Consider the following 72,089-nt stretch of genomic DNA (forward strand, 5'->3'; position numbering starts at 1 on the left):
AGTATTAACTAGTCAGGCCCGGCGACAGGGGAAGCATGGCAGTAGTACCAGGCCCCGAGATTCTGAGGGGCCCCAGATCCTCACAAATCTTGGGAGTCCAGTGTCCCCATTGCCTGTGCTGCAATGTTGTCATCAGAGAGGGAGCCTGTCCACCGGCAGGTGGCACAATACAGTTTATGTCTGACGCAGCAAGCGTGTCGTCATGATGCTGCTCCACTGAATTGCAGAGGAGCCGAGTCTCCTGGGAAGACAGAGCAGCAATGCATACTGCAGGAGGTAAATGTTGGCTGTGTAGACACTGGCTGGTGAAGGCTGGGAGACACAAGGAGAAGGCTGAGAGACACAAGGGGAAGACTGGGAGACACAAGGGGAAGGCCGGGAGGCACATGGGAAAGGCCGGGAGGCACAGTGGAGATGAGTGATGGCTGGAGCAGAGGCAGAACTCTGGGAGGCAACGGAGTCATCTGCCGCCGGGCTCCTGCTCTGAAGGGGGGCACCTCTCCTCCCATTCTATGACACCATTGAATTAAGTTAATTGGTATCTGTCGCTGTCTTTTCAGTGGCCGACTTCCTCACTGGTCCCTGCACCTTACAAATCACACCCTCTTTATTATACTGAATATACACATTTTACAAGTGTCACACCCAGGATTAGAAACCACGACCTATTACACTGGAAGCAGACACCTTACTGATGAAGCTGTTTGCTCCTGTATAGGAAATATGAGAATTTTAACTATATAAAGATACTTCTCTGACAATTACACGTAACTTCATATAGTTAGAATTCTCATGCTTCCCATACAGGAGCAAATAGCTCCATCAGTAAAGTGTCTGCTGTTAGTGTAACAGGTCATGGGTTCTAATCCTGGGTATGACTGCTAAGAATTGTGTGATTTAAATAAAAGACAATTAAATGTATAAACACAGTATATACATTTTTTCAGAACACTCCACACACACGCACACATGCATACATTTATTTATCTTAATATAGGAAATAGGGGGGGCACCAATATTTATCTTGCCTCCGGGCAACTGGGACGAACATACGCCACTGGGCTGGAGATAGAGAGACATCGGGATGAGACTGGAGACATAGGGAGGGTGCTGGAGAGAAGGATGAGGCTGGAGCAATACAGATGATTAGTGAATTGTTGGGGCATTGCCAAGAGAAAGATGAGAGACATGAGCCCGAACAATGCAGAAGAGCTGAAGGCCACTATTGAAGCATCCTGGTCTTCCATAACACCTCAGCAGTGCCACAGGCTGATAGAATCCATGCCACGCTGCATTGAGGCAGTAATTCATGCACTAGGGGCCCAAACCAGGTACTGAGTACATATGCATGATTATACTTTTCAGAGGGGTCTGGGACTCCAGGTCGACAACAAAAAGGTCGACACACCTTAGGTCGACGCCAATTGGTCGACACACCTTAGGTCGACATGGACAAAAGGTCGACAGGAACAAGGTCGACATGGAAAAAGGTCGACATGAGTTTTTTTTTTTTTTTTTGGTGTCGTTTTCTTCGTAGAGTGACCGGGAACCCCAATTAGTGCACCGCGTCCCCTCGCATGGCTCGCTTCGCTCGCCATGCTTCGGGCATGGTGGCTTCGCTCGGCACACTTTACCGTTCCAATCGTAGTCCACATGGATCGTTAAGTATGAAACAGTTCCAAAAAAGAAAAAAATTGTGAAAAACTCATGTCGACCTTTTTCCATGTCGACCTTGTTCCTGTCGACCTTTTGTCCATGTCGACCTAAGGTGTGTCGACCAATTGGCGTCGACCTAAGGTGTGTCGACCTTTTTGTTGTCGACCTGGAGTCCGGATACCTTTCAGAGGGCCGACATTTCTGTATTTAAGATCCTTTTTTTATTGATTTTATGTAATATTCCAATTTTCTGAGATTTTGGATTCTGGGTTTTCTTAAGCTGTAAGACACAATCATCAAAATTATAACAAATAAAGGCTTGAAATATCTCACTTTGCATGTAATGAGTCTATATAATATTAGATTCACATTTTAAGTTGAATTACTGAAATAAATGAACTTTTGCACGATATTCTAATTTTCTGAGTTTCACCTGTATGTGTTCCACTGGTGGGACTCCATTCTTTTACACCTACAGCTGCATGGTGAAGTCATTCAGTGAGCAAAAGCTTATCCATTTATCACCATCACCATAATAAGTGAGAGTGAGTGAGTGAGTGAGTGAGTGAGTGTGTGTGTCACCATTAAAGGTCCAATCCAGTAATGTTATCATTACTGGACTGGACCTTTTAACTCTCTGGTTTATTAACTCTTATCTGACAGGGTGACTGTATACAATTAAGGGGGAAAGTGACATTTGTCTAGCTGTTGCTGTCTGCAGTGACATCAAGTACTTGATTGTGATGGAAAACCAGCCCGGGAAATTAAACAGCTCTAATGGGGGCGGGGTCTGTTGTGGGGGTGGGATTCCTCCTCATAGAGTCTGATTCTGTGTTGGTAGCACGGCCTTCCTTGCATCTTTTGCTGCAGTTGCATCTGTGACTTTATGCTAATGTCGCTACAATGCAGTTCCTTGATATACATCCATGCATCCAAATATGCAAGGACTGAGACGCCCACTTTCAGTGTCTACAGATGCTGCAATTATACTTTGTGCATAGACGCCACCGTCGGTCACACCATTGTAACTTTCACAAGCCGTATGCTAGATGCAGATCATCCATCTATGTATGGCCTCCAATGTGAGCAATTCAACGTCTCTATATGTAACCACTTTCAACAACATGGCCAACCCCCTGTGACAACACAGGAATGAGGTGGGGGGGCATGTGACAACACAGGAATGCCCAACACATTGCTAATACACTTCTTAGTTTGTGTGGCTGACTCTGTACAAGCACCATCGCGGTGCATGCTTGCGCAATGCAACACATAGGCCCACACAGAGAGCAATAAAACAAACTGTGCCAAAGGGAAAAAAAAGTATAATATAACTTTTGGTATTACAATTTGTTTCAAATTTCCACTGCTGCTTGAAAGGCCCAGTGACATCAAGATATTTTATAATTGTTTGCTCTAACATCTATATATTCATTTATTTATTATAATTTATGTAGCACTAGCATATTCCATTGCACTTTCTTTCAAAGTCGGGCAGGGGAAGATTGGAAACTGAAAGTGGCCCAGGAAAAATTTGGCCTCACACCGGCAGCACCAGAGGCATACTGTGTAACCATGGTTTGCAGAACCACCCATCACATGTCATCAAACATAACAGGGGCCACATACACCCCGACCCACCGGGGATCCTCCTAGTGGGCTCTATGGCTAATCCTAAAATTAAGAAATACCTCTGGTGCTACCACCTTCCTAATGTAACCACACAAATCACTAGTGACACCTTCCAAAATGCAAATGAAATCAAAGTGCACTGAATTGCTGCAAGCAACTGCATCGAATTTGAGACTGAAGGAGATTGTCTCCAAGCTCAAGTGAGGAGGACTAAGGACATTGTTGCTTTTTGTACTTTGATTTAATTTGCATTTTGGAAGGTGTCACCAGAGCCGGCCATAGGCATAGGCAAACTAGGCAATTGCCTAGGGCATTTGATATGCCTAGGGGCATCATCAGCTTCTGCTGATTAAAATGATATGCAGCATGCCTATATTCTGTATGTAGCATTTCATATGCAGATACAGCCACAGTCTCACACAGAATATAGGCATGCTGCATATCAGTTTAATCAGCAGAAGCTGCTTGTGCATCCTAGCCACATAGTAATGCAAATAAGATGTATTTTCATTAAAGAAAGGTGCTCGACATTAACATTGAGGCAAGATTTGTGAGGACACATCTGTATCCAAGCAGAGGCAGAGGTCACAGTGTTAGTGGAAGTGTGAGTGCTGTGTGCATGTGAGTGGGTTGGTTGTGCAGTAGTGTTCGGAATATGTGTAAGGAGCATTAGGTGTGTCATGTAAAAATGCATTAATAATGTGCAACATATGTGTAGGGGGTACTGTGTCATTATGTGTATAAGGGCATTAATAATGTGCGGTATATGTGTAACAGGGTACTACTGTATGTGTGTCATTATGTGTATAGGGGCACTAATAATGTGCAGCATATGTGTAGGGGGGCACTATGTGTGTCATTATGTGTATAAGGGCATTAATAATGTGCAGCTTATGTATAAGGGACATTATGTGTAAAAGGGCATTAATAAAGGTTGTCATAATGTGTAAGGTGCATTATGTTTATAAGGACATTAATGTGTCTCATATGTGTATGGGGCATTACTGTGTGGAATTGTATATAAATACATTATTAATGTGTGGCATTATGTGTATAAGGTGCTCTACTATGTGGCGCTGCATATAGAAAGGGCACTACTGTGTCGTCTAATGTGAAAAAAGAGCAATAAGGTGTGGTGTAATGTGAATAAGGAGCAATTCAGTGTGATGTAGTGTGAATAAGGGGCTCTACTGTGAGGAGTAACGTTTATAAGGTAAAGTGATACTACTGTGGGATGTAATATGAATTATGGACACTATAGCAAGATAAAATGTGAATAAAGTTGCAGTACGGTGTGGCATAATTGGAATTGGTGTTACTATTGTGTGGCCATGCCCCTTCCCAGCAAGAAGATGCCCCTTTTTGGGCTGTGCGTCAAATGTGCGAACTGTTCCTATTTAAAATATAGGGGGTACAAGGACTGCTATGGATGAGGGGTGATGGTGCTGGGAAAGAGGTGCAAGGTCAGAGGCAGAACCAGCGGTGGTGCTAGGGGGCACCAGCCAAAATCTTGCCTAGGGCATCATATTGGTTAGGGCCGGCTCTGGGTGTCACTATTGATTTGTGTGGTACATTAGAAAGGTGATAGCACCAGAGGTATTTCTTAATTTTATATTGTCACATTATCTCTGTGGCTGGGTTCCACGAAGCGATACCTAGGCTGCTCCGATACACCAAGCGCTTGTGTCTTTTCTACTTTTTTCACTTCTATGGCCAATCCTACCCTGGTGGCATCTATTAGATAGCTAGTCTTTATCAATTGTTATTGCGTATTATATATTATATTATTGTGTGCTCATTACCACCTAGGTGGATGTTTTTTTAAATTAATAAATCTTATACTTAATAACAGCGGTCAATTGGGCCACTGAAACAGCAGGTAAGTTCCTGCTGGGCAAGTCCTATGGTTTCGTCTGCGGGCCAGGCAGCACTGGCTGCCAGGCCAGCCGACTCTGGCTGCTGCGCTTCCTGGATTTGCTTTCCACTGCTGGAATGCAACCTGGGAGCTGTCGTCTGCTCCGGCTCGCGCTTTTCCTAGTGTATGCTTCAAGTTCAGACACTGGCATCGGTGGGGGGCTATAGTTAACCAGCCCAACTCTTTGGCCACCAGAACACACCCGTAGCCTGCCAAACCCCCCTTCCTCTGAAACATATGCTACCCTCTACCCCTCTCCCAGCCCCATAGATCTAAGCTTCCCTCCAGCCCATGGGACATACATTGCCACACCCTACCTATTGGCCCCATGGACATACACTTCTACCCCTTACCAGCCTTCTAGACATACAGTATCACCCCAGCCCAGGCACATATATTATCTGCCCTAACACCCATCCCCCTACCTGGCCCACAGGACATATACTACCCACCCTGCCCCCTCTCCCGCTTGTCCCAGAGATATACACTCCCCACCCTACCCCCCGGCACCCCAGACATATTGTAACCACCAGCCAAAGACATACACTACCTGTTTTACCACCACTTACCCCTCCCCCATTTGCCCCCACAGGGAAAAATGTGTTACTTTTTTCCTCCATGGGCTATTGTGGGGGGTTTTCTGTCTGGAGCTACTGTGTTTATTTTTTTTCCTCTGGGAACTAATGTGTTTTTTTTTTACTGTGCAGACCAATGCGTTTTATTTTTTCCTGTGGGGACTAATGGGTTTTTTCACCCGTGGGGGACAATGTGTTTTTTTCCTGTCTGATGGTAATGTGTTTTATTAATTTATTTTTCCTCTTTTACTGTGTCTTTTTTTTATTTCTGGGGGGCTACTGTGTTTTAGGTTGTGTTATGGTGGCCAATGTTTTTATTTTTCTGTGAGGGCCAATGAGTTTTATATTTTCCTGTGGGGACTATTGTGTTTAATTTTTTCCCCTATGGTGGCCAATGCGTTTTATTTTTCCATGTGTGGGGTAATGTATTGTATTTTTTTCTTGTGTTTGCCAATGTGTTTTATTTTTCTGCTGTGAGGGCCAAATGTGTTTTTTTCCTGTGAGGTTCATGTGTTGTTGTTTTTTTGTGTAATGTTTTTCATCTGCATTGCACCATGCATACATCTCGATGGTGTTCTTACAGAGTTGCAGTACAGATTCAGACACATGCACCAAGAAGTATATTAGAAATGTGTTGGGTGTTTCTAGGCAATTACAGTGGTTTGGCTAATCAGATGCATATGTAACGTAGTATGGGCATGTTGCGGAAAGTGGTCCATATAGAGATGTTGAATTGCTCACATTGGAGACCATACTCAGACAAATGATCTGTCCCAGCATTGAGCTGGCAAAAGTTTCTATGGTGGCATCTAAAGACACACATAACATGATTGTACTGCCCATAAACCCTGAAAGTGGGAATCTCAATTCTTAAATTTTCAGATGCTTGGATGTACACCAGGGAAGGGCATTGTAGCGGCATTAGCATAACAAAAGATGCAAGGAAGGCCGCAACAGTGCCCAACTCAGAAACAGGCCCTATAAGGATGGATTCCACCCCCCTCAACAGACCACACCGCTTTAACAGAGGCTGGTTTTCCATCCCAATATGCCCCTGCTTATTAATTACAGTCTTTGGTTTTATACTCGTATATATATTTCTCTATCGTCCTAAGTGGATGCTGGGGTTCCTGAAAGGACCATGGGGAACAGCGGCTCCGCAGGAGACAGGGCACAAAAGTAAAGCTTTTACAGGTCAGGTGGTGTGTACTGGCTCCTCCCCCTATGACCCTCCTCCAGACTCCAGTTAGATTTTTGTGCCCGGCCGAGAAGGGTGCAATTCTAGGTGGCTCTCATAAAGAGCTGCTTAGAGAGTTTAGCTTAGGTTTTTTATTTTACAGTGATTCCTGCTGGCAACAGGATCACTGCAACGAGGGACAGAGGGGAGAAGAAGTGAACTCACCTGCGTGCAGGATGGATTGGCTTCTTGGCTACTGGACATGAAGCTCCAGAGGGACGATCACAGGTACAGCCTGGATGGTCACCGGAGCCACGCCGCCGGCCCCCTCACAGATGCTGAAGCAAGAAGAGGTCCAGAATCGGCGGCTGAAGACTCCTGCAGTCTTCTTAAGGTAGCGCACAGCACTGCAGCTGTGCGCCATTTTCCTCTCAGCACACTTCACACGGCAGTCACTGAGGGTGCAGGGCGCTGGGGGGGGGCGCCCTGGGAGGCAAATGAAAACCTTTAAAAAGGCTAAAAATACCTCACATATAGCCCCAGAGGCTATATGGAGATATTTACCCCTGCCTAAATGTACTAAATAGCGGGAGACGAGCCCGCCGAAAAAGGGGCGGGGCCTATCTCCTCAGCACACGGCGCCATTTTCTGTCACAGCTCCGCTGGTCAGGAAGGCTCCCAGGTCTCTCCCCTGCACTGCACTACAGAAACAGGGTATAACAGAGAGGGGGGGCAGAATAAATGGCAATATATTAATATAAAAGCAGCTATAAGGGAGCACTTAATCATAAGGCTATCCCTGTCATATATAGCGTTTTTTGGTGTGTGCTGGCAGACTCTCCCTCTGTCTCCCCAAAGGGCTAGTGGGTCCTGTCTTCGTATAGAGCATTCCCTGTGTGTCTGCTGTGTGTCGGTACGTGTGTGTCGACATGTATGAGGACGTTATTGGTGTGGAGGCGGAGCAATTGCCAAATATGAGGATGTCACCTCCTAGGGGGTCGACACCAGAATGGATGCCTTTATTTGTGGAATTACGGGATAGCGTCAACTCGCTTAAGCAGTCGTTTGCCGACATGAGGCGGCCGGACACTCAATTAGTGTCTGTCCAGGCGCCTCAAACACCGTCAGGGGCTGTAAAACGTCCCTTGCCTCAGTCGGTCGACACAGACCCAGACACAGGCACTGATTCCGGTGGTGAAGGTGACGAATCAACCGTATTTTCCAGTAGGGCCACACGTTATATGATTTTGGCAATAAAGGAGATGTTACATTTAGCTGATACTACAGGTACCACGAAACAGGGTATTATGTGGGGTGTGAAAAAACTACCAGTAGTTTTTACCGAATCAGAAAAATTAAATGACGTGTGTGATGAAGCGTGGGGTGCCCCGATAAAAAACTGCTAATTTCAAAGAAGTTATTGGCTTTATACCCTTTCCCGCCAGAGGTTAGGGAGCGCTGGGAAACACCTCCTAGGGTGGACAAAGCCCTAACACGCTTATCAAATCAAGTGGCGTTACCCTCTCCTGAGACGGACGCACTTAAAGATCCATCAGATAGGAGGATGGAAAATATCCAAAAAGGTATATACACACATGCAGGTGTTATACTACGACCAGCTATTGCGACTGCCTGGATGTGCAGTGCTGGGGTAGTTTGGTCAGAGTCCCTGATCGAAAATATTGATACCCTGGACAGGGACAATATTTTACTGTCGTTAGAACAAATAAAGGATGCATTTCTTTATATGCGTGATGCACAGAGAGATATCTGCACACTGGCATCACGGGTAAGTGCTATGTCCATTTCGGCCAGAAGAGCTTTATGGACACGACAGTGGACAGGCGATGCGTAGAGGAGTTATTTGAGGTCGGTCTATCGGATTTGGTGGCCACGGCTACGGCCGGGAAATCCACCTTTCTACCTCAAGTCACTCCCCAACAGAAAAAGGCACCGACCTTTCAACCGCAGCCCTTTCGTTCCTTTAAAAATAAGAGAGCAAAGGGCTATTCATATCTGCCACGAGGCAGAGGACGAGGGAAGAGACAGCAACAGGCAGCTCCTTCCCAGGAACAGAAGCCCTCCCCGGCTTCTACAAAAGCCTCAGCATGACGCTGGGGCTTCGCAAGCGGACTCGGGGGCGGTAGGCGGTCGTCTCAAAAATTACAGCGCGCAGTGGGCTCACTCGCAGGTAAATCCCTGGATCCTGCAGATAATATCTCAGGGGTACAGGTTGAAATTAGAGACAGAGCCACCTCGCCGTTTCCTGAAGTCTGCTTTACCAACGTCCCCCTCAGAAAGGGAGACGGTTTTGGAAGCCATTCACAAGCTGTATTCTCAGCAGGTGATAGTCAAGGTACCTCTTCTACAACAAGGGAAGGGGTATTATTCCACTCTATTTGTGGTACCGAAGCCGGATGGCTCGGTAAGGCCTATTCTAAATCTGAAGTCCTTGAACCTATACATAAAGAAGTTCAAGTTCAAGATGGAGTCACTCAGAGCAGTGATAGCGAACCTGGAAGAAGGGGACTTTATGGTATCCTTGGACATCAAGGATGCGTATCTCCACGTTCCAATTACCCCTCACACCAGGGGTACCTCAGGTTCGTTGTACAAAACTGTCACTATCAGTTTCAGACGCTGCCGTTTGGTTTGTCCACGGCACCTCGGGTCTTTACAAAGGTAATGGCCGAGATAATATTTCTTCTTCGAAGAAAAGGCGTATTAATTATCCCATACTTGGACGATCTCCTAATAAGGGCAAGGTCCAGAGAACAGCTAGAGATGGGTTTAGCACTATCTCAAGAGGTGCTAAAGCAGCACGGATGGATTCTGAATATTCCAAAATCCCAATTAATGCCGACAACTCGTCTGCTGTTCCTGGGGATGATTCTGGATACAGTTCAGAAAAAGGTTTTTCTTCCCGAAGAAAAAGCCAAGGAGTTATCTGACCTGGTCAGGAACCTCCTAAAACCAGGAAAGGTGTCTGTACATCAATGCACAAGAGTCCTGGGAAAAAATGGTAGCTTCTTACGAAGCAATCCCTTTCGGCAGATTCCATGCAAAGGGATCTGTTGGATAAATGGTCAGGGTCGCATCTTCAGATGCACCTGCGGATAACCCTGTCGCCGAGGACAAGGGTATCCCTTCTGTGGTGGTTGCAGGAGGCTCATCTATTGGAGGGCCGCAGATTCGGCATACAGGATTGGATCCTGGTGACCACGGATGCCAGCCTGAGAGGCTGGGGAGCAGTCACACAGGGAAGAAATTTCCAGGGAGTGTGGTCGAGCCTGAAAAAGTCTCTTCACATAAGCATTCTGGAACTAAGAGCAATCTACAATGCTCTAAGCCAGGCGGAACCTCTGCTTCAAGGAAGACCGGTGTTGATCCAGTCGGACAACATCACGGCAGTCGCCCATGTAAACAGACAGGGCGGCACAAGAAGCAGGAGGGCAATGGCAGAAGCTGCCAGGATCCTTCGCTGGGCGGAGAATCACGTGATAGCACTGTCAGCAGTATTCATCCCGGGCGTGGACAACTGGGAAGCAGACTTCCTCAGCAGACACGACCTTCACCCGGGAGAGTGGGGACTTCATCCAGAAGTTTTCCACATGCTATTAAACCGTTGGGTAAAACCAATGGTGGACATGATGGCGTCTCGCCTCAACAAAACACTGGACAGGTATTGCGCCAGGTCAAGAGATCCGCAGGCAATAGCTGTGGACGCGCTGGTAACACCTTGGGTGTACCAGTCGGTATATGTGTTTCCTCCTCTGCCTCTCATACCAAAGGTATTGAGGATTATACGGCAAAGAGGAGTAAGACTAGTGGCTCCGGATTGGCCAAGAAGGACTTGGTACCCGGAACTTCAAGAGATGGTCACGGACGATCCGTGGCCTCTACTTCTGAGAAGGGACCTGCTTCAGCAGGGTCCTTGTCTTTTTCAAGACTTACCGCGGCTGCGTTTGACGGCATGGCGTTGAATGCCAGATCCTAAAAGGAAAAGGCATTCCAGAAGAAGTCATTCCTACCTTGATAAAGGCAAGGAAGGAAGTCACCGCGAAGCATTATCGCCGTATTTGGCGAAAATATGTTGCGTGGTGCGAGCAGCGGAGTGCTCCGATGGAGGAATTTCAACTGGGTCGTTTTCCTACATTTCCTGCAATCAGGATTGTCTATGGGTCTCAAATTGGGATCTATTAAGGTTCAAATTTCGGCCCTATCAATATTCTTCCACAAAGAATTGGCCTCAGTCCCTGAGGTCCAGATTTTTATCAAAGGAGTACTGCATATACAGCCTCCTGTGGTGCCTAAGGTGGCACCGTGGGATCTAAATGTAGTTTTAGATTTCCTCAAATCCAATTGGTTTGAACCACTAAAGAATGTGGATTTGAAATATCTCACATGGAAAGTGACTATGTTACTGGCCCTGGCTTCGGCCGGGAGAGTATCTGAACTGGCGGCTTTGTCTTATAAAAGCCCTTATTTAATTTTCCATTCGACATAGGGCAGAGCTGCGGACGCGTCCGCATTTTCTCCCTAAGGTGGTATCAGCGTTTCACCTGAACCAGCCTATTGTAGTGCCTGCGGCTACAGACGACTTGAAGGACTCCAAGTTGTTGGACGTTGTCAGAGCCTTAAAAATATACATTTAAAGGACGGCTGGAGTCAGAAAATCTGACTCGCTGTTTATACTGTATGCACCCAACAAGTTGGGTGCACCTGCTTCTAAGCAGTCGATTGCTCGTTGGTTTTGTAACAAAATTCAACTTGTACATTCTGTGGCAGGCCTGCCACAGCCTAAATCTGTTAAGGCCCATTCCGCAAGGAAGGTGGGCTCATCTTGGGCGGCTGCCCGAGGGGTCTCGGCATTACAACTCTGCCGAGCAGCTACGTGGTCAGGGGAGAACACGTTTGTAAATTTTTACAAATTTGATACCCTGGCAAAGGAGGACCTGGAGTTCTCTCATTCGGTGCTGCAGAGTCATCCGCACTCTCCCGCCCGTTTGGGAGCTTTGGTATAATCCCCATGGTCCTTTCAGGAACCCCAGCATCCACTTAGGACGATAGAGAAAATAAGAATTTACTTACCGATAATTCTATTTCTCGGAGTCCGTAGTGGATGCTGGGCGCCCATCCCAAGTGCGGATTATCTGCAATACTTGTACATAGTTATTGTTAACTAATTCGGGTTATTGTTTAGGAAGCCATCTTTCAGAGGCTCCTCTGTTATCATACTGTTAACTGGGTTTAGATCACAAGTTGTACGGTGTGATTGGTGTGGCTGGTATGAGTCTTACCCGGGATTCAAAATCCTCCCTTATTGTGTACGCTCGTCCGGGCACAGTACCTAACTGGAGTCTGGAGGAGGGTCATAGGGGGAGGAGCCAGTACACACCACCTGACCTGTAAAAGCTTTACTTTTGTGCCCTGTCTCCTGCGGAGCCGCTGTTCCCCATGGTCCTTTCAGGAACCCCAGCATCCACTACGGACTCCGAGAAATAGAATTATCGGTAAGTAAATTCTTATTATTAGCGCACCCTTTGGTGATAGATTTTCATCTCACCTTTTCTTGTTAATTTGATTTAACCATTTGGATATCCTTAAAACCTGGACTGTAATGGCAGAGTTTGGGAAACTCTGCTATAATCAATATATTCAGCAATCCTCATACTGAAATACAATACTCATTGTTTTAGGGCCATGCAGCCTGAGAAAGTGTATAGGTGTACAAGGTGAGATGTGGTATTGTCTGAGATCCATATGTGTGTAGAGAGAGAGAGAGTGTATAGAATAGGTAAATCTATGTCTGTGGGAGGAGCACTGTGCAGGAAGTGGTTCTTGGATGTGTGACTTTATGAAGCAGAGAGACAAAACTAGAGATGTGCGGCAGGCACTTTTCGTTGCGTTTTGCTTTGATTCTGGTTCCATGCTCGTGTTTTGGATCTGTATTGGTTTTGCCAAACCACTCTTTCGTGTTTTGGTTTTGGATCTGGATGATTTTTGGGGGGGGGGGGGGGGGAAACACATAAAAACTGCTAAAATCACATAATTCGGGGGTAATTTTGATCCTACGGTATTATTAACCTCAATAACATTAATTTCCAGTCTATTCTGAACACCTCACACCTTACAATATTGTTTTTAGGCCAATAGGTTGCACCGAGGTGGCTGGATTACTAAACTAAGCCACACAAGTGTGTGGCACAAACACCTGGCCGATCTAGGAGTGGCACGGCAGTGGCAGATGGCAGACAGAATGGCACTTAAAAAAACTAGGCCCCAAACAGCACACCATGCAAAGAAGAAAAAGAGGTGCAATGAGGTAGCTGTATGACTAAGCTAAGCGACACAAGTGTGCGGCACAAACAACATGGGACGTGCTGGAATTTGGCCACAATATTGGTGGCACAGGAGAGCGTACCCCTAAACCACACACACACACACACACACACACACACACACACACACACACACACACACACACACACAGCAAAGCCTGTAAAATTAATTTGGATAATAATAACCCTTTTATTTGGAGCTATTATAATAATATGCAGCACAGGCGAGCATACCCCTACACCACACAGGGCAAGCCCTGTAAAAATTATTTGGATAATAATATAAGTAATGTATATAACCCTTTTATTTGGAGTAAATAATATACAGCACAGGACACCACCACTGGACTTTTGGCAGCACAAGACACCACTACTGCACTGATGCAGTACAAGACAGCACCACTGGACTGGACTTATACGGCAGTACCCCTGGACTTATACGGCAGTACCACTGGACTTATATGGCAGTATCACTGGACTTATACGGCAGTATCACTGGAGTTGTACGGCAGTGTCAGACAGGATGGCACTTTAAAAAACTAGTCCCCAAACAGCACATGATGCAAAGAAAAAAAAAAGAGATGCAAGACAGTGGCGTGCAGCGAGGTCAGTGGCTGGTGAGGCACTACAGCCATAATGTCCGCCGAATCCTGCCGATGACCCCTACCGCCGCCGAGCCAATGCCCGCTACTGCCTCTGAGCCGATGCCCGCTGCCACTGCCAATGGCTTACAAACTCGCCCACCATCAACTGACCCAGCCCTCCGCCACTAATTTGCATCTCAGTCCGATGCCGCCAATGCAAGCTGCCTGCCTGCCTGCTCATCATACTTGTGATATATTGTACATTTTTATAGGAAAAAAAAAAAAATTAGTGTTTGGGACTGGCAAGGGAGGAGGACATGAATGCAATTTTGTTGTCCAGGGCTTCCATTAACTTAATGGAGAAGGGTCTGATTGGGTTAAAAAATGCAAAAAAAAAAATGCGTGAGGTCCCCCCTCCTAAGTATAACCAGCCTTGGGCTCTTTGAGCTGGCCCTGGTTGTATAAATACTGGGGGGGGGGAATTGGACATGGGTTCCCCGTATTTAGACAACCAGCACCGGGCTCTTAGTCCGGTCCTGGTTCCAAAAATATGGGAGACAAAAGATGTAGGGGTCCCCCGTATTTTTAAAACCAGCACCTGGCTCCACTAGCCAGGGACATAATGCCACAGCCGGGGGGACACATTTACGTAGGTCCCTGCGGCCGTGGCATTCTCCCCCACAACTAGTCACCCCTGGCGAGGGTTCCCTGGAGGAGTGGGGACCCCTTAAATCAAGTGTTCCCCCCTCCAGGCACCCAAGGGTGAAGCCCGAGGCTGTCCCCTGCACCCATGGGCGTGTGGGTGTCGGGCTGATAGCCATGTGTGTAAAAAAAAGAATATTGTTTTTTTGTTGTGGAACTACAAGGCCCAGCAAGCCTCCCCCGCTTGCTGGTACTTGGAGAACCTCAAGTATCAGCATGCGGGGAAATAACGGGCCCGCTGATACCTGTAGTTCTACAACAACAAAAAATACCCAAATAAAAACACAACTCACACACCGTGAAAGTAAAAATTTATTAAAACACACTTACACATACTTACCTACATCCCACGCCGGTCACGTCCACTTGTCCATGTAGAATCCAATAGGGGTACCTGTAAAAATGAGAGAGCGATTACTTACCTACATCCCACGCCGATCATGTCCACTTGTCCATGTAGAATCCAATAGGGGTACCTGTAAAAATTAACATTATACTTACAAATCCACAGGAGAGGGAGAGAGACTAACCTGCTGCTGCTGGCTGTGAGCGGAGGACGGAGCCGGTGGAGGAGGATGGGGGAGAGCTGCACAGGAAAAGCCGCACGCACTGCAGGGCCACACCGCTGCTCCTGTCAGTGGGAGGACGGAGCCGGCGGAGGAGGACGGGGGAGAGCCGCACGCACTGCAGGGCCACACCGCTGCTCCTGTCAGCAGGAGGGCGGAGCCGGCGGAGGTCGGGGGAGAGCCGCACGCACTGTAGGGCCACTGCTGCTCCCGGCTACCTCCAACGCCACTCACCGCCGCCTCCAGCGCCGCGTGTGGGTGACTGGACAGCAGATCCAACCCTGGATCCGCTGTCCAATCACAGGTGTCTCGCTGACATGGGGGTGGTGTCCCCGTCAGCGAGGCACTTTTTTCAGTGCCGCTTTCAGCATCTTTTAGAATGGGCTTTTACAGCCCAGTGCTTGGCCCCGTCCCCCGAACTGTCCCCGTTCCCATTATGTATGGGAGGCACTGCTATCAGTGCCTCCTAAACGCATTTAAGCCAGGAAAATTATTAGAATTAAATAAAGATACTTATGACACAGAATGTGTGTCATAAGTATGTTCTTTATATTATTTTAATAATTAATCACAGGGGAGACACTGCCTCCCCTGACTGCACGTCCCTGGTGCAAGATGGAATTGTCCTTGGGCCCTCCCACCCACCCTTATGTTGTATAAACAGGACATGCACACTTTAACAAACCAATCATTTCAGCGACAGGGTCTGCCACACGACTGTGGCTGAAATGACTGGTTGGTTTGGGCACCCACCTAAAAAAGAAGCAATCAATCTCTCCTTGCACAAACTGGCTGTACAGAGGCAAGATGTCGACCTCATCCTTCGATTCCTCACCCCTTTCAGTGTGTACATCCTCCTTCTCACAGAGTATTAATTCGTCCCCACTGAAATCCACCATCACAGGTCCCTGTGTACTTTCTGGAGGCAATTGCTGGTAAAGGTCTTCCCAGAGGAATTTATAATTCATTTGGATGAACATCATCTTCACCACATGTTGTGGAAGTAAACTCCTACGCCGATCAATGACAAGGTTACGGGCTGCACTAAACACTCTTTCGGAGTACACACTGGAGGGGGGGCAACTTAGGTAAAATAAAGCCAGTTTGAGCAAGGGCCTCCAAATTGCCTCTTTTTCCTGCCAGTATACATACGGACTGTCTGACATGCCTACTTGGATGCTATCACTCATATAATCCTCCACCATTCTTTCAATGGTGACAGAATCATATGCAGTGACAGTAGACATATCAATAATCGTTGGCAGGTCCTTCAGTCCGTACCAGATGTCAGCACTCGCTGCTGACTGCCCTCCATCACCACCAGCGGGTGGGCTAGGAAATCTTATCCTTTTCCTCGCAGCCCCAGTTGCGGGAGAAAATGAAGAAGGAGCTGTTGACGGGTCACGTTCCGCTTGAGTTAACAATTTTCTCACCAGCAGGTCTTTGAACCTCTGCAGACTTGTGTCTGCAGGAAAGAGATACAACTTAGACTTTAAACCTACGATCGAGCATGGTGGCCAACATGTAGTGCTCTGATTTCAACAGATTGACCACCCTTGAATCCTGGCAAAGTGAATGAAGGGCTCCATCCACAAGTCCCACATACTTTGCGGAATCGCTCCATCTTAGCTCCTCCTTCAATTTATCCAGCTGCTTCTGCAAAAGCCTGATGAGGGGAATGACCTGACTCAAGCTGGCAGGGTCTGAACTGACTTCACATGTGGCAAGTTCGAAGGGTTGGAGAACCTTGCACAAGACGGAAATCATTCTCCACTGCGCTTGAGTCAGGTGCATTCCCCCTCCTTTGCCTACTGTATATCGTAGGTGGATGTATAGGCTTGAATGGCCTTTTGCTGCTCCTCCATCCTCTGAAGCATATAGAGAGTGTTGAATTCCACCTCGTTACCACCTCTTGCTTCAGGTGATGGCATGTCTTCAGCACGTGGTGGCTAAATGTTGAAAGTGGCCTGCAATTTTTCGGGCCACTGACAGCATCTCCTGCACGCCCCTGTCATTTTTCAAAAAATTCTGCACCACCAAATTAATTGTATGTGCAAAACATGGGACATGCTGGAATTTTCCCAGATGTAATGCACGCACAGTACTGTTGGCATTGTCCGATATCACAAATCCCCAGGAGAGTCTAATTGGGGTAAGCCATTGTGCGATGATGTCCCTCAGTTTCCGTAAGAGGTTGTCAGCTGTGTGCCTCTTCCGGAAAGCGGTGATACAAAGCGTAGCCTGCCTAGGAGTGAGTTGGCGTTTGCGAGATGCTGCTACTGGTGCCGCTGCTGTTGTTGCTGCGGGAAGCAATACATCTACCCACTGGGCTGTCACAGTCATATAGTCCATAGTCTGCCCTGTTCCACTTGTCCACATGTCCGTGGTTAAGTGGACAGTGGGTACAACTGCATTTTTTAGGACACTTTTTCTGACGTCTCTGTACATTCTCGGTATCGCCTGCCTAGTGAAGTGGAACCTAGATGGGATTTGGTACCAGGGGGATACTACCTCTATCAATTCTCTAAGTCCCACTGAACTAATGGCAGATACCGGACGCACATCTAACACCAACATAGCTGTCAAGGCCTCTGTTATCTGTTTTGCAACAGGAAAACTGCTGTCATATTTCATCTTCCTTACAAAGGACTGTTGACAGTCAATTGCTTACTGGAAGTAGTACAAGTGGTCTTCCGACTTCCCCTCTGGGATGACGATTGACTCCCAGCAGCAGCAACAACAGCAGCGGCAGCAGCAGTAGGCGTACCACTCAAGGATCCTCCGGAGGAATCCCGGTAAGGAGAGGACTCCTCAGTCTTGACAGTGACATGCCCTGCAGGACTACGGAGATTCCTGACTGAGGAGGAGTGTGGCGTGGTGGTGTGGCTTGCAGGAGCTTGGGTACAAGAGGAAGAAGGGATTTAGGTGTCAGTGGACTGCTTACGCTCTTACCCAAAGTTTCACAACTTGACACTGACTTCTGATGAATGCGCAGCAGGTGACTTATAAGGGAGGATGTTCCTAGGTGGTTAACGTCCTTACCCCTACTTATTACAGATTGACAGAGGTAACACACGGCTTGACACCTGTTGTCCGGATTCGTGGAGAAATAATGCCACATTTGTTTGGTATTTTGCCCAGGCATCGCAATGGGCTTATTCATCCCACGGACAACAGGTGTCTCCCCCGGTGCCTGATTTAAACAACCACATCACCATCCTCCTCATCAACTTCCTCCTCAGCGCCAGCAACACCCATATCCTCATCTTGGTGTACTTCAACAGTGACATCTTCAATTTGAATATCAGAAACTGGACTGTGGGTGCTCCTTCCAGCACTTGCAGAGGGCATGTAAATGGTGAAAGGAGCCACCTCTTCCTGTCCAGTGCTTGGAAGGTCAGGCATCGCAACGGCCGACACACTTGGACTCTCCTTGGCGATTTGTGATACCATCTTAGAACGCACAGTTCTTTGCTGTGCTTTTGCCAGCTTAACTCTTATCATTTTTCTAACGGGAGAATGAGGGCTTCCATCATCATGTGAAGCTGAACCACTAGTCATGAACATAGGCAAGAGCCTTAGCCATTCCTTGCCACTCCGTATCGTAAATGGCATTTTGGCAAGTTTATGTTTCTCTTCAGACCATTTCAATTTTTTTTTTTGGGTCTTTTTACTGAACTTTGGCTTTTTAGATTTTACATGCCCTCTACTATGACATTCGGCATCAACCTTGGCAGACTAAGTTGATGGCATTTCATCGTCTAGGTCATGACTTGTGACAGCAGCTTCAGCACTAGGAGGAAGTGGTTCTTGATCGTTCCCTATTTTATTCTCCAAATTTTTGTTCTTCATTATTTTTCGGGAGTTATATAACAATGGGGGTCATTCAGAGTTGTTCGCTCGCAAGCGGATTTTAGCAGATTTGCTCATGCTAAGCCGCCGCCTACTGGGAGTGAATCTTAGCATCTTAAAATTGCGAACGATGTATTCGCAATATTGCGATTACACACCTCGTAGCAGTTTCTGAGTAGCTTCAAACTTACTCAGCATCTGCGATCAGTTCAGTGCTTGTCGTTCCTGGTTTGACGTCACAAACACACCCAGCGTTCGCCCAGACACTCCCCCGTTTCTCCAGCCACTCCTGCGTTTTTTCCGGAAACGGTAGCGTTTTTTCCCACACGCCCATAAAACGGCCTGTTTCCGCCCAGTAACACCCATTTCCTGTCAATCACATTACGATCGCCAGAACGATGAAAAAGCCGTGAGTAAAATTCGTAAGTGCATAGCAATTTTACTTGGCGCAGTCGCAGTGCGGACATTGCGCATGCGCATTAAGCGGAAAATCGCTGCAATGCGAAGATTTTTACCGAGCGAACAACTCGGAATGACCCCCAATATGCGGTACAGGAGAGCGTACACCACACCACACAGGGCAAACCCTGTGAAAATTATTTGGATTAAATATTAAATAACCCCTTTATTTGGAGTAAATCATATACAGCACAGGACAGCAACACTGAACTTATATGACAACATCACTGGACTGGACTTATAGGGCAATATCACTGGACTTATACGGCAGTACCACTGGACTGGATTTATACGGCAGTACCACTGGACTTATACGCCAGTATTACTGGAATTATACGCCAGTACCACTGGACATATACGGCAGTATCACTGGACATATACGGCAGTATAACTGGACTGGATTTATACGGCAGTACCACTGGACTTATACGCCAGTATTACTGGAATTATACGCCAGTACCACTGGACATATACGGCAGTATCACTGGACATATACAGCAGTATAACTGGACTGGATTTATATGGCAGTATCACTGGACATATACGGTAGTATCGCTGGATTTATACGAGAGTACCACTGGACATATACGTCTCTTTTGCACTCGCCCCACTGCCGGTATTCCAGCATCCCACGGTCGGGATTCTGCCTGCCAGGATGACGGGCGCTGGTATACAGATACCAACCCATATATATGTGTGTGTGTGTATATATACACTGTATATATAGTATATCAGTAGTGCGGTTACTTTTTTCCCTCAGTTGGGGCCAGGAGACACAGACCCTGGGCTCGGCCCACCTACAAAACAGGGCCACATGTTTGTAGAATGGTACCCATTGCAACTTTGCTACGCTACAGCATGTTAATCACACTGTTGCTTAGGGTGACTGTGAGCGATCACACAGAAGAAGGAGATGAACGCAAACCATCAGGTGTGCGTACATTTCTGAATGATGCCCAAAGACGCAGCTACTGTGCTACTGCGTCCATCTCTGAATCAGACCCTCTATGTGAATCAAACTGCGTACTTTCAACTTGTTAAAATTTGGAAAACAAATACCACCTCCAATCTTATAACTCTTTGGATAACCCACATTTTTTTAATTTATTTTTTAAAGATAGAATTGCTTTCAACTCTGAATCAACTCTATAGTCGTAAATGCCTGCTTTTCTTTAATTAGTACTTTTATAGAAAACATTGGGGGTAATTCAGAATTGATCGCAGCAGCAAATTTGTTAGCAATTGGGCAAAACCATCTGCACTGCAGGTGTGGCAGATACAACATTTGCAGAGAGTTAGATTTTGTTTCTGTGCAGGGTAAATACTGGCTGTTTATTTTTACACTGCAATTTAGATTTCAGTTTGAACACACCCCACCCAAATCTAACTCTCTCTGCACATGTTATATATGTCCCCCTGCAGTGCACATGGTTTTGCCCAACTGCTAACAAATTTGCTACTGCGATCAACTCTGAATTAGGCCCCTTATGTATTGAAGATAAAAAAAACGTAAGCTTTCTATTTTGTTGACAGTGTTTTCAGAAATGAATATTTCTTCTTTCATTAATGAAACATAATGAACATTAACATGAACAGAAACCGTAATGAACAGAAAAGGAAAACAACAGCGGAGCGTATTATTGGAAGAACTGCAGTTCTTTAGCATATGTTAAATAGGAACCTCTAAATTTTTCCAATGAATAAAATCCTAGTATGGTAAAAGTTCCTGGAACATCCAGAGTAAACCAGAAAACCAACATTGGAAGCTAGAAAAGTTTCACATAGATGTAAAGTTGACTTCACATGTAAAAGTAAGTTTTTCTTATGACTTTGCAATATGGAAATTTGAGGCAGAGAGATAGTGGCAATAACATGTCTCCCTGTATAAGCCACCATTTTGAGGTAATTAGAAAGTAGAGATGACTTTGGCGTGACAACTCAGACCCTGGATGATCTCTTTCCATTCTGCCCGCTTCTGGGTAACATACTGTGGTGTGATGTTCTGCAGATTAAGACTGGACCCATGACAATGCTGCTCACACATTGCTTCTGCCACACAAACCACATACATGCCACAATCATAGCTATTATGCTGGAGTGGCGCTTCTTCCTCCTGGTAATGTGGATTACCACCAAGCAGACTACTTAGGTTTCTGGCCATACTTCGGGCATGTGGGGCATTTGTCCCTGGTGCAGAGTCATAATGACGGAATCCATGAACGCTACGTAGGTAGGCAAGGAGGCTCCAGTGTGTACCACCTGCTATAGATCCAGCATTATCATTGACAGGTAAAAAAACAAGGTCTTTGTTGGCTAAGTCCAGTGGCTGCAGGAACTCCGAGGCCTCACTTCCACAGCACTTGATAAATTGGCTAACCTCAGGACTGAGGAAAGCAATTTTTTGAGTTGTCGATGGGGATAAGGAGGATGCCAAGAATTCAAAAGTAAAACCAATAACGTTATCATTCAGCCAGTGTGGGGCATCAAGTAGTGCAACATCTGAAGAGCGCAAGAGGGAGTCTCCATAACTCAGTACTATCTTCTCCATTCTGAAAAATATTACAAGAGTACAGAAGACATAAAAAAAAAAAATACATACAGTATGCACACATAGGGAGACACAAACTTGAGCAGATTTCTGGAAACAAAGAACAATAACCAAAGCAAAAACATTAAAGGATCAAAGTAATATGTTTAACAATCATTAGTAAGGGTCCTATTAAAAGTTGGACGCAACTCTGTTAAGGACATTACTCAGTTAACACTGGGGGAAGGAGGAGCAGAAATCCACTAGTTGAAGGTTTAATAGCGCCAAGCACTTATCCCAGGGGCTGCAAACACTCACTTCTAATTGAATTCCCACTTGTTGGTTGGGTGCTCTTTTGATGGTCAGGACTCTCCACTATAAAATGTTATTACATATGTACCAAAATAAGTGCAAACTTTTCCTTAACCACTTGCCTGGCATGGTCGCTTAGTTTGCGACCACCCCAGGCAGTGCATTACATGATCTAGTCAAACGATGTGATCAATCAGATATATAGTGTTTGCAGGTGCAGGAAGAGAATCTTTCTGCAGCTGCTTCCGGTCCCTCTTCTTCCCTGCACCCTCCCTCAGGGGTAAATTTATTAAAGGTTCTAAAAATGAAAAGTGCCCATAGCAACCAATCAGATTTGGTCTATCATTTTCTAGGATGCAATAGAGAAATGATAGACAGAATCTGATTGGATGCTTTGGGCACATCACCACTTTTCATTTTTACAACCTTTAGTAAATTTACCCTCAGTGTCTGCCTTGCTGCCGATCACTGCTAATCAGTCAGTACAGCAGGACCCCGTACACAGCGGCTGCAGACATTAGTAGCCACTAGGGAAAAGTAATTTAAACACCCCCCTTCTCCTCCGCCCTTATCCCACACATTGTGTACCTGGTGGCTGCTCAGATGAGCAGCCGCTGGGAACTCAACATCGCGATGATCTGATGTTTAAAAAAACAAAACAACATTTTTTATTTTTTTTTACAAATCTATGTAAAGAGAAACAATTTACAAAACCTGGGCACTGTTAGGGAGGCAGCATGGACATGTTAATATGGACAAGTCCTTAAACTTTGTAGAAATATTGTAAAAAGGTGTTTGATGATACTGTATGTCCTTGTGCCAAACTTGTTCCAATATACAGTATGTAAAGTGTCCCGCTTCTTGACTTAAGAAAGTGTTCAGAAAAAAAAAAACTTATTTTTTTCTCGTTGGTCTTCCAAAAGGATTTACAATATGAAAGAAAAGAAAAAAGGAGGGAAGGGATCAGTCCTGGAAGAACTTGACCTATTAGGTTAAGACAGGATAGAGCGAGGTGCCCACTTCCAAAGCAAACTCTGTGACACCGTATCTTTTTCCCAAGGAGCGGAGGAGTGCAGGGTGCTCTAGTCTGAAAAACTCCACTAGGATGTGAGTGTAAATTAGAAGGGCTGCTCACATTATGCTTACTTTATTATATATAAACATGTGTAGACTTTGAAAGGTATCTTTATAGGTCTACAACAACCTTCACTATAGTACACTCATTTAACCAGATGGATGCTCACACTGCTTACTTATTTCCCTGCTGTATCAGTCACTTAGTTTCTTTAATCCAAGTTCACATATAATAAATATAAAAACCTCTCATGGTGCAGTACGTTATTTAAAACAGTAGCACATTTATTAACATAACAAAACACTTTTAAGACAACTGCACCATGAGAGGTTTTTAGATTTATTACATGTGAACTTGAATTAAAAAAACTGCTACGTGACTGATACAGCAGGGAAATGAGTAAGCAGTGTGAGCATCCATCTGGTTAAATGAGTGTACTATAGTGAAGGTTGTTGTAGACCTTTAAGCAAAGGTTCCCAAACGCGGTCCTCAAGGCACCCCAACAGTCCAGGATTTAGGTGTCACGATCCGGGTATCTGGACGCCATTACTTACCCTTCAGATGCCTCCTAAGGCGGGCTCAGCGTTCCAGGACCGGATTCCGCTGTTCCTGAGTTTCCACATACAGAGTGGTCTTTTCATCAGCCGCGGCCTCCGCTGTGCCCGCGTGGTTAAATGTGCATCTATCAGCCTGGCGTCTCCTGTCTCCGGTGGCCGGCGCCGCCATTACTGTTTCCCAGACCACATGGATTACAAACCAAACTTCCCTCCAAGTGTCTGCATGGGCGCAGCCATCTTGGATTCTGTCATCTGATCATTTCCACCAATCTGCTGTCTGTGTTGTTGATTTGCATAATTGCCTAGCCAACCCCTTCCTTGCTGCAGGTATAAGTAAGCTGTACCTGAGCAAGGAAGACGTCAGTGCTTTGGTTGTCAAACCTAGTTCCTGTTTGTCTCTCTTCTATGATTGTCTTCCAGGTTCCAGCTCCTGTCTCAAGACTTCCACCATAGAGACCCGCACCAGCATTCCACCTGCGGTGTAGCCTGACTCTCCAATCCATTGTGGATTCATCTGTTTCCAGCTACAACACTACCTGCTTCCAGCCTCAGCTTCCAGCAGAGTACAGCTTCCCTTAAAGGGCCGGTGTCCTTTCTACACTTTACCACTCTCCACCGGAATTATTATTTCTCCGCTCTCAAGTTCTACATTTCAGTTCACATTTCATCGCTCCCAAAGTTCATTTATTATTTAACTGGTTCCAGCCAGTATCCACTCCGTGCTAACAACAGTCTGGTTCCAGCCAGTATCCACAGCAGCTGTTTTACCTTCAGCAACCCAGCTCTTCCTGGAACACCAGCTGGTACAATCCTGGGTTATCTCCATTGCTACAGCCGGGCCTGGTAAGGACTTTCCATCTAGAAGATCATAAGAACTATCTCACACTACCAGTGCCCTGTGGCTCCTGCCATGCTGTAGTACTCAGGAACTGTATTTATTCTTTGCTGACTTTTACGTTTTCTTTTATTGCTGCTGTGATGCGGAGTTGTCATAATAAACATCATTGACTTTTATCTAAGTTGTCGTGGTCACGCCTTCGGGCAGTTATTATTCATGTTACTTACATGTCCAGGGGTCTGATACAACCTCCCAGGTTCCGGTACATCTCAGCCCCTACAACTGAGGCTGCCTCCCGTCAGCTCAGGCCCTCAGTTGTGACAGTAAGCACTGACCTAATGAATCCAGCCGGAGACCAGGATCAAGCGGCCAGGCCGATGCAAGAACTGGCAGCCCGACTAGAACATCAGGAGGCTGCACAGGGCCACATCATCCGCTGTCTCCAGGATCTCTCTACTCGGCTGGATGGGATTCAGACAACTCTCCGTGGATCAGGCGCGTCTGGTGCGTCAACCACAGTGACTCCAGCTATAACCCCACCCACCTTACCCATTTCTGCTCCACGTCTTCATCTTCCAACGCCAGCAAAATTTGACGGATCTCCAAGATTCTGCAGGGGATTTCTCAACCAGTGTGAGATTCAGTTTGAGCTACAACCTGGCAATTTTCCCAGTGACCGTACAAAAATTGCCTACATTATTTCTCTTCTCAGTGGCTCAGCCCTTGATTGGGCATCACCGTTATGGGAGAGGTCCGACACCCTGCTATCTTCTTACACTGCATTTGTGTCAACATTCAGGCGCATCTTCGACGAGCCAGGCCGGGTAACTTCAGCTTCGTCTGAGATTCTCCGTTTACGCCAGGAATCACGTACTGTAGGACAATATCTTATACAGTTCCAGATCCTGGCATCCGAACTGGCATGGAACGACGAGGCCCTGTATGCTGCATTCTGGCATGGTTTATCCGAGCGTATTAAAGATGAGTTAGCTACCAGAGACTTACCCTCCAAGTTAGATGAGCTAATCTCACTTTGTACGAAAGTTGACTTACGTTTCAGAGAGAGAGCAACTGAGCGTGGAAGATCATCTGCTCCAAAATCTTCTGCTCCTCCTCCTCGCCAACTGTCACCATCTAAAGATGAGCCCATGCAAATTGGCCGTTCCCGTTTAACTCCTGCTGAGCGCCGAAGACGTCTCTCCGAGTTTCTCTGTCTGTATTGTGCAGCTCCGTCTCACACCATTAATGCCTGTCCCAAACGTCCGGGAAACTCCAAATCCTAGCTCGCCAAGGAGAGGGCCGGCTAGGAGTAATGATCTCCTCTCCATCTCCTCAAGATTGTAACCTCCCAGTCTCGCTTCAAGTTGCTCAACGTTATCAGAACGTCATTGCCCTCCTGGATTCCGGAGCAGCTGGGAACTTTATTACTGAAGCCTATGTTAAACGGTGGTCCCTACCCACCGAGAGACTTCCTTCGTCCTTTTCCTTAACTGCTGTGGATGGCAGTAAAATTTTTGATACAGTTATTTCTCTAAGGACTCTACCAGTTCGTCTGAGAGTGGGAGTTCTTCATTCCGAACTTATTTCATTTTTAGTGATTCCAAGAGCCACACATCCTGTGGTCCTGGGCCTTCCATGGCTCCGTCTTCACAATCCTACAATTGATTGGACGACTACGCAAATCCTGGCATGGGGTTCCTCCTGTACTAAGACATGTTTGTTTAAAGTGTTGCCTGTCTGTTCTTCCTCCCCCAGGTCGTCTGATGTTCCACCTCCTCCATATCAAGATTTCACGGATGTGTTCAGTAAAGCTTCTGCTGATATCCTTCCTCCTCATAGAGAATGGGACTGCCCGATTGATCTCGTTCCAGGGAAGGTTCCACCTCGAGGCCGAACTTATCCGTTGTCTCTCCCCGAGACACATTCTATGGAGGAATACATTAAAGAGAACCTAGCAAAGGGGTTCATTCGACCTTCTTCTTCTCCAGCCGGCGCAGGCTTCTTTTTTGTAAAGAAGAAAGATGGTGGTCTGCGGCCGTGCATCGACTACAGAGGTTTGAACGACATTACCATCAAGAACCGCTATCCTTTACCCCTGATTACTGAGCTCTTTGACAGAGTTAGCGGAGCTACCATCTTTACAAAGCTGGACCTGAGAGGTGCATACAATCTCATCCGGATCCGTGAGGGTGACGAGTGGAAGACCGCATTTAACACCCGTGACGGACATTATGAGTACCTCGTCATGCCCTTCGGATTGAGCAATGCTCCAGCTGTCTTCCAGCATTTCGTCAATGAGATCTTCAGAGACATTCTATACCGTCATGTCGTGGTCTATCTAGATGATATCCTCATTTTTGCCAACGATTTAGAGGAACATCGTTTCTGGGTAAAGGAGGTTCTGTCCCGTCTCCGTGTCAATCATCTCTACTGCAAATTAGAGAAATGCGTCTTTGAAGTCAAGTCCATTCCGTTTCTAGGGTACATTGTGTCCGGTTCCGGACTAGAGATGGATCCTGAGAAACTACAAGCAATCCAGAATTGGCCGGTACCCTTAACCCTCAAAGGGGTCCAGAGGTTCTTAGGGTTCGCCAATTATTACCGAAAGTTTATACGAGACTTTTCCACCATTGTGGCGCCTATTACTGCTTTCACCAAGAAGGGTGCTAACCCGTCCAAGTGGTCTGAAGAAGCCATGCAAGCTTTTCATCTTTTAAAACAGAGGTTCATCTCTGCACCTGTCCTGAAACAGCCTGACATCGACTCTCCTTTCATCTTAGAGGTGGATGCCTCCTCCGTTGGAGTAGGAGCGGTGTTATCTCAGAGGGCTAAAGATGGTCATTTACATCCTTGCAGTTTCTTCTCACGGAAGTTCTCCCCAGCGGAGCGCAACTATGCCATTGGCGACCAGGAGTTGCTAGCCATCAAGCTCGCTCTAGAGGAGTGGAGATATCTGTTGGAGGGAGCTTCTCATTCAATCACCATCCTTACAGACCACAAGAACCTTCTATATCTAAAAGGCGCACAATGTCTCAACCCTCGTCAGGCCAGATGGGCACTTTTCTTTTCCAGGTTCGACTTTAAACTCCAGTTCTGTCCGGGCTCTCAGAATCGCAAGGCCGATGCCCTTTCCCGCTCATGGGAGCAAGAAAATGAGTCAGAGTCTTCAGACAAGCATCCTATTATAAATCCGTTGGCATTCTCCACGGTAGGGATGGACTCTACGCCCCCATCAGGGAAAAGTTTTGTGAAGCCGACACTAAGGAAGAAGCTCATGCATTGGGCCCATGCTTCCCGTTTTGCCGGACATACAGGTATCCAAAAAACCCTGGAGTTTATCTCTAGGTCCTATTGGTGGCCAACTCTGAAAAAGGACGTTTTGGAGTTTATTGCATCTTGCCCAAAGTGTGCTCAACATAAAGTATCCCGCCAGTCGCCTGCGGGGCAACTGGTTCCACTATCTGTTCCCCGTCGACCATGGACCCATTTGTCGATGGATTTTATTACAGATTTGCCCATGTGCAACAAGTTCAATACCATCTGGGTGGTAGTTGACCGGTTCACCAAGATGGCACACTTCATTCCTCTCACCGGTCTTCCGTCAGCTTCCAAGTTGGCTCAAGTATTCATACAAGAGATCTTCCGACTCCACGGTCTTCCAGAAGAAATTATCTCAGATCGAGGAGTTCAATTCACAGCCAAATTCTGGCGAAGTTTATGTCAAGTCCTCCAAGTCAAGTTAAAGTTTTCCACGGCTTACCATCCTCAGACCAATGGTCAAACTGAGAGGGTGAATCAGGACTTGGAGGCCTTCCTCCGCATCTATGTGTCCTCCTCTCAAGATGACTGGGTTCAATTACTTCCCTGGGCCGAGTTCTGTCATAACAACCAGTATCATTCTTCATCTTCCTCAACACCATTCTTCACCAACTTTGGATTCCACCCTAAAGTCCCTGAGTTCCAACCGCTTCCAGCAACTTCTGTTCCCGCAGTGGATATCACCTTGCATCAGTTTGCCAATATCTGGAAGAGCGTACGATCAGCTCTGCTCAAGGCATCGTTCAGGTACAAGAAGTTTGCGGATAAGAAGCGTCGAGCAGTTCCTGCTCTCAAGGTCGGTGATCGGGTATGGTTATCCACGAAGAATTTGAGGTTAAGAGTTCCCAGTATGAAGTTTGCACCTCGCTACATCGGTCCTTTTAAAATTGATCAAGTCATCAATCCTGTTGCTTACAGACTCCAGTTACCTCCCTTCTTAAAAATACCCAGGACATTCCATGTTTCCCTGTTGAAACCGCTAATCTTGAATCGGTTTCATTCCTCACTTCCACCAACTCCGAAAGTCCAAACTCAACGAGGCGTTGAGTATGAAGTGGCCAAGATCCTGGACTCACGTCACCGTTACGGTCAACTTCAGTATCTCATTGACTGGAAGGGCTATGGTCCTGAAGAACGCTCTTGGACCAATGCCTCTGACGTCCATGCTCCTGCCTTGGTCCGAAATTTCCACGCAAAGTTTCCTTTAAAGCCTAAGAAGTGTCCTGGGGCCACTCCTAAAGGGGGGGGTGCTGTCACGATCCGGGTATCTGGACGCCATTACTTACCCTTCAGATGCCTCCTAAGGCGGGCTCAGCGTTCCAGGACCGGATTCCGCTGTTCCTGAGTTTCCACATACAGAGTGGTCTTTTCATCAGCCGCGGCCTCCGCTGTGCCCGCGTGGTTAAATGTGCATCTATCAGCCTGGCGTCTGTCTCCGGTGGCCGGCGCCGCCATTACTGTTTCCCAGACCACATGGATTACAAACCAAACTTCCCTCCAAGTGTCTGCATGGGCGCAGCCATCTTGGATTCTGTCATCTGATCATTTCCACCAATCTGCTGTCTGTGTTGTTGATTTGCATAATTGCCTAGCCAACCCCTTCCTTGCTGCAGGTATAAGTAAGCTGTACCTGAGCAAGGAAGACGTCAGTGCTTTGGTTGTCAAACCTAGTTCCTGTTTGTCTCTCTTCTATGATTGTCTTCCAGGTTCCAGCTCCTGTCTCAAGACTTCCACCATAGAGACCCGCACCAGCATTCCACCTGCGGTGTAGCCTGACTCTCCAATCCATTGTGGATTCATCTGTTTCCAGCTACAACACTACCTGCTTCCAGCAGAGTACAGCTTCCCTTAAAGGGCCGGTGTCCTTTCTACACTTTACCACTCTCCACCGGAATTATTATTTCTCCGCTCTCAAGTTCTACATTTCAGTTCACATTTCATCGCTCCCAAAGTTCATTAATTATTTAACTGGTTCCAGCCAGTATCCACTCCGTGCTAACAACAGTCTGGTTCCAGCCAGTATCCACAGCAGCTGTTTTACCTTCAGCAACCCAGCTCTTCCTGGAACACCAGCTGGTACAATCCTGGGTTATCTCCATTGCTACAGCCGGGCCGGGTAAGGACTTTCCATCTAGAAGATCATAAGAACTATCTCACACTACCAGTGCCCTGTGGCTCCTGCCATGCTGTAGTACTCAGGAACTGTATTTATTCTTTGCTGACTTTTACGTTTTCTTTTATTGCTGCTGTGATGCGGAGTTGTCATAATAAACATCATTGACTTTTATCTAAGTTGTCGTGGTCACGCCTTCGGGCAGTTATTATTCATGTTACTTACATGTCCAGGGGTCTGATACAACCTCCCAGGTTCCGGTACATCTCAGCCCCTACAACTGAGGCTGCCTCCCGTCAGCTCAGGCCCTCAGTTGTGACATTAGGTATATCAATGGCTCAGCACAGATGGTTAAATCAGATTGACTTAGTCACCTTAAGTCACCTGTGGCCAAGCATGGACACATTTAAAACCTGGACCATTGGGGTGACATGAGGACCGTGTTTGGGAACCTCTGCCTTAAAGATACCTTTCAAAGTCTGCACATGTTTATATATAAAGTAAGCATAATGTGAGCAGCCCTTCTTCTACTTTACACTCGCATCCTAGTGGAGTTTTTCATCCTAGAGCACCCTGCACTCCCTCGCTCCTTTGGAAGAAGATACGGTGTCACAGAGTTTGGATTGGACGTGGGCACCTCGCACTATCCTGTCTTAACCTAATAGGTAAAGTTCTTCCAGGACTGATCCCTTCCCCACTTCTTTTTTTGCTTCATATTGTAAATCTTTTTGGGAGACCAACAACAAAATAGGATTTTGGTTACCTACCGGTAAATCCTTTTCTCGTAGTCTGTAGAGGATGCTGGGGTCCACATTAGTACCATGGGGTATAGATGGGTCCACCAGGAGCCATTGGCACTTTAAGAGTTTTAGAGTGTGGGCTGGCTCCTCCCTCTATGCCCCTCCTACCAGACTCAATCTAGAAACTGTGCCCGAGGAGACGGACATCTTCGAGAGAAGGATTTAACACAGATAGTGGCGAGAATCATACCAGCTCACACAAACAAGGCACATCAAGCTAACTAGCTTGAAACACTCAGCAACTGCTGAAACATTACTTACCAAGTAACAATGCAGTACATAACTAAACCAAAGAAGTACTGAACCAGATAACGGTTGCAGGAAAACGAAGCGCTGGGCGGGCGCCCAGCATCCTCTACGGACTACGAGAAAAGGATTTACCAGTAGGTAACCAAAATCCTATTTTCTCTTATGTCCTAGAGGATGCTGGGGACCACATTAGTACCATGGGGATGTACCAAAGCTCCCAGAACGGGAGGGAGAGCGCGGAGGCTACTGCAGGACTGACTGAACTTCAGATCATCAGAAGCCAAAGTATCGAACTTGTAAAATTTTGAAAATGTGTTCGACCCAGACCAAGTTGCAGCTCGGCAAAGTTGCAATGCCGAGACACCCCGGGCAGCCGCCCAGGAAGACCCCACCTTATGAGTAGAGTGGGCCTTAACAGATCTTGGACACGGCAATCCTGCCATAGAATAAGCGTGCTGGATAGTGAATCTAATCCAGCGAGAGATCGTCTGCTTAGAAGCAGGACACCCAATTTTCTTGGGATCATATAGGACAAACAGAGAGTCTGACTTTCGGTGACGAGAAGTTCTCTTCACATATATCCTCAGAGCCCTCACAACATCCGAGGACTTTGATCTAATTGAGGAGTCAATAGCCACTGGCACCACAATAGGCTGGTTGATATGAAATGCAGACACAACCTTCGGAAGAAACTGCTGACATGTCCGGAGCTCAGCTCTATCTTCGTGGAAGATCAAGTAAGGGCTTTTACAGGATAAAGCCCCCAATTCGGACACGTCTAGCAGAAGCTAAGGACAACAAAGTGACAGACTTCCATGTAAGAAATTTGACCTCAACCTCCTGTAGAGGCTCAAACCAATCCGACTGGAGGAACTGCAACACCACGTTAAGGTCCCAAGTCACCGTAGGCGGTACAAAGGGAGGTTGGATGTGCAGAACTCCCTTCAAAAAGGTCTGAACCTCAGGGAGTGCAGCCAATTGTTTCTGGAAGAAAATGGATAGGGCCGAAATCTGGACCTTCAGAGATCCCAACCTCAGGCCCATATCCACACCTGCTTGCAGGAAGGAGAAAACGTCAGAGTTGAAAATCCACCGTAGGAAACTTCTTGGATTCACACCAAGAGACATATTTTTTCCAAATACGATGGTAATGTTTAAACATTACCCCTTTCCTAACCTGTATCAGGGTAGGAATAACCTTCTTCGGAATGCCCTTCCGAGCAAGTATCAGGTGCTCAACCTCCATGCCGTCAAACGTAGCCACGGTAAGTCTTGATAGGCGAACGGCCCCTGCTGCAGCAGGTCCTCCCAAAGAGGAAGAGGCCTCGGCTCTCCTTGCAGTAGATCCAGAAGATCCGCGTACCAGGCCCTTCTTGGCCAGTCTGGAACAATGAGGATCGCTTCAACCCTTGTTCTCCTTATGAGCTTTAGAACTCTTGGGATGAGTGGAAGTGGAGAAAACACTTACACCGACTGGAACACCCACGGAGTCACTAGGGCGTCCACCGCCACTGCTTGCGGGTCCCTCAACCTGAAACAATACCGCCGAAGCTTCTTGTTGAGACGAGAGGCCATCACGTCGATCTGGGGTACGCCCCAAAGATCTGTTACCTCCTTGAACACCTCCGGATGGAGTACCCACTCCCCTGGATGGAGATAGTGTCTGCTGAGGAAGTCCGCTTCCAAGTTGTCTACTCCCGGAATGAAGATTGCTGACAGCGCCAACGCGTGTTTTTCTGCCCAGAGGATGATTCTTGTTACCTCTGACATTGCAGCTCTGCTCTTCGTTCCGCCCTGTCGTTTTATGTAAGCCACGGTGGTCACATTGCCCGACTGCACTTGAACGGCCCGATTTCTCAGAAGATGGGCCGCTTGGAGAAGACCGTTGTAGATGGCTCTTAGTTCCAGAATGTTTATCGGCAGGCCGGCTTCCAGACTTGACCACCTTCCTTGGAAGGTTTCCCCTTGAGTGACTGCGCCCCAGCCCCTGAGACTTGCATTCGTGGTTAGAAGGATCCAGTCCTGAATACCGAACCTGCAGCCCTCCAGAAGGTGTGGCAGTTGCAGCCACCAGAGGAGTGAAATCCTGGCTTTTGGTGACAGTATTCTCTGGTGATGTGGAGATGGGATAACAACCACTTGTCCAGGAGATCCAGTTGGAAGGACCGAGCGTGAAACCTCCCATACTGCAGGGCCTCTTAGGAGGCCACCATTTTTCCCAGAAGGCAAATGCACTGATGAACCGACACCCGGGTTGGCTTCAGGACATCCCGGACCAATGTTTGTATCACCAACGCTTTTTCCTCTGGAAGAAACACCCTCTTCACTTCCATGTCGAGAATCATTCCCGGAAAGGACAACCTCTTGGTTGGTTCCAAATGTGATTTTGGAAGATTCAGGATCCAACCATGTTCCCTGAGAAGCTGGGTCATGAGAGCTATGGACCATAACAGCTTCTCCTTGGACGACGCTTTTATCAGCAGATCATCCAGATATGGAATTATGCTCACCCCCTGTCTGCGGAGGAGAATCATCATTTCCGCCATCACCTTGGTGAATACCCTCGGTGCTGTGGAGAGGCAGAATGGCAGGGCCTGGAACTGAAAATGACAGTCCAGCAGTGCAAATCGAAGATAAGCCTGATGCGGCAGCCAAAACGGAATGTGGAGGAATGCATCCTTGATATCCAGGGATACCAGGAATTCCCCCTCCTCCAGACCTGATATCACCGCCCTTAGAGACTCCATTTTGAACTTGAACTCCCTCAGAAAGGGGTTTAGTGATTTTAAGTTCAGAATGGGCCTGACCGAACCATCCGGTTTCAATACCACGAAAAGGTTAGAATAGTAATCTTTGTTTTGCATATAAGGTGGTACTGGCACAATGACCTGTGCCTCCACCAACTTCTGGACGGCTTTTCGCAGGACAGTCCTTTCTGCCAGCAGAGCTGGCAAGCCTGATTTGAAAAATCGTGAGGAGGGAGATCTTGAAATTCCTGCTTGTACCCCTGAGACACAATATCTTGCACCCAAGGGTCCAGGCTGGATGACACCCAGATGTGACTGAAATGTCCGAGTCTCGCTCCCACCGGCCCCACCTCCGGGGCTTGCAGTCCACCATCATGCGGAGGACTTTGGTATACCTGAAGCAGGTTTCTGTTCCTGGGAACCTGCATCTTGGACTTGGGCCGACCTCCCCGAAATAAGGTGTTGGACGTCCACTGATCTTCAGCTCTGTAAGGGGTTGGCGGCATGCTGCTGGGGTGAGCGATCCCCTGTGGCGGGGAACGATCTATCCCCTCACGAGCTCAGTGTCCTGTCAGTGGAGATAGCGGCTCAGACCCCGCAGGGCGGACACTACTTTAGTCTTCTACTTAAGTCTAATGGTGTAGGCTGTGCAAAGCCGTTTGGCTGTGCATTTATTGATCTTAGCGTGCATTTTTATCAAAGCGTGATAAAATTGACACATAGCAGCGTTCAATCGAAGTGAAAAAGAAGGAAAACAGAAGCACACCAATCAAACAAAACAAAGAAAACTGAAGAACTAATAACAAATGTGAGTCACTTACTCCTCAGATCACTCACCTCCTGATTGTTGCATCTGATTAAATAGCATGGAACAACCTTACTTGGACATTTCAAAAACCGTCCATTTTACCTACAAATGCTTTTATCTGTATTAGTGTAATTTTGTTTTTTAAGCACAGCTGCACCAATGCAATTTTTTACCTGCAAACACTTAAAAAATCTAACATAATTACCATTGCTTCTTAAACCTCTCACAATCCTTTCATTTCTTACACTCCAAATACATTTCTGCACCCACTTTATCTACGCTTTTGACTCATTTCATACTAAATCTACACCCCTTGAGCCTACACTGCTTTTCTCACCTGCATTTCTGCAATTCTTCTGCTCGGATTCCCTTACAGTCTCCTCTCCTACTTCCACTTTCCCTCAACCTATTTACCTACTTAACACTATGTCAAGGCTTTCTTATACTCCCCACATCACTCAGTGTCTACCTAATAATGTATCTTTATCCTTCCCCCCTAGTCTCCTACACCTCCTCCTCTGTCTCCCCTCCATCCCTCTGTTTCCTTCCCCGTTACCCCACTTTCATTCACCTCTGCCCCATGGTCCTGCTACCCCACAACTCAGCCCTGCTCCCTCTCTCCCTTCCCTGTCACCTCCCCACTCCCCCATCCACATCACACTGACCTCCCTCCCTGCCCACCTCCTGCAGTTTCCCCTCCTAGCTCAGGCACCCGTACCATCACTACTCTCTCATCATCCCTGCCCTCAAAGTTAATCCCACCTCATCGCTACAGCAACCCTGAAAATCTCATTCACATCTCTCCCACAAACTCATACCCCCTATCCTGTGCCCTCTGGAATGCCAGATCTGTTTGTAACAAACTGGTCCCCACTCATGACCTTTTCATTTCCAACTCCCTACACCTACTAGCCATTACTTAAACTTGGATTACGCCCTCTGACACTACTTCTGCTCTCTCTGCTGGGGGCCTCACATTCACACACACACACACACACACACACACACACACACACACACACACACACACACACACCCCGACCTGGGGGTCGCCATGGGGGTGGTGTTGGGGTCCTTTTACCTTCTAGTTACTCCTACCAACTCATACCACCAGAACCATCCCTTACATTCTCTACATTTGAGGTCCACGCCATACGCCTCTTCCAACCAGTCCATCTTACAGTAGCTGTCATTTACCGCCCCCCTGGCACTGCTTCCAAATTCATCGACAACTTTGATTCCTGGCTTCCTCACTTCCTCTCTTCTGACATTCCCACCATTATCCTAGGCGATTTCAACATCCCTATTGACATCCCCACACAATCCCCTGCCTCTAAACTCCTTAACCTCACCTCTTCACTTGGTCTCTCCCAGTGGACCTCCTCACCCTCCCATGTGAATGGGAGCTCACTGGATCTGGTCTTCACTCACCGCTGTGATATTTCTGATTTTTCCAACTCCCCATTTCCCCTCTCTGACCACCACCTGCTCTCCTTTAACCTATCTCTCTCGACTTCCCCATCTCTACCTCCTAAGGCTACCATCACTAAGCGTAACATTGAAGCTATTGACACCACATTCCTTTCCTCCCTGTTTGAATCACTTCTCTCTCCTATTCTCTCTCTCTCTCTCTCATGCCCTGAACAAGCCACTTCCACATACAATGCTTCCCTTACTTCTGCTCTTGACTCTGTTGCTCCACCAACCACTATTCACCCTCGCAAATTAACACCTCAACCCTGGCACACCAAATGCACCAGATACCTGCAAAAATGCTCACATACTGCTGAGCGACACTGGAGGAAATCACGCTCTAAGGCAGACTTCCTCCATTTCAAACTTATGCTCTCATCCTTCAGTGCTGCCCTTTCTGTTGCTAAACAGTCATACTTCAAGAACCTCATCTCCTCCCAGTCTTCCAACCCCCGGCGCCTCTTTGCCACTCTCAACTCACTCCTCTGCCCACCTCCACCTCGTCTCCCTTCCTCACTCTCTGCTCTTGACTTTGCCACTTACTTCACATCCAAAATTGACTCCATACGTCAGGACATCACATCACACCAGACTATCAGTAACCAGCCTTCTCCCATCCCTTACCAACCCTCCCCATCCCTCGCACCAACTCTGTCATCTTTCTCCCATGCATCTGGAGAGGAAGTCATGGCCCTCATTCGTTCCTGTCCCCTCACCACCTCCCCACTTGACCCTATCCCCTCCCGCCTCCTCTGCTACCTCTCTTCTTCTGCTTGTTCCCATCTTTCCCACCTTCTCAATCTCTCCCTCTCATCAGGCACTGTCCCCTCTGCCTTCAAGCACGCACTCATCTCTCCTATTCTTAAAAAACCTACCCTTGATCCAAACACTCTCTCCAACTACCGACCCATCTCTCTCTCCTCCCTTTTGCCTCCAAACTCCTTGAGCGTATTGTCTACAACCGCCTTACTTCCTTTCTTTCCTCACACTCACTGCTTGACCCATTCCAGTCTGGCTTCCGTCCTCTCCACTCCACTGAAACTGCCCTTACAAAAGTATGCAATGACCTCCATGCTGCTAAATCTAAGGGACACTACTCTACTTATTCTACTTGATCTCTCTGCTGCTTTTGACACTGTGGACCATCCTCTCCTACTGCAAATCCTTCACTCCATTGGTCTGCCTGACACTGCCCTCTCTTAGTTGTCGTCCTACCTTTCTGATCGTTCATTCTCTGTCTCCTCTCATGACTCCACCTCCCCCTCACTTCCACTAACTGTAGGGGTACCCCAAGGTTCTGTCCTTGGTCCTCTTCTCTTCTCTCTCTATATGTCCTCACTAGGTAAGCTCATTAGTTCTTTTGGTTTCCAATATCATCTCTATGCTGATGACACTCAAATCTATCTTTCCTCTCCAGACCTCTCCCCTGCTCTCCTCACTCGTATCTCCAACTGTCTCTCTGCTATCTCTTCCTGGATGTCCCAGCGCTTTCTTAAATTTAACATGTCTAAGACCGAGCTGATTATCTTCCCTCCCTCCCGCATAACCTCACCTCCTACAATCTCATTATCTATTGATGGCACTACTATCTCCTCTACCCCCCAAGTGCGCTGTCTTGGAGTAATCCTTGACTTCTCCCTCTCCTTCAAACCACACATTCAGCACCTCACACAAACCTGCCGTTTTCATCTAAAAAATATTTCCAGGATCAGACCCTTTCTGACCCAGGATGCTACTAAGACTCTTATCCACTCACTGGTCATCTCCAGACTGGACTACTGTAATCTCCTCCTGACTGGCATTCCTGACAAATACCTCTCTCCACTCCAATCTATCCTCAATGCTGCTGCCCGGCTCATTTTCCTCACCAAACGAACTACGTCCACCTCTCCTCTCTTACTAGACCTTCACTGGCTCCCCTTCCCTTTCAGAATCCATTTCAAGCTTCTCACACTTGCTTACAAAGCCCTCACCCACTCCTCTCCCATCTACATCTCTGATCTTATCTCGCTTTACACTCCCACCCGTCCTCTTCGCTCTGCTAATGCTCGCCGACTCTCCTGCCTACGGATTACTTCCTCCCACTCCTACCTCCAAGATTTTTCACGTGCTGCACCACTTCTCTGGAATTCCCTACCTCTCCCCCTCAGACTCTCCACCTCTCTACAAAACTTCAAACGGGCTCTCAAGACCCACTTCTTCACCAAACCCAGCCAAATCTCATCCTAAACCTCTGTTCCACGCTCTCTATGTACCCCATTTGTCTCACCCCTGTCTGTCTACCCCTTCCCTTTAGAATGTAAGCTCTCACGAGCAGGGCCCTCTTCCCTCATGTGCTTACCCTTTTCTTACTTTAATAATCTTCAGCTGCACCAAATCCAGCAGTCTTCTGCCACCTGATACTTATTCCAGTGTCATCTGCTAATGTAGCTATGTTTATTTACCCTGTACTTGTCCTATAATGTCGTCAACTGTAAGTTGCTGTTTTCCTGTTTGATTATTTGTTTATGTACTCTGTAATTGGGCGCTGCGGAACCCCTGTGGCGCCATATAAATAAAGGATAATAATAATAATAATAATACTACCCCCCTTAGTCCCACGAAGCAGGGAGGTTGTTGCCAGCAGCCTCCCTGTAAAGTAACAAACTCTAAAAAAAACAACAAAAAAAACACTTTACTAAAGAAGCTCTGTAGAGCTCCCCTAGCTGTGACCGGCTCCTCCGGGCACATTTTCTAAACGGAGTCTGGTAGGAGGGGCATAGAGGGAGGAGCCATTGTTACTTGGTAAGTAATGTTTCAGCAGTTGCTGAGTGTTTCAAGCTAGTTAGCTTGTGTGCCTTGTTTGTGCGAGCTGGTATGATTCTCGCCACTATCTGTGTTAAATCCTTCTCTCGAAGATGTCTGTCTCCTCGGGCACAGTTTCTAGATTGAGTCTGGTAGGAGGGGCATAGAGGGAGGAGCCAGCCCACATTCTCAAACTCTTAAAGTGCCAATGGCTCCTGGTGGACCCGTCTATACCCCATGGTACTAATGTGGACCCCAGTATCCTCTAGGACGTAAGAGAAATCACTAAAACCCCGCTGTTTTTGCCAGCGCAATATTTTTGGGGTTATTTGGATACCCCCCTTCCCCCCGTGTGTATAAGGTTCATATGAAACAAATGCATTCTGTGTTTAGACTTGTGTCCCATCCCAAAGATCTCTCATTATGGTATGGAAGTATTCCAAAATATATAAAAATCCGATATCCAAAATACTACTGGTCCCAAGCATTTTGGATATAGGAGACTCAGTAATGCGAGAGAGTCCTATCGCACAGGTATAATTGCAGAATATTCTTATGGATAGAGTGGACTTCAATAAATCCTAACAGTATAACCATATATGTACCCCTGTATTCATAATTGTTAACAATATATGTGTATGAAAATGTGATGCTACCTTAGACACTGGTTTAGGCAATGTACAATACAAAAGAACAAAAGCGGTCTGTAATCGGTACAGTTAATAGGTTTTAAAACATACCTTTTATTTAATAATATTAAAAATGACATATCACGTCCTTGTCAGTGAAATATTATAATTATAAAGATGCGTGTAAAAGTACAGAAAGAAAGAAAGTGTGTATAAAAATACTATACCAAAAAACCTGTGTTTATTTGTCCTCTATTTGGTTAGTTTCTCATAAATAACACCGTACGCATTCTATGAGGTATCAACCTGGAATTGTCCTCACAATTATATATTAACCGTATGGGATCCTGACGATCAGGAGACAGACGCCAGAATCCTAGTGGCAACAGCAGCGGGTCCCCTCGCGGGCTCACTGCACTCGCCACGTTTCAGGCCTGGTGGCGCCACACTATTATATTACCTCTTGGGCGGGTGGGCCACTCCCCGGGTGGGAATTAGGGGCCCCATTTGGGATTCCATCTACTGGCACTTCCTTGGCTGTCGGGATTCCGGCGTCTGTATCCTGATCGCCGGGATCCCAACTGCCAGGAAAGTGACTGCTTCCTAATGAACCACCTACTGTACAAGGTGGCCCCGCTGTGGTCTCACAAATAAGTAGCAGTTACCACTCTCTTAAAGTTCCTGTATAATATTGGTCCTATAATGTGTATCAAACAGTTTATAGATCAGTGATTGATTATAAATGACACCCTAATAGCTGGTAGGGATATATTGCCAGCTAAGCAGGCAATGGGGTATATTCAATTAGGGTCGAAAGCTGCCGTCTGTCGAAAAGACGTCAGTTTTAGACTTTTTAAGGTCGAATCGTGATTCGACCTATTTAGTCCCCGCTATTTTTATTCGACAAGTCGGGGATTTCGACTTGTCGATTAGTACGTGAATTGGCGGTATAGCTGCCAATTCACGTACTTTTGAGTGAAACGGGGCCAAATTCGACAGGATTTGGCCCCATTTCCAACCATCTCAGTCCGACATTAAAAAAATGTCGGACTGAGATGAGAGACCTTAGAGGAGGAGAGGGGGGAGAGCCGCGGGCAGACAGGGGAGAGCAGCGCTACAGCACAGCGCTGCAGGAGGATGTGTCACAGCCGCGCCACTCACGGCAGCGTCCACCCGGCTCCAGCAAGTGAGGTCGCGCTTGCTAGAGCCGGGTGGACACTGCCGTGAGGTCTGGTGGCTGTGAGACATCCTCCTGCAGCGCTGCTCTCCTCCGTCTGCCGCGGCTGTCCCCGCTGGTCTCCCCCCTCTCCTCCGCTCACAGGTCTCATCTCAATTCAACTTTTTTTAAAGTCGAATTAAGATGGGATTGAATAGGGGTTGTCGGGATCCATTTCGACAAATGCATGTCGGAATGGATCCGATCCTAACTGAATAAACACCAAAGGATTTGTTAGTGGCTGTTAGGTATAATAATCACTTCTACAACACATCAAAACAAAATTCCCCATTATGACATCTATCCAAAGCCCTCCCTATGTAAATCATAATTTATGACACGTCATGTACAGTTGTGATATCTACAGTAGAAAAAGTTGTAATCCCCTAATATTAGGGTATAGCACAATAATATATTAAATGAAAACAAATAATTATTCTCATCTTATTATGAGGTGCTGAAAGAGTCAGTCAATCAAGGTTTATATGTTGACATTGTTATGAATTATTATAAACCTTGATGACTGACTGACTATATAAGCACCTTATATTAAGATGATAAATAGTAACAATGTGATAAAACCTATAATTACTCAGAATAATTGTATCAAACAGAGATCTTTGGGATACTACCAGCATTTATTGATACAAATGGTAACAAGTGGCATACTATTACCCCTTTCACATCTGCTGGATCCCCCCTGGGAATTGGAAAGTGGCCCTACCTGGGTGGGATCCGGCATTGGACCCTAGAGGCTGCCTTTCCCAACCCGGCTATTTGCCGGGTCGGGTTGCTATGGGGGGTGGGACTGGAAATACATGTGATCTGTGTGGAGTTTATGTGTTTTTTGTTTTTGTCATGTGACAATTTTAAAATGATTAAACAGTACTTCACTGTTTGCTTATCCAATGAGCCTAATGAGAAGTATGCTGTAAGATATGACATCTGCTGTATCCGAAGTGGCCTATTTATGAACAACCTACATATGCAGTAGCGCAGAATCTCTCCCACTGTTATATAAACTGTTTGATGCATATTATAGGACCAATACTATACAGGAACTTGAAGACAGTTGTAACTAATACTCATTTGTAAGACTACAGCGGGGCCACCTTGTAGGTGGTTATTTATACGGTTAGGACAATTCCAAGTTGATACCTCATAGAATGTGTAGTGTTATTTATGAGAAACTAACCAAATAGAGGACAAATTAGCATCACAGGTTTTTTTGTATAGTATTTTTATACACACTTTCTGTACTTTTACACGCATCTCTCTATAGTTTTAGTATTTCACTGATAGGACGTGATATGTTATTTTTAATATTATGAAATACAAGGTATGTTGTAAAACCTGTAAGTGCACTTATTACAGACACCCTTTATTGTATTGTACATATGGGAGATTCAACCTGTAATACCCTGCCTAGGGAATTTAGCAATAAGATCTCTCACCGATTATCTGGCACCTCTGCAACACGCTGGTCCTTGTGGCTGGCTGGCTGGCAGGATAGTCCCTCTGACTGGTCTCTGGGTGCAGGAATGCAGTGTGCTCTTACTGTGCAGCAAAGTCAAGTGGAACACAGGACAGAAAGAAATGGAACGCACAGTTCCTTTATGCTTCCTCTTCCTGTGCACAGTGAGTGTACACAGAACAGGTTCCACCCTCCCAGCACTATACTGTTTCTATTAGGTCACAGGCCTGTCATGTAACTGTAGCCATGCCCCCAGCACACAGCCACTTCCTGGACCTCCTGTTATCAGCACTGTTTAGATGCCTGGGAGAAGAAAGCACTGTGGGGAGGAAGGGTACCTGCTGTGAGATGCTGCACCTGGGAGCTCTGCTTGGCACCACTGACAATAGCTGACAGCAAGCTGAGCCAGGAAGGGAGGAGCAGGACTTCATAGACAGTTTGCCTGTCGCATACCTCCCAACATGACCCACTCCAGGAGGGACACAATGCTCTGCTTCTGGACTTTTCTCTTAGTGTATGATTGCCGGCACCTGTTTTGAACAGGTTAATGGATAAGAACGGTGTTTCAGCACAGTTGATGGCAATCATAAATTAAGAGAAAAGTTCATGAGTAGAGCATTCAGTCCCTCCTGGAGAGGGTAATGTTGGGAGGTATGCTGTCGGCCGGAGTTTGCTGGGGGGAGGGGACCACCCCCACCGCCCCCTTTCTATCAGTGCCTGGCTCAGAATCAGACGCAAGTTCTGGTTAGTAGAGTACAGTGCTTAAATTTAATTTAAAGAAAACAAGTGTTTCCTGCACCGTTAGCCGGGCAGCGCTGTAGCCATTTTGTAGAAGACCAACACATATTGTTATAGCCCACAGAAACAAACTAAAGCGTGACTTGGTCAAATAGGTCTGAATGTTATTAGTTACTCACTGTTGTCCCCCACAGTCACCTGGTGGTGGTTTGGAAGCCTGGACATGCCAGTTTGCTATATAGGAGCAGGTTGATAAATTATTAGGTTTACCAATAATTCTAATTTCTCTTACGTCCTAGAGCAGAGGTTCTCAAACTCGGTCCTCGGGAGCCCACACAGTGCATGTTTTGCAGTTAACCCAGCAGGTGCACAGGTGTATTAATTACTCACTGACACATTTTAAAAGGTCCACAGGTGGAGCTAATTATTTCACTTGCGATTCTGTGAGGAGACCTGCAAAACATGCACTGTGTGGGCCCCCGAGGACCGAGTTTGAGAACCTCTGTCCTAGAGGATGCTGGGGGCTCCGTAAGGACCATGGGGTATAGATGGGCTCCGCAGGAGACATGGGCACTTTAAGACTTTAAATGGGCGTGAGCTGGCTCCTCCCTCTATGCCCCTCCTCCAGACCTCAGTTAGATTCTGTGCCCAGAGGAGACTGGTCACAAACTAGGGGAGCTCTACTGAGTTTCTCTAGAAAAGACTTGTTAGGTTTTTTATTTTCAGGGAGCACTGCTGGCAACAGACTCCCTGCTTCGTGGGACTGAGGGGAGAGAAGCAGACCTACTTTACTGATAGGCTCTGCTTCTTAGGCTACTGGACACCATTAGCTACAGAGGGTCGGAACACAGGTGTCGTCCTTGCTGTTCGTCCCAGAGCCGCGCCGCCGTCCTCGCAGAGCCGGAAGATAGAAGCCGGGCGAGTATAGGAAGCAAGAAGACTTCAAAGGCGGCAAAAGACTTCAGATCTTCGTGAGGTACCGCGCGGCGGTCGCACTGCGCGCCATTGCTCCCACGCACACAACGGCACAGCAAGGGTGCAGGGCGCAGGGGGGCGCCCTGGGCAGCAATTTTTACCTCATATATAGACTGGCACAAGTATAGATACTGCTGAGGCAGTATATAAAGCCCCGCCAGTATAAAGAAACAGTGGGACCGAAGCCCGCCATAGAGGGGGCGGAGCTTGTTCCCTCCGCTCTAACCAGCGCCATTTTCTCCACAGCTTGCTGCAGAGAAGCTGCTCCCGGACTCTTCCCCTGCTGTACACAAGTAACAGGGTGCAAAACGAGGGGGGCACATTAATTTGGTGCAAAATATATTATTATAAAAGCGCTTACTAGTCTGGGACTTTGTTTCAGAACCACAGGGCGCTGGGTGTGAGCTGGCATACTTTCTCTCTGTCTCTCCAAAGGGCATTATTGTGGGTCTGTCCCCATATCCATATATCCCAGTGTGTGGGGGGTGTCAGTACGTGTGTGTCGACATGTCTGAAGCGGAAGGCATTCTAGGGAGGATGCAGAGCAGATGGTAGTATTGTCTCCGGAGGCACCGCCGACGGCTAATTGGGTTGACATGTGGAATGTCTTGAATGTGAATGTGGCTTTATTACATAAGAGATTGGACAAAGCAGAGTCCAAATGCCAACCAGGGAGTCACTCCATGGCTCTTACTGTTTCACAAGACCCTTCAGGGTCCCAAAAACGTCCCTACACCCAGATAGCAGACACTGATACCGACACGGATTCCGACTCCAGTGTCTAGTCGACGAGGGCATGAGGCAAAGTTGCACCCAAGGGTGGCAAAGAGTATTCAATACATGATTATTGCGATAAAAGATGTATTACATATCACAGAGGACCCGTCTGTCCCAGACACACGGGTCTGTATGTTTAAGGGGAAGAAACCTGAGGTAACATTTCCCCCATCACATGAGCTGAACGCTTTATTTGAAAAGGCTTGGGAAACTCCAGGCAAGAGGCTGCAGATTCCCAAGAGAATTATAATGGCGTATCCTTTCCCCTCACAGGACAGGTTACGGTGGGAATCCTCACCCACGGTGGACAAGGCCCTTGTCCAAAAAGGTGGCCCTACACCCTCGATAAAGACAGTGTTTTGTTGACATTAGGTCATATAAAGGACGCAGCGTTATATATGAGGGAGGCTGCGAGAGATTTTGGGCTCTTGGGTTCAAGAGCAAATGCCATGGCAATTTCAGCTAGGGGATCACTGTGGACCCGCCAATGGACTGGGGATGCTGACTCCAAGAGACTTATGGAGGCTTTACCTTACAAGGGTGAAGTTCTGTTTGGGGAAGGCCTTGCGGATCTGGTTTCCACAGCTACCGCGGGTAAGTCTTCTTTTCTGCCTTACACAGCAAAAGAAAACACCTCAATACCAGATGCAGTCCTTTCGGTCTCATAAATTCAGAAAGGGGCGCGGTTCATCCTTCCTCGCCAGAGGTAGAGGTAGGGGGAAAAGAACACCAGTTTCGGCTAGTTCCCAGGAACAAAAGTCCTCCCCGACCTCTACCAAGTCCACCGCATGACGCTGGGGCCCCGCTGCGGGAATCCGCACCGGTGGGGGCACGTCTTCAGCCAGGTCTGGGTTCATTCGGACTTGGATCCTTGGGTGATAGGAATTGTGTCCCAAGGCAACAAACTGGAGTTCGAAGAGGTGCCTCCACGCCGATTTTTCAAATCGGCCTTGCCAGCTTCTCTCCCAGAGAGAGCAATAGTTTGGGCAGCTATACAAAAGCTGTGTCAACAGCAAGTGATTATCCAGGTTCCCCAGTTGCAACAGGAAAAGGGGTTTGTGGTCCCGAGGCCGGACGGTTTGGTCAGGCAGATTCTGAACCTAAAATCCCTAAATCTATATTTGAAGAGATTCAAATTCAAAATGGATTCTCTCCGGACAGTGATCTCCAGCCTGGAAGGGGGGGATTTTATGGTGTCACTAGACATAAAGGATGCATACCTTCATATCCCCATATATCATCCTCATCAGGCGTTCCTGAGATTCGCTGTACAGGATTGTCATTACCAGTTTCAGACGTTGCCGTTTGGGCTTTCCACGGCCCTGAGAATTTTCACCAAGGTAATGGCAGAAATGATGGTACTTCTGCGCAAGCAGGGTGTCAAAATTATCCCGTACTTGGACGATCTCCTGATAAAAGCGAGATCAAGAGAACAATTACTGAAGAGCGTGGCTCTCTCTCTGAGGGTGCTACAACAACACGGCTGGCTTCTAAATTTGCCAAAGTCGCAGTTGGTCCCGACAACTCGGCTGTCGTTTTTGGGCATGAATCTGGACACGGAACGGCAGAGGGTTTAGGGTTTTTCTCCCAGTGGAAAAAGCTCTGGAACTCCAGAACATGGTCAGGGTTCTGCTGAAACCAAAAAGAGTGTTGATTCATCAATGCACTCGAGTGTTGGGAAAGATGGTGGCGGCCTACGAGGCCATTCCGTTTGGCAGGTTCCATGCAAGAACTTTTCAGTGGGACCTACTGAGCAAGTGGTCAGGGTCCCATCTCCAAATGCATCAGATGATAAGCCTGTCCCCCAAGGCCAGGATTTCTCTCCTGTGGTGGCTTCAGAGTGCTCACCTTCTAGAGGGTCGCAGGTTTGGAATTCAAGATTGGGTTCTCGTGACCACAGACGCGAGCCTCCGGGGTTGGGGAGCAGTCACACAGGGAAAAAAAAACTTTCAGGGAATATGGTCAAGCCAGGAGGTTTGTCTGCACATAAACGTGCTGGAATTAAGGGCCACATACAACGGCCTGAGACAGGCAGAGCATCTCCTTCGCAACCTACCCGTTCTGATCCAGTCAGACAATATCACAGCCGTGGCGCATGTAAACCGCCAGGGCGGAACAAGGAGCAGAGCAGCAATGGCGGAGGCCACCAGTATTCTTTGCTGGGCGGAAAATCATGTAAGCACTCTGTCCGCGGTATTCATTCCGGGAGTGGACAACTGGGAAGCAGACTTCCTCAGCAGACACGATCTCCATCCAGGAGAGTGGGGACTTCATCAAGAGGTCTTTGCAGAAGTGACAAGTTGGTGGGGACTTCCTCAAATAGACATGATGGCGTCACGCCTCAACAAGAAGCTTCGGACATATTGTTCTAGGGCAAGGGACCTTCAGGCAATAGCAGTGGACGCGCTAGTAACACCGTGGGTATATCGAGCGGTCTATGTGTTCCCTCCGCTTCCGCTCATCTCAAAAATATTGAGAATCATAAGGAGAACAAAAGTTCAGACGATACTCATTGTCCCAGATTGGCCTCGAAGGGCCTGGTATCCAGATCTTCAGGAAATTATCACAGAAGATCCTTGGCCGCTTCCTCTCAGAGAGGACCTGTTACAACAGGGGCCGTGTGTGTTCCAAGACTTACCGCGATTACGTTTGACGGCATGGCGGTTGAACACCAGATCCTAGCTAGGAAAGGTATTCCAGGGGAAGTCATCCCTACTCTACTTAAAGCTAGGAAGGAAGTAACGGCGAAGCACTATCACCATATCTGGAGGAAGTATGTGTCTTGGTGTGAATCCAAGAATGCTCCTACAAAAGAATTCCAGCTGGGTCGTTTTCTCCATTTTCTACAGTCAGGAGTGCATATGGGCCTAAAGTTAGGTTCCATTAAGGTGCAGATTTCGGCCTTATCAATATTCTTTCAGAAGGAATTGGCCTCTCTTCCAGAAGTACAGACTTTTGTGAAAGGAGTACTGCACATCCAACCTCCTTTTGTGCCCCCTGTGGCACCGTGGGACCTGAACGTGGTGTTGCAGTTCCTTAAATCACATTAGTTTGAACCACTTAAAACTGTTGAGTTAAAATTTCTCACGTGGAAAGTGGTCATGTTATTGGCCTTGGCATCTGCAAGGCGGGTGTCAGAATTGGCGGCCTTGTCCCACAAGAGCCCCTATCTGATTTTCCATGTGGATAGAGCGGAATTGAGAACTCGTCCACAATTTCTACCTAAAGTGGTTTCATCGTTTCACATGAACCAACCTATTGTAGTGCCGGTGGCTACGGATGTCTTGGAGGAGTCCAAGTCCCTTGATGTAGTCAGGGCTTTAAAAATCTATGTAGCCAGAACGGCTCGTATTAGGCTCGCAGAGGCTCTGTTTGTCTTATATGCGGCCAACAAGGTTGGCGCTCCTGCTTCCAAGCAGAATATTGCACGCTGGATCTGTAACACGATTCAGCAGGCTCATTCTACGGCAGGATTGCTGTTACCAAAATCGGTGAAGGCCCATTCCACTAGGAAGGTGGGCTCTTCTTGGGCGGCTGCCTGAGGTGTCTCAGCATTACAGCTTTGCCGAGCAGCTACTTGGTCGGGTTCAAACACTTTTGCAAAACTCTATAAGTTTGATACCCTGGCCGATGAGGACCTCCTGTTTGCTCAATCGGTGCTGCAGAGTCATCCGCATTCTCCCGCCCTGTCTGGAGAGTTGGTTTAAACCCCATGGTCCTTACGGAGTCCCCAGCATCCTCTAGGACGTAAGAGAAAATAAGATTTTAAACCTACCGGTAAATCTTTTTCTCCTAGTCCGTAGAGGATGCTGGGCGCCCGTCCCAGTGCGGAATAAATCTGCAGTACTTGTACATAGTTACTGCTGTAGTTACACGAGAGTTGTGTACTGTTGAGATCAGACTGTTGCTGATTTATGTTGTTCATGCTGTTAACTGGTTTAGTTATATACCATGTTATGCGGTGTGTTTGTGGTGTGGGCTGTTATGTATCTCACCCTTAATTAACAAAATCCATTTCCTTGAAATGTCCGTCTCCTCTGGGCACAGTTCTATAACTGAGGTCTAAAGGAGGGGCATAGAGGGAGGAGCCAGCTCACGCCCATTTAAAGTCTTAAAATGCCCATGTCTCCTGCGGAGCCCGTCTATACCCCATGGTCCTTACGGAGTCCCCAGCATCCTCTACGGACTAGGAGAAAAAGATTTACCGGTAGGTTTAAAATCTTATTTTTTTTTATCACCACTAGTCGTCATGATTATAAGAAATTCTGAGGTAAGTGATTTATACCCGCACAAATGCTTTCTGCTTCGCTTCTTTACCGAGGCGAAGCAGGAAGCAGCAGCGCTGACATGTATGAACATTTCGGATGCCGAAGTGGGGGGTGTAAAAAGCATCAGCTGTGGTGATAAGGCAACGACACCTGCAGCTGTCGAAATAGATAGCTGCAGGTGTTGAATATTATCCCCGCATATCGGCATGCTAACTTTCAGATAGCAGTGTCGATATAGACAGGGGCACATACAGTGCATCCGGAAAGTATTCACAGCGCTTCACTTTTTCCACATTTTGTTATGTTACAGCCTTATTCCAAAATGGAATAAATTCATTTTTTCCCTCAAAATTCTACACACAATACCCCAAAATGACAACGTGAAAAAAGTTTTTGGGAGATGTTTGCAAATTTTTAACAAATAAAAAAAACTATGAAATCACATGTACATAAGTATTCACAGCCTTTGCTCATTACTTTCTTGATGCACCTTTGGCAGCAATTACAGCCTCAAGTCTTTGTGAATATGATGCCACAAGCTTGGCACACCTATAATTGGGCAGTTATGCCCATTCCTCTTCGCAGCACTTCTCAAGCTCTATCAGGTTGGATGGGAAGCGTCGGTGCACAGCCATTTTCAGATCTCCCCAGAGATGTTCAATTAGATTCAAGTCTGGGCTCTGGCTGGGCCAATCAAGGACATTCACAGAGTTGTCCTGAAGCCACTCCTTTGATATCTGCGCTGTGTGCTTAGGGTCGTTGTCCTGCTGAAAGATGAACAGTCGCCCCAGTCTGCGGTCAAGAGCGCTCTGGAGCAAGTTTTCATCCAGGATGTCTCTGTACACTGCTGCATTCATCTTTCCCTCTATCCTGACTAGTCTCCCAGTTCCTGTCCTGAAAAACATCCCCACAGTATGATGCTGCCACCACCATGCTTCACTGTAGGGATGGTATTGGCCTGGTGATGAGCGGTGCCCGGTTTCCTCAAAACATGACACCTGGCATTCACACCAAAGAGTTCAATCTTTGTCTCATCAGACCAGAGAATTTGGTTTCTCATGGTCTGAGAGTCCTTCAGGTGCATTTTGGCAAATTCCAGGCAGCTTTCCATGTGCGTTTTACTAAGGACTGGCTTCCGTCTGGCCACTCTACCATACAGGCCTGATTGGTGAATTGCTACAGAGATGGTTGTCCTGGAAGGTTCTCGTCTCTCCACAGAGGAATGCTGTAGCTCTGACAGAGTGACCATCGGGTTCTTGGTCACCTCCCTGACTATGGACCTTCTCCCCCGATTGCTCAGTTAGACAGCTAGCCAGCTCTAGGAAGAGTCCCGGTGGTTCCGAACCTCTTCCATTTACGGATGATGGAGGCCAATGTGCTCATTGGGACCTTCAAAGCAGCAGATATTTTTCTTTACCCTTCCCCAGATTTGTGCCTCGAGACAATCCTGTCTCGGTGGTCTATAGACAATTCCTTTGACTTCATGCTTGGTTTGTGCTCAGACATGCACTGTCAAGTGTGGGACCTTATATAGACATGTGTGTGTGCCTTTCCAAATCATGTCCAATCAACTGAATTTACCACAAGTGGACTCCAATTAAGCTGTAGGGACATCTCAAGGATGATCAGTGGAAACAGAATGCACCTGAGCTCAATTTTGAGCTTCATGACAAAGTCTGTGAATACTTATGTACATGTGATTTCTTAGTTTTTTATTTTTAATAAATTTGCAAAAATCTCATAAAACATTTTCACATTGGGGGTCATTCCGAGTTGTTCGCTCTGTAATTTTCTTCGCATCGCAGCGATTTTCCGCTTATTGCGCATGCGCAATGTTCGCACTGCGACTGCGCCAAGTAAATTTGCTATGCAGTTAGGAATTTTACTCACGGCATTACGAGGTTTTTTCTTCGTTCTGGTGATCGTAATGTGATTGACAGGAAGTGGGTGTTTCTGGGCGGAAACTGGACGTTTTATGGGAGTGTGTGAAAAAACGCTACCGTTTCTGGGAAAAACGCGGGAGTGGCTGGAGAAACGGAGGAGTGTCTGGGCGAACGCTGGGTGTGTTTGTGACGTCAAACCAGGAACGACAAGCACTGAACTGATCGCACTGGAAGAGTAAGTCTCGAGCTACTCAGAAACTGCACAGAGAAGTCTTTTCGCAATTTTGAGAACCTTTAGTTCGCAATTTTGATAAGCTAAGATTCACTCCCAGTAGGCGGCGGCTTAGCGTGTGCAATGCTGCTAAAAGCAGCTTGCGAGCGAACAACTTGGAATGAGGGCCATTGTCAATATGGGGTATTGTGGGACTAATTCTGAGTTGATCGCAGCAGGAAATTTTTTAGCAGTTGGGCAAAACCATGTGCACTGCAGGTGGAGGCAGATATAACATTTGCAGATAGAGTTAGATTTGGGTGGGTTATTTTGTTTCTGTGCAGGGTAAATACTGGCTGCTTTATTTCTACACTGCAATTTAGATTGCAGATTGAACACACCACACCCAAATCTATCTCTCTCTGCACATGTTATATCTGTCTCCCCTGCAGTGCACATGGTTTTGCCCAACTGCTAACAATGTTCCTACTGCGATCAACTCAGAATTACCCCCTGTGTGTAGAATTTTGAGGAAAAAAGGAATTTATTCCATTTTGAAATAAGGCTGTAACATAATAAAATGTGGAAAAAGTGAAGCGCTGCGAATACATTCCGGATGCACTGTATCTCCCCTGTCATGTTCCACACACCGCTGCGGTAACATATGGGGGAAAATTGGTATCAGTGCACATAACGTGCGCTGATGCCACTTCTCCCCCATATCTGAGGATCATACATCTACACCACTGTAGTCTGTACCTACCAGATCAGTGGCGCATGCAGGGGGGGTTTCTGAGTACCCAGAAACCCCCCTTACGGACCAAAACAGTTTTTCAGCAGACGGGAACAACCTTGTCCCTGTCACTGCAGCACCCGCAGGCCTCCCGCGAGCAGTGCTGCCCGGCCGGCCGCTGTCTGTTCAGCTCAGTTGTCAGTGCTTCTACAGAAGCGCTGACTGCTGAAGCGGCTATTTACCGCGCAGCTCACAGCAATAACAGGCAGCGCTCGGTTCCCAGAAGGGGAATGCGAGGGAGGAGGATTTGCACCGCAGCACGACACTTTAGGGTCACCGAGGAGATCCGCAGTTCAAAGGGCATGCAGTAATCTGTAGTGTGTGTGAGTAAGTATGCTATTTGTATGTATACTATTTGTGTGGGTATGCTATGTGTGTGTATGTGTATGTAAGTATGTTCTGTGTATGTTTATAATTATGCTGTGTGTTATGCAATGTGTGTGTGTGTATGTGTGTGTGTATGTATATATATATATATATATATATATATGTATATATATATATATATATATATATATATATATATATACACTCTGAATGACTGGCACTCCCTGAACCATATGCAGCAGCCGCGGTGCACAGCTCAAAGATCTAAATATCAATAAATACAGGGGCACTCCAGCGAACTTGTATTCTAGAAAATAACTACAACACCAGTTGCATGAAAAGCGAAAAATTCATGCAACGGGTGTTGTAGTTATTTTCTGGAATACAAGTCTGCTGGAGTGCCCCTGTATTTATTGATATATATTTATACACACACACACACATGCGAAAACTCCCCCTTAAAAATCCTGGGCTTGCCCCTGCAGATGTAGCTCCACATTACCACTCTCCAAGGCTTAGTACTTCTGCCACTTGGTCTCATCTCCAGTACATACTTGAGGGCTGGTACAAAGATGATGAATATCAGCAGTTCCTGACTGGCTACGTATTGACAACTCCAGTAGCCCATTAACAGGGCCGGTTCTGAGGCTCTGTGCACCCCGGGCGGCAATAGGGGGCGTGGCTTCATACAGGGGGCGTGGTCATTTACGCCCCCTGTACAGACTGAAATGATGTGCGGTGCGCGATTACGTCATCGCGCACCGCACGGCAAAGGTCCTCTCCACGAAGGGAAACTAGACGCGTAGCGTCTAGTTCCCTTCGTGGAGAGGACCTTTGCTGTTTTGTGCGTGATGACGTCATCGCGCACCGCACAGTAAAGGACCTCTCCACGAAGGGAAACTAGACGCGTACGCGTCTAGTTTCCCTTCACAGCGGCCAGCGGCAGCGGGCAGCGGGGGGCACAGCAGCAGCGGATCTTGCCCTGGTGCGGCGCCCTCCGGATGGCACCCTGCGCCCTCCGGAGGGCGGCGCCCCTTGCAAAAGTCCTGCTTGCCAGTGGCAAGATCCGCTACTGCCCATTATCCAGCAGAGGCCCTGATTCATAGTAAATACTGTATTGCACAGCTACTGTGTATTTGTATGCATCGCAGATCCGAGTGCTACATCCAGATACGCAACCATCATGACCATCACTTACTCAGACTGAATGCCGGAACTCCTGTACTGGGCCAGGAAATTTGAGACCAGACACTGGCCTCGGCGTGACTACATAACGAGGGCGTCACCCCCGCCCATTTTGCAAAACTATCTCCGTTGCGGCCATCGCCCCCAAACAACCGCTGCATGTCAATCATGCTGCGACTTGGTTGCACTGCGTGCAATCTTGCTGGACCGGTTCTGCACATACGTGGAGCGAGTCCTGGCAATGCATAGTCTACACACTCTCAGAGTTGTACGCAAACCTTTGGATTTGCGTACAACTCTGAATCAGGCCCATATAGTCCATTACACATAACACTAAACTGATTGGTGGGCTGCAACATTTTGGGGGTGGGGATTTGATGGAGCTTGGCAGCTTTTACGAAAATAGATGGGGTTGTCCCCATTTTCTGGAAATGCAGAGGCTAGGGTCGGCGTTTTATGATGCAGACTTCCTGGCCTCAGCTACGAAGGCCAATCTGAGTGCCCTGAGGGTTACACAATTGGGCGATGGTCTCGTAGACTGATTTTGTGTCTTCAGACACAGCATTGGGATCTGCAATGCTGTCAGGAGGTATATGTTTCCCTCAGACAACTCCTGCTGCATTTCTGAATGAGGGCCATAATTCCTACAGTCACATGTTTGACGAGGAAGGCTATGTGGAAGCAGAGCGGGAGCAAATGAATGTGGGGTCGCCGCCGACGGTGCCGACCCCTGATTGGATGGATATGTGGAAGGTTTTAAATGATAATGTTAATTCCTTGCATAAAAGGTTGGATAAAGCTGAAACCTTAGGACAGTCGGGGTCTCAGCCCATGCCTGATCCTATGTCGCAGAGGCCGTCAGGGTCTCAGAAGCGCCCACTATCCCAAATTGTTGACACAGATATCGACACGGATTCTGACTCCAATGTCGATGGCGATGATGCAAAGTTACAGCCTAAATTGGCTAAAGCCATCCGTTATATGATTATAGCAATAAAGGATGTGTTGCACATCACAGAGGAAACCCCAGTCCCTGACAAGAGGGTTCATATGTATGGGGAAAAAAGGCAGGTGGTGACCTTTCCCCCTTCACATGAGCTAAATGAGTTATGTGAAAAGGCTTGGGAATCTCCAGATAAAAAACTGCAGATTTTCAAACGGATGCTTATGGCGTATCCTTTCCCGCCAACGGACAGGTTACGCTGGGAATCCTCCCCTAGGGTGGACAAAGCTCTCACACGCTTATCCAAAAGGGTAGCCCTGCCGTCACAGGATACGGCCACCCTAAAAGATGCTGCGGATAGAAAGCAAGAGGGTACCCTGAAGTCCATTTATATACATTCAGGTACCTTACTAAGGCCGGCAATTGCGTCGGCATGGGTGTGTAGTGCTGTAGCAGCATGGACGGATACCTTATCTGAGGAACTTGATACCTTGGACAAGGATACTATATTAATGACCCTGGGGCATATAAAAGACGCTGTCCTATATATTAGAGATGCTCAAAGAGACATTAGCCTTCTGGGCTCTAGAATAAATGCAATGTCGATTTCTGCCAGAAGGGTCCTGTGGACTCGGCAATGGACAGGCGATGCCGACTCAAAAAGGCACATGGAGGTTTTACCTTACAAGGGTGAGGAGTTGTTTGGGGAAGGTCTCTCGGACCTGGTCTCCACAGCTACTGCTGGACAGTCAAATTTTTTGCCATATGTTCCCTCACAACCTAAGAAGGCACCGTATTACCAAATGCAGTCCTTTCGATCACAAAAAGGCAAGAAAGTCCGAGGTGCGTCCTTTCTTGCCAGAGGCAGGGTTAGAGGAAAGAAGCTGCACAACACAGCTAGTTCCCAGGAACAGAAGTCCTCCCCGGCTTCCACTAAATCCACCGCATGACGCTGGGGCTCCACAGGCGGAGCTAGGCCCGCTGGGGGCGCGTCTCCGAAATTTCAGCCACAAGTGGGTTCACTCCCAGGTGGATCCCTGGGCGATTGAGATTGTGTCTCAGGGATACAAGCTGGAATTCGAAGAGATGCCCCCTCACCGATACCTCAAATCGGCCCTGCCAGCTTCCCCCTTAGAGATGGAAATAGTGTTAGCTGCAATTCACAAATTGTATCTTCAGCAGGTGGTGGTGAAGGTTCCCCTCCTTCAACAAGGAAAGGGTTATTATTCGACCATGTTTGTGGTACCGAAACCGGACGGTTCGGTAAGACCCATATTAAATTTAAAATCCCTGAACATATACCTGAAAAGGTACAAGTTCAAGATGGAATTGCTCAGAGCGGTCATCGCAAGCCTGGAAGGGGGGGATTTTATGGTGTCTCTGGACATAAAGGATGCATACCTTCATGTCCCCATTTATCCACCTCATCAGGCGTACCTCAGATTTGTGGTACAAGATTGTCATTACCAATTCCAGACGTTGCCGTTTGGTCTCTCCACGGCACCGAGAATATTTACCAAGGTAATGGCGGAAATGATGGTGCTCCTGCGAAAGCAAGGGGTCACAATTATCCCATACTTGGACGATCTCCTCATAAAGGCGAGGTCCAGAGAGCAGTTGCTGATCAGCGTAGCACGCTCTCGGGAAGTGTTACAACAGCACGGCTGGATTCTAAATATTCCAAAGTCGCAGTTGGTTCCAACGACTCGTCTGCCCTTCCTGGGCATGATTCTGGACACAGACCAGAAGAGGGTCTATCTCCCGATGGAGAAGGCTCAGGAGCTCATGACACTGGTCAGAGACCTATTAAAACCAAAACATGAAAGATGGTGGCATCATACGAGGCCATTCCCTTCGGCAGGTTCCATGCGAGGACCTTTCAATGGGATCTGTTGGACAAGTGGTCCGGATCACATCTACAGATGCATCGGCTGATCACCCTAACCCCCAGGGCCAGGGTGTCTCCCCTGTGGTGGCTGCAGAGTGCTCACCTTCTAGAGGGCCGCAGATTCGGCATTCAGGACTGGGTCCTGGTGACCACGGATGCAAGCCTCCGAGGGTGGGGGGCAGTCACACAGGGAAGAAATTTCCAAGGTCTGTGGTCAAGTCAGGAGACTTGCCTTTACATCAATATCCTGGAACAAAGGGCCATATACAACGCCCTAAGTCAAGCGGAGACCCTGCTTCGCGACCAATCGGTACTGATTCAGTCAGACAACATCACCGCAGTGGCTCATGTAAACCGCCAAGGCGGCACAAGGAGCAGGGTGGCGATGGCGGAAGCCACCAGAATTCTTCGCTGGGCGGAGAATCACGTAAGAGCACTGTCAGCAGTGTTCATTCCGGGAGTGGACAACTGGGAAGCAGACTTCCTCAGCAGGCACGACCTCCACCCGGGAGAGTGGGGACTTCATCAAGAAGTCTTCGCACAGATTGCAAGGCGGTGGGAACTGCCACAGGTGGACATGATGGCATCCCGCCTCAACAAAAAGCTACAGAGATATTGCGCCAGGTCAAGAGACCCTCAGGCGATAGCTGTAGACGCACTAGTGACACCGTGGGTGTTCCAGTCGGTTTATGTATTTCCTCCTCTTCCTCTCATACCAAAGGTGCTGAGAATCATAAGAAAAAGAGGAGTGAGAACAATACTCATTGTGCCGGATTGGCCAAGAAGGACTTGGTATCCGGATCTGCAAGAAATGCTCACAGAGGACCCATGGCCTCTGCCTCTAAGACAGGACTTGTTGCAACAGGGGCCCTGTCTGTTCCAAGACTTACCGCGGCTGCGTTTGACGGCATGGCGGTTGAACGCCGGATCCTAGCAGAAAAAGGCATTCCGGATGAGGTTATTCCTACGCTGATAAAGGCTAGGAAGGACGTGACGGCTAAACATTATCACCGTATATGGCGGAAATATGTTGCTTGGTGTGAGGCCAGGAATGCCCCTATGGAGGAATTCCAGCTGGGTCGTTTCCTTCACTTCCTACAGTCGGGAGTGCCTTTGGGCCTGAAATTGGGTTCCATTAAAGTCCAGATTTCGGCTCTATCCATTTTCTTTCAAAAAGAACTGGCTTCTCTTCCTGAAGTCCAGACGTTTGTAAAGGGAGTGCTGCATATTCAGCCCCCTTTTGTGCCTCCAGTGGCACCTTGGGATCTTAACGTGGTGTTGAGTTTCCTGAAGTCACACTGGTTTGAGCAGCCATACAAAAGGGGGGCTGCTCCAGCAGCCCTGAGAGAGCTTTTCTAAGCGAAGATAGAAGACTTCAAGGGCTGCAGCAGTGATAAATGTCAGTCTGACATCTCCTGCTGCAGCTCCATCACCTCCCTCAGCGGCGCTGTATACTCCTGCGCCCTGGTTGCCGGGTACTTACAGCGGAGGCTCCGGTTTGCTCCCCGTTAGTCACACACAAGCTGAAGTTCTCCTGGAGCGCGTGGCCGCACTCAGGGAGGAGGTAAATGGGTCCCCTAGGCGGGTCCCGCTGAAATCGCGGTCCGGTGCGGCCGGTGGGAGGCGGGCCGTACGCGCTGGCGTGGACACTGTGGACACTGCAAGGACTTCACTAAACCACCAGGGCAAGGGCAGAGGTCGTTTTTTTCCTCAAAAAAACGTTTTTATTACAGCCCATAGTACCAGTGGTGGTTAAGCAAGTTTTACCTCACTCTGACCACTTAGTGGACATACATCAGGAATTATGGGAAACTCCAGGTAAGAAATTCACACCTCACAAGAAGATGCTGGCTCACTATCCTCTTGCTGCGGAGCTAAGTAAACATTGGGAAACACCCCCGCCAGTGGATTCGCAAGTGGCGCGGCTGGTAGTATCCTCAGCTCTGCCTGTGACTACCGTCACATCTCTGAAGGAACTGACGGGTAAGCGTGTGGAGGGTTGTTTAAAGGCAATTTACACCCTAATTGGTGTTGCTCATAGGCACACTATTGCAGCAACTTCGGCTGCAGAGGCCATTGAAGCGTGGGCCCAGGAGTTGGAGGCAGAGTTGCCTTCCAATGCTTCTGATCACGTTAGACAATGCCTGTCATATATTGTCACAGCTTCACATTATGTAAAAGGAGCCGGTATTCTGGCGGCCAAGGCTTCTACTACATCTATCCTGGCTCGCCGGATTCTTTGGTTTGTGGTCCTGGTCCGTTGATCTGGACTCCAAGAAAACCCTGATGGTGCTCCCTTTTAAGGGAGACATTCTTTTCGGAGAAGACCTCAACAAGATAGTGGCTGACTTAGCGTCTGCTAAAACGGCATGTCTGCCTAGTACTGCTCCTTCGGCGCCGAAGGCTAAGATTACTTCCTCTCGTTCCTTTCGTTCTCCGGGAAAATAAAAGGTCAGGCGTACCCGAAACACGGTCGCACTTCCAAACCTACTAAGTCCAAACCCAAACGTCAGCCTGCTTCCAAAACTGACAAGCCTGCCACATGACGGGGCGGGCCTCCCCCTGGAGATCCCAGGGTGGGGGGCCGACTTCTATGGTTTACCCAGGAATGGTTGAAGACCACTTCCGATGCCTGGGTGCGGGAAGTCGTCACTCGAGGTTACGCCGTATCCTTCAAGAAACGTCCCCCTTATCGATTTTGCCTGACAGACGTCCCTTCGGATCAGGTGAGGGAAAAAACTCTTCATTCGGAGGTACAGTCCCTCCTGGACACGAGTGGTAGTACAAGTGCCTCTGGCTCAGAGAGGCAAGGGGTACTATTCACCGCTGTTCCTAGTCCCGAAACCGAATGGGTCTTCCCTGCCCATTCTCAAACTCAAGTCCTTGAACAAATTTGTCAGAGTTTCCAAGTTTCGTATGGAAACCCTTCGCTCTATTGTTCTGGCCTTGGAACCTGGGGATTATATGGTCTCCCTGGACATACAGGATGCTTACCTGCATATTCCTATTGCAATGTCGCATCAGCAGTATCTGAGGTTTGCTGTGGGCAACCTCCATTACCAATTTCGGGCGTTACCTTTTGGCTTGATCATGGGTCAGTGAGTCTTCACCAAGGTCATGGCGGTAATGACGGCTGTACTCTGCCGTCAAGGGGTCAGGATCCTACCGTATCTGGACGACTTGTTGATCCTGGCAAATTCCCCCATAGTTCTCCTACGCCATCTGGATCTGACTATCCAGTTTCTGCAAGCCCACGGGTGGCTCATCAACTGCAAGAAATCTTCCCTGGTCCCTGCGCAGAGCATGGTGCACCTGGGAGCGTTGTTGGACACCCGCAACCAGCGGTTGTTCTTGTCTCAGGAGAAGGTCCTGAAGCTTCAGGACAAGATTCGATACTTCCTATCTCGTCCGCAAGTGTCAATACATTCGGCGATGCAAGTGCTAGATCTCATGGTGTCGGCATCGACATGGTGGAGTACGCTCAGTTCCATTCACGCCCTCTGCAGAAACTGATTCTTGCCAAATGGGACGGCCTGCCTCACCGGATCAGGTCTCACATGATCTCCTTGTCTCCGGAGGTCCGTCTGTCACTGAGCTGGTGGCTGCAGGACCGACGTTTGAGCGGGGGTCGTCCCTTCTGGATCTCCAACTGGGTCCTTCTGACGACGGATGCCAGTCTGAGAGGCTGGGGTGCCGTGTTGGAGCAACACTGCATTCAGGGTCGGTGGACCAAGGAGGAATCTCGCCTCCCAATAAACATTCTGGAACTGCGGGCGGTGTTCAACGCGCTGAACCTGGCCCAGCATCTAATTCAGAACAGACCTGTTCAGGTACAGTCGGACAATGCCACCACAGTGGCGTACATAAATCATCAAGGCGGCACTCGAAGCCGTATGGCAATGAGGGAAGTATCAAGGATTCTTCAATGGGCGGAACGCCATCTACCAGCCATATCGGCGGTGTTCATTCCGGGGGTCCTCAACTGGGAAGCGGACTTTCTCAGTCGTCAGGACGTGCACACCAGGGAGTGGAGCCTCCATCCAGAAGTTTTTCAACTCCTCGTGGACAAGTGGGGCACTCCGGATGTAGATCTGATGGCGTCTCGACACAACCACATGGTTCCGGTCTTCGGAGCAAGAACAAGGGATCCTCAAGCAGCGTTCGTGGACACACTAGCAATCCCGTGGAACTTTCGGTTGCCATACTGTATGTCTTCCCTCCAGTGTCTCTACTGCCCAGAGTGATAAGGAAGTTCAAACAAGGAGGCATACTACTTCTGATTGCTCCCGCGTGGCCCAGGCGGCATTGGTTCTCAGACCTCCAGGGCCTCTCGCTAGGGCATCCCCTTCTACTTCCACAATGACCAGACCTCCTCGTTCAGGGCCCTTGTGTCTACCAGGATCTGGCCTGACTGGCTTTGACGGCGTGGCTCTTGAAGCTTCTGTACTGAGGGCCAAAGGTTTTTCGGAGGCGGTCATTCAAACTATGTTGAAGGCCCGTAAGCCGGCTTCTGCTCGGATTTACCATAGGGCCTGGAATTCTTACTTTGCTTGGTGCGCAAATAACAATCATGACGCTTACAAGTTTAGTACAGCCAAACTTTTGGCTTTTCTACAGCAATGCCTGGACTTAGGTCTTCGTCTATCCTCCCTCAAGGTTCATATTTCTTCCTTGTCGGTATGGTTTCAGAGAAAAATTGCGACTTTTCCTGATGTTCATACGTTCACTCAGGGTGTGTTGCAGATTCAACCTCCGTATGTTCTGCCTGTGGCTCCTTGGGACTTGTCGGTGGTTCTGGAGGCGTTGCAAGGGTCTCCGTTTGAGCCTCTTGAATCTGCAGACCTTAAGTGGCTTTCTCTTAAGGTATTGTTTCTGCTGGCTATTGCCTCTGCTAGACGGGTGTCGGAACTGGGTGCCTTGTCTTGTAGGTCCTCATATCTTATTTTTCACCGTGACCGGGCGGTTCTTAGAACACGTCCCGGGTACTTACCTAAGGTGGTGTCTTCTTTCCACCTTAATCAGGAGATCGTGGTTCCGGCCTTTGCCTCTCCTGACTTATCTTCCAAAGAGCGATCTTTGGATGTGATATGGGCTCTCCGTATCTATGTGAAGAGAACTGCATCCCTTAGGAAGTCTGATTCTCTCTTTGTACTGTTTGGTTTTCACAAACGTGGCTGGCCTGCTAATAAGCAGACCTTGGCCAGATGGATTAGAATGGTGATTGCACATGCTTATGTACAGGCTGGTCTTCCAGCTCCTGCTAACATTAAGGCCCATTCTACTCGGTCTGTTGGACCTTCTTGGGCGGCCCGCCGTGGTGCGACCCTTGAACAATTGTGCAAGGCGGCTACGTGGTCCTTAGTGAACACGTTCATAAGGTTCTATGCCTTCGATACTTCCGCCTCCCAGGATGCTTCCTTTGGACGCCGGGTTCTTGTGCCCGCTACAGTGCGTCCCCTCCCATAAGGAACTGCTTTAGGACATCCCCGATGTTATTCCCTGTGGAGCGCAGTGTACCCCGCAGCAGAAAACGAGATTTATGGTAGGAACATATCGTTGTAAAATCTCTTTCTGCGAGGTACACTGGGCTCCACAGGGTGCCCACCCTGACGCACTTAGCTTCTTTGGGTTGGTATAGCATTAGCCGCTGACTCTCCTGTCGTGAGTGTGTGGTGTATGTGGCTACTAACGATTGTCATCTCTTTTACCTGCTACTGCATTGGACTGGTTAACAAAAACTAAGCTCCTGTGCACGGAGGCGGGGTTATAGAGGAGGCGGCGCTATGCATCTTGGTAACACAAAGCTTTGAGCCTGTTGGTGCCTCGGATCAAGATCCTACTCTACACCCCAATGTTATTCCCTGTGGAGCCCAGTGTACCTTGCAGAAAGAGATTTAACAAAGGTAAGTTCTTACCATAAATCTTGTTTTTTCCACTACTCCCCCGTTAATGCTTCCAAAATGTGCCTGACAGTTTATCACTCTGCATGAAGGTAAGCGATGTGAGTGGCATGGTTATTAAACTTTGGTGCATGCGCAGTGCGAAGCATACGTATGTGCACTATACCAGTAGTCCCTCAATTGTGAAAACATGGGCATATCTTCTGTCAATGAATCAGGCCATCAATCACATTCATTTTCAGTGTTTTCCCGTGTGAAATGGCACGTGCAATCACAGGGGAGGGACTTACATGTTATCCAAAACACACAAAATTTGGTTTTTGAATCCGAGATCCAAACTTGGCAGGATGAGTTTTCAGCAAAACTGAACTGCTCATCTTCTCTATATCTCTCTTTGCCCTCAATCTTGTTCTCTTTTCTTCCTGTTTCTCTCCTTTTTTTTTGTCTCTTTATCATCTTTGCTGGCTGTAGACCTAGAGGATTCTCTCCTTTTTTTTTTTGCACTATTTCTGTCATCCAAAAAAACTAAAAGAAAAAGATTTACTGCTCGCTGTATTTTTTGTATATATCTGTGTACTGTAAGTTTTCTGTTATTATGTGTCAAACTGAACTTGTGCATACTGAAACTGTAAGTCGACGAATAAAACTTTTCTTAAAAAACAAAACTGAACCGCTCATCTCTTTGATAGGCATCATAATCAAGTGACACATGTCACTATCAGCCTCTTGTTTTGTTGATTTTATAGTTGATTTTTTAACCAAATTTTATTATTTTCTTCTTTCCATTTTGTCTTTTGCAAAATCCCCCAAATCGACCAAAGTCACAAATTGATCTTTACTAAATACACCCCTGGATCTCTTCTCATTCCGTATACATTTCCTGAACTGACTTGTAAATCTTTATTGGTTATAAAAAGTGGAAGCAATATATAGTTTTTTTGTTGTTAATGGAAGAGTGCTAAAATTGTCTAGGATGCGCTACATGCTTTGAATTAAAGGTCTTTGATCCACCTCATTCTCATGTCCTGGAACGAAAGAGTACATTATATGATCCCAAGATCAAACAGTGATGTTCTAAGATTAACCGAATCATCATTTTAACGTAATTTATAGCGCACGCACTGGATTTATTTACTGGGTACAGCAGTGGTGGTCCCCCTTCCCTGCAGCCCACACTGGACAGGTACTCAGATCTGTGTTCCTGTGCAGGTAGCCAAGGTTTGATCTTCCAGCATCCTGCATTATCTATAGGAGTGGGCGCATGGCTCACATCTGCATTTAGGAGTGCGATCACATGTCTACTTCATTCTTGGTGCCAAACTCAAAGCCATACTTGCCTACTTTTGAAAACTAGAATCAGGGAGAGTAGAGTAGGATGCGCCATGCAAATCGCAGTGTGATGTCGAGGGGGCATGTCATACTCTGCCCAAATGGTGTGTCTAGCTCCAAATATAGATGGGTGTGTCTATGCTTAAATGCTTGTTGCAAGATATTTCTATAAAACATTAGAAACAATATATTTTTGGTTACTTCTTCAAGTTCCATGGGCTCCACAGGGGAGACAATGGGGTGTAGGTGGTGGTAGAGGACCGGGCACAAAACAGTTAAGCTTTTAGGTATTCCAAGATGCTCCCGTCCTTCCCCATTATACCCTGCCTCCATGCTCAGGCAGATCAGTTTCGTTTTGATTTCTTTGATTTTTAAACAGTGGGGCTGCTTCTAAGCAGTCCCAAGCTTTTATTTTATGGTTTATTTAACAGCTTTGAACAGCACCACTAGGCTGTCCTAACGCCAGCCATAGGCCAGGCACTTCCGGCAAACGGAATGGAGGCTAGCGCTGCTCACTCTGGGGACCCCGGGACTACAAGCCGGTAACAGGGGGCAGGTAAGGCGGGTTCCCGCCCACGTCTTCTAAGCAGTCCATCCTCTGGTCATGGTAGACAGACCAGAGGACACTGGTGTGGACACTGGTGCGCCACGGACTCCACTAGACCACCAGGCCTTTTCACTGGCACAGGCAATCTTTGATGGGGCCAGAGTACCTGGTGGGTAATGTCAGCATAAGGGAGGCCAGCACTCTGACTGTGGCCTCCCGTCCAACTCAGGGCACCCAGGTAGCCATTTTCAGCATATGCAGCTACAGGTCTCTGAGAACGCTGGGTCCAGTCTCCCTTTATACCGCTCCGAGAAGCCAGGTAGTACAGCGCTAATCAGCGGTGCAAGTGGGTGGGTACGGCGTACCCTTAAGAATTTAGCCGTGGGTACGCCGTTCCCTCCCTCTGCTGCTCACCGCGCCGCTGCTGCATGAGGGGAGGAGAGCGCAGCGTGTGCTTCTCCTGCCCCTCAGTGTCTACCTTCAATTCGGCGCTGGTCCGTGAGCCAAACAGAGCTCGCGGACTGGCAGCCAAGGCTCATGATTGGCTGCCGGACCGCGAGCTTTGATTGGCTCACGGATCGGCGCCTAATTGAACGTAGAGTGACACCCGCACCGCCGCCGGAGACTGGGGGGCAGGAGAGGCGCACGCTGCGCTCTCCTCCCCTCACATACAGGAACAGGATGACAGTAACAGTGCGGTAAGCAGCAGGGGAATGGGGGGCATGTGTACCTGGCGCTGGGGGCATATCTGGCACTGCGGGGGCATCTCTATCTGGCACTGGGGACATATCTGGCACTGTGGGGGCATTTCTGTATCTGGCACTAGGGGGACATGTGTATCTGGCACTTGGGGCATTTCTGTATCTGGCACTGGGGACATCTCTGTATCTGGCACTGGGGGCATATCTGGCACTGTGGGGGCATTTCTGTATCTGGCACTGGGGGCATATCTGGCACTGTGGGGACATGTGTATCTGGCCATGGGGGCATTTCTGTATCTGGCACTGGGGGTATATCTGGCACTGTGGGGACATGTGTATCTGGCACTGGGGGCATTTCTGTATCTGGCAATGGGGGCATATCTGGCACTGGGGGCATATATGTATCTGGCACTGGGGGCATATCTGGAACTGTAGGGGCATTTCTGTATCTGGCACTGGGGGGCAATGTATATCTGACACAGTGGGGGCATTTGTGTATCTGGCACTGTGGGGCAATGTATATCTGGCACTATTGGGATCATATGTGTATCTGCCCCCCTCCCCCCCATATGTGTATCACGCCCCCATTTTCATTGGCCACGCCCCATCCTACCAGCTACTGCTGCTGTGCAGTTGATTTAGTGCCCATTGCAGTGTATTTTAAATTGTATTCTACATTGTCTGTGACTTGTGCTAGTGCTGCTGTCTGCTCTTGTTACTTCTTCAACTGTCAGCATATACCTATCCCTTCTATTTCTTCCCTTTCCCCTTGGGACCAGGGGGGTCATTCCGAGTTGATCGCTCGCTAGCAGTTTTTAGCAGCCGTGCAAACGCTATGCCGCCTCCCACTGGGAGTGTATTTTAGCTTAGCAGAAGTGCGATCGAAAGGATCGCAGAGCGGCTGCAATTTTTTTTAGTGCAGTTTTAGAATAGCTCAATAACTAATCAGCACTTGCGATGACTTCAGACTGTTCAATTCCTGTTTTGACGTCACAAACACACCCTGCGTTCGCCCAGCCACGCCTGCATTTTTACTGGCACGCCTGCGTTTTTTCGAACACTTCCTGAAAACGGTCAGTTGACACCCAGAAACGCCCACTTCATGTCAATCACTCTGCGACCAGCAGTGCGACTGAAAAGCTTCGCTAGACCTTGTGTGAAACTACATTGTTCGTTGTAATAGTACTTCGTGCGTGGTTGTGCATTCTACCTCTGTACAAAGCCTGGCACAGACCTCCTTGGCTTTCCACCAGAGGTTACAGGGCGTCAGGCCCTTGCCCTCTAAGGCCACTAGGCATCCTGTCCCCCCTTCTTAATCTACACATACTGACTCAGAGGAAGTTTCTAGCTAGGAAGAGGATGAGGAGCCTGCTCCTTATTCTAAACATTCTCAGCTTTTTAAGCATCAAACGGTAGTCAAGGATGAATTTCCCTAGTCTGACCATATTATGGACGTGCAGCCGGGAATAATCCTGGTAAAAAGTTTCCGCTTACCAATCGACTTTCCTGTTCCAGCGTGTGACTGTACTAAATGGGAGACTCCCCCACTGGTGGATTCCCACATAGCCCTCTTGGTTAAATCCTCCATTCTCCCTATACTATCAGCTTCTTCCCTAAAGGAGACTATGGATAGAAGGATTGAAGTTTGTCTCAAATCTGTATATTCCTTTACAGGTGCTGTGACTAGACCTACTGTGGTGGCCAAGGCCATTGAACACTGGGCAGATGCTTAGGTGGAAGGCCTCTCAGATGCTTCACAAGAGACTACCTCACATCACTTATGTCAGGGTGGCAGCCCTGTACCTGGGGGAATGCTGGTCACCTGGCTTCCAAGGCGTCTGCTATCTCTGTGGTCGCCCACCTCATCCTCTGACACCACTCGTGGAAAGCTGGCATGGATTCTAGGAAAGCTTTGGAATTCCTACCTCTCACAGGGATATCCTGTTTGGTGTGGAATTGGACAAAATTGTGGCTACACTAGCTGCCATCAAGACAGCTTTCCTACCCTCTGCCTCAGCTCCATGGACTCGGCCTTCCACCTTTTGCCCACAAGGTAAAGCAAAGGATCAGTCCTTCCACAGCCAAACCCAAGCCCAAACAGGCCAGGGGTACAAGACGTCCTCCTTCCAAGCCTGATGACAAGCGCTCTGCCTGATGGGGCAGGCCAGTCCCTGAGTACCCCAGGGTGGGAGGCCGATTTCAGTTTGCACATGTCTGGCACCTGACCACTACAGATGACTGGGTGCAAGAAGTGGTCTCCCACGGGTACACCATCTCATTCCTGAGACTGCCCCCTCAACAATTCTTTTGCACAGACCCCCATTCAGATCCCAGCAAGGATGCGGCCCTCCAGAAGGTTATTCAGTCTCTCCTGCTCTCGTGAGTGATAGTACCTGTCCCTTGGTCACAACGTTGGACCGGTTTCTATTGCACCCTGTTTTTGGTTCAGAACCAATTTCAAATCTCTCAACAGGTTTGACAGGGTACTCAGGTTTTGTATGGAGACCCCTCGTTCTATTGTCCTGGCTATGGAGCCTGGGGACTTTTTGGTGTCCCTGGACATTCAGGATGCCTATCTGCATGTCCCTATAGCACCCTCTCATCAATGATTCCAGCAGTTTGCTATACTTCAACAACATTACCAGTTTCGGGCCTGCCGTTTGGCCTGTCTGCTGCGCCCAGGGTCTTTACCAAATATAATGGTGGTTATGGCAGCACAATCATAGAAAAAACTCCTCACTCTAAAAGTGAGTAGACCATGCACTAGATGAGAGCTGATTTCCCAAAGCAGCAGTGTAAATTTGGATAGTCAATCCAAATAAGTATATACAAAAACTCGAGCGAACAACAGTGCAATCACATTTACATATGCAGACAGGTGTGTATGAAATAATAAAATATATTTTTTTTAAATGTGTATATAAAACTTTGAGTGAATTATAGCATTCAACAATGTGGCATAAAAGCATGGAGCATAAAACCAGTATCCGGAAAATCAACCGGACTTAAAGGGACACAATCCAGTGGTAGGTGGACATTCAAAGCAAATAGCCTGTCTTTTGATGGGACTGTCTGTTCACAAATAGTTAGCTATAATTCATTCAAAATTTTATATACACATTTTTAAATACATTTATTTTATTATTTTATACACACCTATCTGCATATGTAAATGTGATAGCGCTGTTGTTTGCTCAAGTTTTTGGTTATGGCAGCACACCTGCTTCGTCAGGGGATCAGATTACTCCATTATCTGGACAATCTGCTCCTTCTTGCACACTCCCTAGAGGTCCTGCAACATCATCTCCAACTGACAATTGCCGTCCTACAGCAACACGGTTGACTAATTGACTGGAAGAAGTCATCCCTCATGCCTTCACAATGAATGCTACATCTGGGAGCTCTCCTTGAGTCTAGGGCCCAGAGACTTTTCCTGTCTGCAGACAAGATTTCAGCAATGCATATGCAGACTACTGCACAGTCATCAGGTGTCCGTGCCGTGCAAATTCTAGTATCCATGGGTCTTCACATTCGATATGGTGCAGTACACCCAGTTCCATTCCAGTCCCCTACAACACCATCTGATCAGGTCTCAGATGATGGTTCTCTCCCTGGAGGTCCAACTGTCCCTCACCTGGTGGCTCCATACAGACTACCTCAACCAGGGACGACCCATTTGCATTCCAGATTGGGTACTTCTCACCACAGATGCCAGCCACCATGGATGGGTCGCTGTGACCAGACGCCATTAATTTCAAGGCCGTTGGACTCCTGCAGAAAGCTGCCTACCAATCAATGTTCTGGAGCTCTCACTCTGGCGCAAGATCTGCTCATTGGCAAACCAGTCTAGTTTCAGTTAGACAACACCACTGCAGTGGCATACCTCAGCCACCATGGCAGCACCAGCAGACGGTTGGCAATGCAAGAGGTAGCTCACATTCTGCGGTGGGCCGAATGCCATCTTCCAGCCATCTCCGCATTCTTCTTCCCGAATATGCTCAACTGGGAGGCGGACTTCCTCAGCTGGCAAGACAAACACGCCTGCGAGTGGTCTCTGCACATGGAGGTCTTCTAGCTCTTGGTGCATAAATGGGGACAAGCAGAAGTAGACCTAATGGCTTCCCATCACAACTGCAAGGTTCCCGTGTATGGGTGCAAGATAAGAGATCCCGAAGCAGCCTTCATGGACACCCTGCCATACGGTGGCACTTCCGTCTGCCATACGTATTTCTTCCAGTCACCCTTCCGCTGCGAGTTCTTAGTAAGTTCAAACAGGAAGAAGGCACCACCCTTCTGTAACTCCAGCATAGCCCAGGTGTCATTGCTTCTTTGATCTCCAGAGTCTCTCCATCAATGCTCCATTTCAACTTCCTCTGTCCCTGCTGTCTCAGGGTCCCTGTCTCCACCCGGACCTAGCCCTTCTGTCTGTGACGGCGTGGCTCTTGAATCATCCATCCTAAGGTCCAAAGGTTTTTCTCGCTCTGGTTTGGACCATGCTCAGAGTGCGAAAGCCGGCCTTTACCCGGATCTATTACTGGTTGTAGCATACCTACTTCCAGTAGTACACTGCACGATGCTACGACCCTCTGGTGTTTACAGTTTCCCAAATCCTTGCCTTCATTCAAGCTGGATTGGATCTTGGACATCGCCTGACCTCCCTTAAAGTGCACATCTCTGCTCTGTCCGTCTGGTTCCAGTGCGGGATTTCTCCACTGTCAGATGTTCGCACCTTTCTCCAATGTGTACTCCGTATTCAACCTCTCTATGTCCCTCTAGTGGCACCTTGGGATTTGTCAGTGGTTCTCAATGCACTTCAGGAGCCTCCGTTTGAACCCCTGGAATTGGTGGATCTCCAGTGGCTGTCGGCGAAGACTCTTCTATCTGGCTATTGCATCTGCCTGGCGGGTGTTTGATTTGAAGGCGCTCTCCTGTCGCTCTCCCTTTCTGATTTTTAATCGGGATAGGGCGGTTCTTCATACATGGCCTGGTTACCTTCCTAAGGTAGTGTCCTACTTCCTCCTTAATGAAGAAATTGTGGTACCGGTCTTCCTCTCCCTGGATCTCTCAGCAGGGGAGGCCTCCCTTGATGTGGTCCATGCTCTCTGGATCTACGTGGATCGCACCAGTTCCATTGGGAAATTGGATGCCCTCTTTGTCCTCTACGGGTTCCACAAGAGAGGATGGCCAGCTGAAAAACAGACTCTGGCCAGATGGATTTGCATGACTATCTCACAGGCATACATGCAAGCTGACCTTCCTGTGTCAGCTACAGCCTCTGTTCTTCTTGCTCTGTGGGTCCTTCGTGGGTAGCACGCTGTGGTGCGTCTGTGGAAAAAATGTGCAAGACGGCCACGTGGTCTTCTGTCCACACCTTTCTTAGGTTTTATGCCTTTGATACATTTGCTTCCCAGGATGCTTCATTTGGATGCCGGATTTTCCTATCCGCTCAGGAGTGTCCCCTCCCTTGAACAACTGCTTTGGAACATCCCCATTGTCTCCCCTGTGGAGCATATGGAACTCGAAGAAGTAAAGGAGAGTTATGGTAGACTTACCTTCGTTAACTCCCTGTTTTTGAGGTCGATAGGTTCCACAGGGTGCCCACCCTGACGCACCTGGCTCCTATGGGTTTCTTTTGTTGGCTACCGGCTTCCTTCTCCTGTCTGTGAGAGTGTTTTCTTGTGTGTACCAGTTCCTCCTTCTCTCCTATCCTGCTCTTGCCTAGGGCTTGTTGACAAAACTGATCTGCCTGAGCATAGAGAGCATCCCATTGTTTCCCCTGTGGACCCTATAGACCTTCAAGAAAGAGAGTTAACAAAAATAAGTCTACCATAACTCTCCTTTTTGCAAGTATTGATAGTAACGTTGCTGTCTGCAATACAGGGTTTCTTGTTTTCAACTATTTATTCGCTGTGCTATTTCTTTTCTTCTCACTCAGCACAATATACGGGTGTAGTACGGCTGACCGGCGGTCAGGAGACCGCCGGTCAGCTTACCGACGCCGGGATCCCGGCAGCATACCGGCAGCATACCTCCCCGGCGGGGAGGGGTGAGTGCAGGAAGCCCCTTGCGGGCTCGGTGGCGACCTGCGGTCGCCACGGGTTCTATTCCCACTCTATGGGTGTCGTGGTCACCCACGAGTGGAAATAGTCCCTGTTGGTCGGCATGCCGACCATCGGGATAGCGAGCCGTCGGGATCATGGAGGAGGTCATGTGACTGTCGGTCAGCTGACCGGCGGTCACATGAATACCACCCCGACATACATGAGAACTGTTATGCCTATGCAAAAAATTCCAAAGGCAATTCAACCTTGTGTGAATCCATCCCTAAGCATAGAAGTATGTTTTTGGTGTATTAAATGTTATTTTATTGTGAACACTGGACTGTCTGCAACTTGTAGGTCCGACCTATATTTATTGGATGTGCTGTTATCAATACCATTATAGCATTAGCCAAATCATTATTGAAACCAGATACACTAATGAACCAAATGTGTTTAACTAAAGAGAGATTACTAACAAGACCCTGTGTGTGATCATGTGCTGCTGTCTGTCCTGTCAGGAGTTCCCACAAGGGGGGATAATGAGAGTCATCAACAGAGACTCCTGAGCAGCTACAGCAAATTAAAGTGTTTACAGCAAATCACTGTCCTTGCAAAGTAGCTCCTTAGAGGCACCCATAGCATAATCTGAAGAATCTGGGAGATTTGAAGTACAATCCTGGGCAGCAGGAGATTTATGACTCAAATGGGAGCCTCCCATAGGAGGGTAGATAACTATGACCCAAACCCTGCCTCCTATATATAACTCTATTGGGGAACTCAAACAGTACCAGAGTGTCAGGCTTACCTTCCTGTGCTCCAGAATTATTATTCCTGGTTCCTAATTACTTCTTTATTTATTTACAATTTCCGTTGTGCTTTACAATTGGAAACGACAGTAATAAGACAAACTGGGTAATAATAACCAGGCAGGCAATTTTCTAACTTTGATTCCCGTTAGCTCCCCTGATACTTCTGGATTCTGATATTGGAACTTGGTCTGGTATTGCTGATGCTTCTGGACACTCCTCTCTCTGGTACTTCCTCCTACAGATCCAGTTCTAACCCATGGCTTCTCTGACAATTCTCCTGTATTTGCCAAAGTTACCAGCCTGCCACACAAGGTGCCCATTCAGAGGACAGTGTGTGTCAAGCACAGGAAAGCCCAAATCCCCTTGCGGGGATCCCTAGCGAAGACCACCTGCAA

General features: G+C 47.7%; 1 protein-coding gene across 2 annotated transcripts; it reads right to left on the reverse strand.

Annotated features, from left to right (window-relative positions):
* Positions 1-20,536: 20,536 nt before the first annotated feature.
* Positions 20,537-42,873, reverse strand: SENP8 (SUMO peptidase family member, NEDD8 specific). Of its 2 annotated transcripts, none has more exons than XM_063926496.1 (2): positions 42,718-42,873; positions 20,537-22,008 (listed from the first exon to the last, which is right to left on the reverse strand). In XM_063926496.1, exon 2 carries the CDS (start codon positions 22,005-22,007, stop codon positions 21,366-21,368), a length of 642 nt encoding a protein of 213 aa, XP_063782566.1. In that variant the 5' UTR covers position 22,008; positions 42,718-42,873; the 3' UTR covers positions 20,537-21,365. The 2 variants fall into 2 exon arrangements, with proteins under 2 accessions (XP_063782566.1, XP_063782565.1); XM_063926495.1 differs by lacking the exon at positions 42,718-42,873 and adding an exon at positions 42,360-42,711.
* Between the last annotated feature and the right edge of the window lie 29,216 nt (positions 42,874-72,089).

Source organism: Pseudophryne corroboree, chromosome 6 (assembly GCF_028390025.1).
Source record: "Pseudophryne corroboree isolate aPseCor3 chromosome 6, aPseCor3.hap2, whole genome shotgun sequence".
NCBI classification, from domain to species: Eukaryota; Metazoa; Chordata; class Amphibia; order Anura; family Myobatrachidae; genus Pseudophryne; species Pseudophryne corroboree.

Coding starts and splice junctions, on each gene's coding strand:
- SENP8 (XM_063926496.1), bottom strand. CDS start 22,007: ATGGAGAAGATAGTACTGAGTTATGGAGACTCCCTCTTGCGCTCTTCA.